This window comes from Magnolia sinica, chromosome 8 (assembly GCF_029962835.1).
Source record: "Magnolia sinica isolate HGM2019 chromosome 8, MsV1, whole genome shotgun sequence".
Lineage (NCBI taxonomy): Eukaryota > Viridiplantae > Streptophyta > Magnoliopsida > Magnoliales > Magnoliaceae > Magnolia > Magnolia sinica.
The window spans coordinates 957,260-1,018,207 of record NC_080580.1 but is presented as its reverse complement, the minus strand read 5'-3'; the positions used below and the strand labels follow the sequence as shown (position 1 = coordinate 1,018,207).

The 60,948-nt window shown below is 39.8% G+C and overlaps 3 protein-coding genes and 1 non-coding gene across 6 annotated transcripts; 3 read left to right on the top strand and 1 right to left on the bottom strand.

The window, feature by feature from the left end:
• Positions 1 to 4,798: 4,798 nt before the first annotated feature.
• Positions 4,799 to 6,554, top strand: LOC131252538 (ammonium transporter 1 member 3-like). The gene has a single exon (XM_058253126.1). It carries the CDS (start codon positions 4,851 to 4,853, stop codon positions 6,252 to 6,254), a length of 1,404 nt encoding a protein of 467 aa, XP_058109109.1. The 5' UTR covers positions 4,799 to 4,850; the 3' UTR covers positions 6,255 to 6,554.
• Positions 6,555 to 17,378: 10,824 nt separating this feature from the next.
• Positions 17,379 to 23,674, top strand: LOC131252537 (high mobility group B protein 1). Of its 3 annotated transcripts, none has more exons than XM_058253123.1 (8): positions 17,379 to 17,534; positions 19,110 to 19,197; positions 20,199 to 20,327; positions 20,496 to 20,553; positions 20,655 to 20,699; positions 21,887 to 21,967; positions 22,395 to 22,475; positions 23,348 to 23,674. In XM_058253123.1, exons 2-8 carry the CDS (start codon positions 19,127 to 19,129, stop codon positions 23,378 to 23,380), a joined length of 498 nt encoding a protein of 165 aa, XP_058109106.1. In that variant the 5' UTR covers positions 17,379 to 17,534; positions 19,110 to 19,126; the 3' UTR covers positions 23,381 to 23,674. The 3 variants fall into 3 exon arrangements, with proteins under 3 accessions (XP_058109106.1, XP_058109107.1, XP_058109108.1); XM_058253124.1 differs by having other exon boundaries at positions 23,329 to 23,674; XM_058253125.1 differs by lacking the exon at positions 22,395 to 22,475.
• Positions 23,675 to 27,850: 4,176 nt separating this feature from the next.
• LOC131252536 (E3 ubiquitin-protein ligase AIRP2-like) lies at positions 27,851 to 31,699 on the bottom strand. The gene is made up of 6 exons (XM_058253122.1): positions 31,556 to 31,699; positions 31,288 to 31,483; positions 29,534 to 29,684; positions 29,367 to 29,433; positions 28,562 to 28,796; positions 27,851 to 28,354 (listed from the first exon to the last, which is right to left on the bottom strand). Exons 2-6 carry the CDS (start codon positions 31,350 to 31,352, stop codon positions 28,144 to 28,146), a joined length of 729 nt encoding a protein of 242 aa, XP_058109105.1. The 5' UTR covers positions 31,353 to 31,483; positions 31,556 to 31,699; the 3' UTR covers positions 27,851 to 28,143.
• A 28,652-nt stretch (positions 31,700 to 60,351) lies between these two features.
• LOC131254662 (small nucleolar RNA R71) lies at positions 60,352 to 60,458 on the top strand. Its single transcript, XR_009175784.1, has one exon. It is a non-coding gene; the product is annotated as a small nucleolar RNA R71 (small nucleolar RNA).
• Positions 60,459 to 60,948: the final 490 nt, after the last annotated feature.

Genomic DNA, 60,948 nt, shown 5'->3' with positions numbered 1-60,948 from the left:
AAAGACTTGTTGGGGCCAGAAAAGCTTTGGATACAGCCGATGTTTGTGTTTTCCCCTTTATCCAGGTCGTTGTGACCTAATCAAAAGGAAGTTTTTAATGGTCGAGATTCAATAACCACTGTTTTCCCATAGTGTCGTTCACCTTATTTTGATCTGCTTCAATTTCGGCTCATGCCCTAAGATAAGAATTCAAAATGGATGGACGGTCTCGATATACACATACATCAGTGTGGGATCCACAGAGGACCGTCCAGTAGCGACACTGCATCCCTCACACATGTGCATGCATACATGTGCACGTGTTCGCTCCAATTTAGGCACGGATAGGGTGGCAATGGACAAGGTTTAGGCCAGGCTAGGTTAGAACCAGGCCGTTATATTTATTTGCCGGTGACCTTTTTCACTCGTTTGAGTTTCAACACGAGGTCATGAGTTCCAGCACCCATTGTTATGTGAGTGTGTGGACATAAGTCCAGGTCCGGAACAACCCTCCTACCAGCATCTGTTGGCCAAGCAATCACCTATGCACAAACAACTAAACATTTTTAGTTCAAAATTCAGAAGTAGAATAATATATATATCTGTAAGATAATACACATGTATATCAGGTTGAGCTAAAAAATAAGCTAAAATGACTAGAGTCCAAGTCTGCCTTCAAAAATGACTGAGCCATACATGCAAAGACCAAGCCTACTCCAGGGACTGGGCAGGTTGGTCTGACCCCACCCCAAAGCCGTGCTGGGCAGGCCACCTAACCCGAAGAGGAGTTGGAAGCAGTGAAAATGACTGGAATATATAAGAGACGTGGACGCACATAAATTATCTTTTAGGCTGCAAATGCTTCTTTGGAGGGTGTACCTAGATGGACCTTTAGGCACAGTAGCAAACCATGGTTTGGGAAACCGTGTCCTGGACTTTCAAAGGGAAGAAATAATACCATCAGCATTATGTAGCCAGGCCCCCACACAACGGCTGATTTTTCTCCTCTTAAGGGAATTCAATTTCTTTTATTAATGATTTCCACCTGTGTAAAGACAATGAGCTATATGACCTTCCAGGCTAGGATGCACACATAATCTTGACCGTTGAGTTTACAAGTAGGCTTCATGGTTCAGTGATTTGGTCGTCCATCTAGCTAATGGGTCCTTCCAACGTGCCTTACCCATAGAAGGTTAAGAAGTTAATAGAGCATTGAAAAAGAGATGTTGAACAGATCAAAAGGTCCACTCCCAATGGAAAAATTGCCAAAGATTAGATGCGTACAAATCTTCCAATCAAAGAGATTCTCATGGAGTCACCCATTGAAGTGAGGCCCATCAGATGAGCAGTCCCAATCAACAGAATGTGGGCCCCACTTGTATAGATAACACTTGAGAGAATATTGTGTGCATCTTTTTGTCTAGGGTAATTTTAACTCTTCAACTTTCTTAAAATTGCTTCCAATATGATCTAGATAAGCATTCTTGGGTCTGTTGCAGAACGTTGGAAAGAGGAAGCTATGTTTGGATACATAATTGTATTAAATTGCGAAAATTCAGTTCAATAAAGAAGAAAAAGACTAACTCTGTTTAAACCCAAAGAACCAAAAAAAAATTTAAAAAAAATGATAGCTCTCAAATTGCAGTTGCCTGCCTTTCAAGTCTACATAGAAAATAATGTAGCTCCAATCTGGATCACATTTCTTCAATGCAAAATAATACTAAGGAAGTGAAGGCAATTGCAATTTGATCATGAAATCTATAAATATAAGGACCATTTTATTGATCCTGTGATTCAACAGTGTAAGCTAACCATTGATATAATCAAATTTATTATTGGACATAGCTAGTACAGATCACCGATAAGAAAATCTGAATGGTTGGATTTGGCTAAATCTTTGATCAATCATCTCATGTGGCCGTTTGGTTGCATCATGTATCAATTAATAAACTTTTAGATTAATCAATTAAAAACTTTCAAGCATCCAAATAAGCCTTGATTGTCTGAACTAAGGAGAAAGAGGAAAAGTGGATCACATTTTTCTCTAGGCATTTCAGAACTGTTATTTCATATAAATAATGGTTGGCCTGGCCACAATTATGTCCCTCTCTGCAATGCAATAACTGGGCTCATGGTTCAGTGGTATAGGATTAAAAAGGTATGAAATAAATTAATAATCTTAACTGTCCAATTAAATATAAATCAAAAATCCAAATTCAACAGGCATGATTTCTCAAGTTGTCTATTAAATTGAAATATGTCCATCTATAGAAATCCATACTACCCAAGGTACACAAACCATATTTGATCATACCCACACTGATGGCCCATTTGATGGTTCTATCATATGCTTTTAATCAATGCAGCCATACAAGATTTTCAGCTTATTGGGTGTGGGACCCATTGTTTATGTGCAGTGGCCTAGTTTGGTCAAGCAGGTCATCAGGTGAGACATACAAAGACTGGATCGGCCTGATTTTGGGATAATGGCCCACATGGTGGGGACCTGATGTGTAGGCCTGGGTCCCACTACCAGCCATGTACAGGCCTGGGTCTCCAACCTACCGGCCAACAGTCAAAGCGTCTTCTATATATAAATATTTGCCTTTTGCTTTTCTCCAGAAGGGAGGATAAAGTGCTGTCTTTTCCGCATTTGTGATGAAAATTCTTTAACTGGCCACACCAATGATCACCAACAGATGAGGGAAGGTGTGGTCCACCATGGATTGCACATGCCCACCATGAGAATGAGAAATGATCAAAACCAGCAGATTAAGGGCATGAAAAATGGGTGTTAAGATAGTGTTTTTTATTTTTATTTTTCAAGTCTGATCATCCATGTTCAGGCCCCGTACTTGGATGCCTGCATGCCATCATTCAATTGGGTCTCTGTGGGGCAGAGCAATGTAGGTCATGAGCTCAAAAGGAGGCAAATTGAAAGCAGATGGTAAATAAACACCATGCCAGGCCTTAGTTTAGCTGAAGATGAATTTGCAAATTGATTAAATGGGACGTATTTTTTTTTTTTATCTCCATGGAGAAAGAACTATTATCCCCAAAGGGCTTGTTACCATTGAAAACTTCATGGGAGTCACAGATGTTTTGGATCAAATTGATATTTATGTTTCCTCGCCATACAGGTTTGCATGATCTCATGAACAGGTTAGATGGCAAATAAACATCATGGCAGGCCTTGGGAAGTTTTCAATCCTGTAATGCAGTCCAAATGAACTTTGGATCTACTCCTTTTTGGGCTCATGACCTGAAATGATTTCTCAAAATAGATGTATGGCATGAATAAAACATAAACATTATAGTGGGAACCAAAGAACCCTTAACATGACCGTCCGTATGTGGTTAGATCGTGTTGGGGTAGTACGCAATCTGCGCCAGATTTTAGGGTGAACATTTTAGTCCTATAAAATAGTACACTCTAATCATAAGTGGCCCACCTGAGTATCCCAGAGGCATTTGCAATAGAGAATTCTGGTCCACTAAAGAAAATAGTCAAGAGAAATTGTTATTACAATGGAATTTTGCTATTAGAGCTGTGACTTGGGTCCAGGTCAACGGGAAGGGCCGGGATTTGGTGGATCCAGGAAAACACCAAGGTATGTGGGTCCATGACTGTGGAGCTTACCATGATTTATGTGTTCTATCCATAAGGCAAAAAAAATAAATCTCGATGATCACCTACTATTAAAAATTTATTGGGAGTCACAAAAGTTATTTTACCTTAGGTTTGATGGAAAATAAACATTACGGTCTCTTTAAATGTGTACTTTTTAATAGTTAGTATTCAATGACCATGTGATTAGTACACGGATCGATTTTCTTACTTTTTGGTATCGTACTATGTGATGGCGTGGATATAAAATAGATACCAAACCCACCAGATCGACCTCAGTACAGGTCATGAACTGACCCAACCCAACGGGTGTGTTAGGTCTAAGAAGGGCTCATATTTGTATCACTGAAATGCCCGACCCGTTTCGGCTCAGATTTAGTTCGGAGTCACACGGTGAGTTGGGAAATAATTTCGGCGTAACTAGAGGTCATCAAGGAGTTAAACCGCCAAGACTCGATTCGAGTCCGGGTCCTGCCCACCTCGGTAAGAACCAAGTGCACGATTCCGAATCCGGTTCTCCTGACCCGATAGTGTGGATACAACACATACATCATAGTGGGGCCCATTTCGGCTAATCTACGTCTCCAAAGGGCATTTTATATCATTTTCTAAGGACTCAAATTTTCCTAACTTCTATTAGGAATCATTTTCTCAACTAAAAAATAGGGAGCTAAAGGATAGGGAATTCTGGTCCGAGTATATTAAGGGTAAATTAAGGGTTTTTTTAAAAAAAAGGTTTAATATATAGAACCCGATTCTGGTCCGAGTCAAGTTTAAAATCAGATCGGATTTCGGATCGAGTTACTATGTGACCCAAACTCGACTCAGGTCCTGCCCACCTCTAAGTGCAACCCCGGTTCTCCTGACCCATAGACCATTACTGGGCTGGGTTAACTTGAGCGAGTCCTGAGTCAACTCACCTGGTTTGCAAACTGTGGTCATCATAAATCATTTGTATAAACACACACACACACCATTTATGCAGTTATGAAGGTAGTGCTCGTCTTATAGCTAGTAACTTCATTGTCATTGACACGTGGACATTTATCCAACTATAACTCTCATATTTCAGTTGAAATGAGTGACACAAATATCGTATCCATAACTACCCATGAATGGGTGGTCATACTCTCATCTGCCATTCAACTCCTTATAATACCAGTTTATCTACCCACCTTTCATCACACCTACTACATCTCTCTCTCTCTCTCTCTCTCTCTCTCTCTCTCTCTCTCTCTCAGCCATGGCAACAGCATGGGAAACAAGCGTCACCGATTCAATCAACACTGTTTACCTCCTATTCTCCGCATATCTCGTCTTTGTAATGCAGCTTGGATTTGCCATGCTGTGTGCTGGCTCTGTCCGTGCAAAAAATGCCATGAACATCATGCTCACCAATGTGGTCGACGCTGTCATCGGCAGCATCTCCTACTATCTCTTCGGTTTCGCATTCGCCTTTGGTAGTGGATCTAATTCCAATCCCTTCATAGGGACTACTTTCTTCGCCCTCAAAGACGTCCCCAACGACACATACGACTACAGCTATTTCCTCTACCAATGGGCATTTGCCATTGCTGCCGCCGGAATTACAAGCGGTTCGATAGCGGAACGGACCCAATTTAGCTCTTACCTTGTATACTCATCCTTCCTCACAGGCTTCGTGTACCCGGTGGTGGTGCATTGGGTGTGGTCCTCCGCCGGTTGGCTGAGCACAAGCTACACAAACAGCTTGTTGTTTGGATCTGGTGCCATTGACTTTGCAGGGAGTGGTGTGGTGCACTTGGTGGGAGGTATTGCAGGCCTCTGGGGAGCATTCATCGAGGGCCCACGAGTCGGGCGCTTCGATGCATTTGGCCAGCCCGTGCCAATGCGTGGACATAATGCCACTCTAGTAGTCCTTGGCACTTTTTTGCTGTGGTTTGGATGGTTTGGGTTCAACCCTGGCTCATTCACTAAGATCCTTGTTTCTTACCCTGATGCTCCCTCAGAAGGAAATTGGACCGGTGTGGGCCGAACCGCTGTGACCACAACGCTCGCGGGCTCGACCGCAGGCCTAGTGACGCTCTTCGGAAAACGTTTGCTGGTGGGGCATTGGGACGCGTTGGATGTGTGTAATGGGCTCTTGGGGGGCTTCGTCGCGATCACCTCAGGGTGTGCTGTGGTTGAACCATGGGCGGCGATCGTTTGCGGGTTCATTGCAGCTTGGGTCTTGATTGGGCTCAATGTGGTTGCACTTAAGTTGAGGTTTGATGATCCATTAGAAGCAACCCAATTGCATGGGGGATGTGGTGCATGGGGCCTTATCTTCACAGGCTTGTTTGCTAAGGAGGAATATGTAGTTCAAGCGTACAATTCTGGTGAGAAAGGCGTAAATCGACCATTTGGGCTGTTGATGGGTGGTGGGTGGGGCCTGTTCGGGGCCCAAGCGGTCGAGATTCTTGCTATTGTGGGTTGGGTGAGTGTGACCATGGGCCCTCTTTTCTATCTTCTCCATAAGCTTCGACTTCTGAGGATACCACCAGAGGACGAGGTCGCCGGGCTCGACATCTCTAGCCATGGGGGCTATGCGTATGTGGCCCACCCCGAGGAAAACAATCCCCGATTCTACGCAGATTACCTGAGATTGCAAGATGGGTCACGTTCTTAGGCTTTGTATGATCATGATTGGGTGACCACGCATGGATTGACGACTCAGATGAGTTGGATGCGACTCACTGAGTTGGCTCAGACTCGGTCAAACCCAATACAGTTCAACACCATGAGTCACCCCGACTCAGGTGAGTTGTGACTCAACTTGACACCGGATGAGTCGGTACGAGTCTTAAATCCATGTAGCCATTGTAATATTCCTGGTGTGGAAATAGCCCAACAAAATTAGCTCCGAAAATCTGTTTGTAATTCATTTGGTGAGGTACCACATTTTATATCCACCTATCTTTTATTTCAATAGATTTCATTATTGTATGTTGTGGAAGATGAGCGACTAGTCAGAGATTCACATTCTGCATGATGTATTTGTTTTGTAGATATCATCTAATCCTAGCTGTTGAAGTGTAGGGTCCATTCATATTAACACTAAACGTAGCATTTTCATGATGTGTGGTGCGGATAAGAAGGGATTGTCACTTCTCAAATATAGCAAAACAGAATGTGATACAAAAAGATACAATGCAATGGAAATAAAAATAGGAACAGGTTACCTACTCCAAATGATCAAGGATAATAAATTACTTGGTGGAAAAGATTTTAAAATCATCACAAACCTCTCACTTTTTCTATTGCAATTTCTCACCCATTTACATGGTTTCAATATGCATTTGGTGGCGCGCAGTTAGCAAAATAGTGCTACTCTGAGCTAATTTTTTCTGGACACTGATTACATCCAGTAGGGCATTAGATGCATCCAAGTCCAGTGCCACGTGTGCATGTACTAAAATAGGCCTACACTGAAAAAGTAAAAATTTCCTAAGGGAAGAGCCCATTAGGATGGTAAGTCATTTAATGCATATGCTTAAACTATAGTGACTAAGTAGCTTATCTTGATTTTTACTTGGTATATAAAAATGTTTGGTAAACAATATTATGTCAAACCATGGAAACAAAAACTGTTTAGAATCCAACATCACATAAACAAATTTTAAATATCTTTCTATTAATTTCTATTTCTCCTCTCTTTTCTTCTATTTTTTTAAATCTCTTTTAATTTTTACTTATTCATATTCAATCCACTTTTAATATCCATTGTCCAGCATGTGGGACCAACCTTTTATGTAGGTTATTTATTATGTTGAGCCCACTTAACCCTATCTTCAATGTGAACTGTCCATCTGTGTGGGCAACCTTTGTTGCAGAGTATCCACATGGAAGGCCCACCTTCAATGTGGGCTATCCATCATGAGGGGCCCACCTTGGATGTGGCTGGCCATCATTGGATGTTGGATGTGGATCGTCAACCATGAGGGGCCCACGTTTAATGTGAACCGTCCATTATGTAAAGGCTGCCTTAGATGTCAGTCATTCATCATTAGGGACCGACATTTGATACAAACCATCCATTATGTGGGGCCTACCTTAATGTAGGTCATACATCATGTGGGGGCCATCATTAATGTTAATTATCTATCATGTGGGGCCTACCTTCAATGTCCACTACCCATGTTGTGGAGCCTTTTTTTTATGTCAACTGTCCCTTGTGTGGGCCCCACCTTTGAAGTAGGTCATCCATCGTATAGCGCGTGCCTTGGATGCAGGCCATTCATCATTAGGAGCCGACCAGTATTGTCCATTATGTGGGCCATCCATCATGTAGGGCCACTATAAATGTTAATAGTCCATCACGTGGGGCCCACCTTCAATGTCCATTACCCATTATGGGGAGCCTACCTTTGATGTGGACCATCCAACTTGTGGACCCAACCTTCAAAGTGGGTTTTTTTAATCGTACAGGGCCAGCTTGGATGTGGGTGATTCTTCATTAAGGGCCAACCTTTGATGTGGACCGTCTATTATGTGGGGTCCAACTTGGTGTGGGTCATCCATCATATATGTCACACGCTACCTTTGATGTGGACCATCCATTGTGTAGGCCCTAGCTTTGATCCTCGGCTGCCCATCATGCGGACCCACCTTTGATATGGATTGTCCATCACACACGGGGGAGCAAATTTAAGCCAATAAGCTATTTTTATGAAGGTGCTTATTAAATTAACTTTTATAGATGCTTACCAAATTAACTTTTATTAAATAAATAGCTTACTTTCTATTATAAGGAAAAAAATTATGAGCATGCATCCAAACATGCTCAAAATGATCATTTTGTCAAGGGTGTCAATCGGCTGAGCTGGAATTAGAAAAAAAATCCAAATTTTGAATAGTCCAACACGTCAAACTAGCCTGAACAGTTCAAAACCTGTGCCGAAGACAACTCAGGCCCGGCCCACTAAAAGCCCTACAAGAGTAAACGTGCAGTTCATCAGCGTTGGACTGGGTCCGTCCCACAAAAGGATGAAGGAAACCCCACAAGTTAGTCCATTCCAAAACTAAAGTGGCTGCTCACTGGGCCGGCATGCTGAGCTTTTCAATGACCCCAAACCTTTAGGTGCCCCACTATGAAAGTTGAACGGCCAAGATCAGATCAATCCAATAATTATGTGGGCCATGAGATGAATTGATGTAGAGAGGGTTGCAGACAGTTACATGGCCAAGATGGATCAGAAAAGGCCCGGTCGATGACAGAAGTGATCCGGACCATTGGACCTTAAATCAGGCGTACCTTGCAAACCGGAATGAGAGTTATCAGATGTAAAATATATGATTTTGGGGTAGAACGAGTTACTTTAGCCAACCAACCCCACTACGCCAAGTTGTGCAAGCCGGATTTATGAAATACCACCAGATCGATGGTCATTTCCCTATTTTAATTCCATTTTTACTATAAATAGTAAGTTTTAGTTTGATTATATATAACTCTTCATCTGTTGGGCTTTAAGAGTTGCGCCCAATGTGGAAAGAGCTTAGAAAAATTAGGATCACTAGTAGACATCACAACCTCTATAAATAGTAAGTTTACTATTTATAGTAAGTCGCGAATTCTAAGAGTTTAAGTCATAGTTTGATTTTGATATATATATCTCTCTCATTGCTTGGTATCCCTATTTAAAGGGTTGTGAACTCATTTTTATTCATTTATTTATTAATTTTGAATTTATTAAAATTTATTTCTATTTTCTTGCTTTCTTTCCTCATGGATTCAAGGAGTCTTTGTGAGGAGTCCAGAAAAGTTCCGTGGATTCGGAATAGTTATCCTCTTGAGGAAGACGGTGCTTGGCATCATGTCCTTCCCTACATTATGAACTCAAAGGCTTTTGGGTGTTTGTTGATTGTTTTGGCCCACCTAATGGTTAGATAGGCCTCCTTTTACAGGCAACCCATCATAGTGGTGGGGCTCACTTAACGTGAGGGTTGGTTGGATGGTCCACATACAACAAAGTGGGCCCGCACAGCCAATATTTCATAAGCATGTCAACAGACAGATGAATAATATTTTTTAAAAGATGAGAGTAACTTTTTACAAGTGAATGAATAACCAGAAAAATAAGCCTATTCTGGAAATGGAGTCGTAGAAAAACGACATCTTTAGGCCAAAGGTTGTATCACTCTTGTCTAAATCAGGACAGCTCATCCACAGCATATGCAGAAAGTCCTTGTCCCCAAATGGCTCACCACTTGTAAGTTTAACAAGGACGAAGATTTCCTGTTAAAGCCTTTCTCAGGAAGTTACTGCAATGGGAAGCTTAGGTGGGGCCACCCTGATGTTTCTGGGAAATCCACCCTGTCCATCCCTTTTGTCATATCATTTTAAGACATTAGACTAAAAATTAGCCATATCTGAAACTCAGATGGGCCACACCACAGGAAACAGTGGGTAGGGAAATCCTTACCATAGAAACCTCCCTGGGTCCACCATAATGTTTATACGTCATTGTAAGATCATTTCTAATGGGATGAACTAAAAACACAAAAATATTAGACTGATCCAAACTTATATAGTGCTACCAATGTTCTGTCAATAGACATTCAATCTTCACTGTTTCTTGTCTGCGTCCTGCTTGAGCTTTGGATATGCCTCATTTTTTATCCTATATACCATATTCTAAAATGAACCGAAAAAAAGAAAGATGAACTGAGTGGATTTCTCACAAACATCACATCACGGAGGACCCACCTAGCTTCCTGCAGCAGAACTTCTGCAAAAGCTTTTGCAGAAAATCCACATCCGTAGTGGGGTCTTACGGTTATGTGATTCAAACACACGTGGTACTATAATATAACTTATTTATTTTTAAAAGGTAAATAAAAATTTATCTATTCCATCGTTATTGATATATGATATGCTAATTTATGTCACCCAAACAGCAAATAGCACAATCCACGTAGGTTTGTCAGTGTTTGCTGTCAAACACCAAATATTCATTATCATCACAAGAGTATTTTCGATAAAATAATAACATTTAGATGACTCTATCAGCTCATCATCAGTACCCTATGAACTGTGGGATCCACTTGGGATGAGAGGAGGACGCAACTTTGTTGGATCTCGGACTGTGGAGTGTACAGTGATACATGCAGCTTACATCCACACTGTCTATCCATTTTGACAGCTCATTTTAGGTCATGAGCTCAAAAATGAATTAGATCCAAATCTCAAGTGGACCACACCACACCACAGAAAACAATACTAATTGAATAGCCACTATGAAAAACTTCTTAAGGTCTATTGGAATGTTTATTTGCCATCCAACCTATTGATAATGTCACATAGACCTGGACGAAGGGAACACACAAACATCAGCTTGATCCAAAACTATTGTGGCCCATAAGAAGTTTTTAATGGTTAATTACCACTATTTCCTGCATGGTCCACTTGAAATTTTGATCTGCTTCATTTTTTAGACCATGCCCTAAAATGAGTTGTCAAATTGTATATATGCTGCAGATGTAAGGCACATACATTATGGTGGGTCCCACAATCAAGGATCCACCCACCAAGCCGCGAGTGATAAAGAATCCATCAACTTTATCATGTCGTAACTCTATTTAGTAACCTTGACCACCTAATAAAGGAATCCATTAACTTTATCTTGTTGTAACTTTGTCTAGTAATAGGGGTGTACATCTGGCTGAACCGAGTTGAATTGGGCTCAACTCGGCCCGGCCCAGTCACCAACCAAACCAGCCCGAACTCGGCCCGGACCGGTCATCGAGCCAACTTGTCCAACCCGAACCCGGCCCGGTCAGCAATCGGGCGGTTCGGGCCAGTTTCAGACCCACGATTTGAACGGCCTTGATTTTTTTACTCTACTCCATTTACTCCATGGGAAGGGCTTTGGCAGATAACTTGAACGACCTTAATTTTTGGGAAGGGCTTTTGCCATAGATTTTTGGGACTTTGGTCCATCTACAAAGGGACCCACGATTTGGACAGCCTAGATTGCTGTAAATGGTTAGGGTAACTAGGGACCCACGATTTGGACGTCCTGGATTGCTCCAAATGGTTAGGGTAACTGGGTAAGAATTTAGGATATATATATATATATATATATATATATAGGCCGAGTCGGGCTGAGTCAAGTTTCGGGCCGAAGAAAATGGCCCGTCCCGCCCGAACTCAGTTCTGGGTCGGGCCAAGTTGAGCTTTTTCGGGCCGAGTCAAGCGAGTTAATCGGGCTAACCCGGTTCGTGTACAGCCCTAATCTAGTAACCTCGAGCGCAAGATAAGAGACTGCATCAACTTTATCTTATCGTAACTTTGTGTTGATAACCTTACGAGTGGTGGGACCTTACTCATGCCTTGGTGGTAGACTCATAAGAGTTTCAATATAAGGTCATGGGTTTAAGAACCCATTGCTATGGTGTGAGTGCATGCGTGTCTATTGGGTACCGTGAGTGCATGTGTTAAAATAAAATAAATAAATAAAAGTTGTTCATGGTGTGGGGGTAGATAGACTTTCTTTCGGTCATGATTCAAGCACCTATGTGATGTGGGTGGGTTTGTGAGTGTGTAAATAAAAAATATAACCTCGAGCATGGCGATTTACTAGTGGAGAGAACTCATATGCATGCAAAGAGCCCAACTACTTTTTATTTATAAGAAAGTAAAAGAATTAAGGACTGAACCCTGGATTATTCACACACATTAAATTGACCCTACAAACTCATCTCATGAACAAGAGACAACAGCTAGCCTAATTACTTAGCTCCCAAAACTTCTTAAGGGGTCATTTGGCATCGTGGATTGAAGGGGATCTGAGGGGTTTAAAATCCCCTATTGTTTGGCAGCATAAAGCAACTGGGGTTTTCAAATCCCCTGCAATCCACGGTGAGAGCTTGGATTGCACCTAAAATCATTCAATAGTTGTAGGTGCAACATGTGTGTCACTATACACTATCATTCTATTGGGCACATGGCCCACTAATGATGATCAGCACCGTCCAAACATTGTCCATGTAAATCAGCGATTGAAAATCGTTGGTTAGTCACTTAGACATGATCTCGTGCTTGTGGCCCATCCGAGACTTGGAATTTCATCATTTTTGGGCAAATCATATATTTCAGTGGGCTTATCACAACCATCGTGTCAAAAATTACATATCTCACTAACTAGAGATATTAAAATTGATTAAGTAATTAAATTCAAACCCCTGTAAATATACAGTGCATAAGTACTTTTGGATTAAAGTTGATTCACACTCTAGGGTGTCAAACACACTGAAAGGATTTCAAATCCAGGAGGTTTCCAATCCTAGGGTTCCGAATCCAGGGGGTTCCAAATCCGCGCTCCCAACCAGGCCCTAATAAGAGTCATTGGCAGGAAATGCTACAAAAAACCATATGTTGTTTTATCATGCTTTAATGTAATAGGATATGCGACTAATCATGGCATGCCATGTGACTGTAGGCTCTATTCAAGCCAATACTAAATGCAGCAAACATATGATGTGTGGTGTGATTCACACCTTAATACCTAAGGTTGGATTGAAAATCCTTATCAGATTTGGAATATATGCATAAGATGTGGATTGGTTGTATAACATTATATATATGTTTGTGAAAAAGTGTCACGTGGACGTGCGGCTAGCAAGAAAAAGTAAAGATTTTTTTATATAAAATAATTATTATTTTTTTATTTATAAAATTTTATATTTTTATAAATATATTATAATGCTTTTTCATTACTGACATGTCATTATTGCACGGGGTGCATGTAACATTCCATTACTAATAATCAAACATGATACTGTAAAGTAGCCTGATTCATGAAAAATCATGGGTTGACTTGAAGAAGAGCTTCTTAATCATCTACCTAGAAACGGCCTTAATTTCAACGAGAGAGGGAGTGGGTGATGACCTAGTTGACTCGTTCCAACTCAATCACCATCCAAAGAACACTTCAAAGTGGGCCCAACTCTCTAAATATCAAAGATGGAGCACTTAGCTTAGTTTGACATCGAAACCTTCACCGACCCAATAAGAAAAAATCAGTAGAACCAGACAAATCCATCGTTGTTACTGAAAATGATGCCAGCTATTTTTAAGGAGCAATACTGATACTAGATAAGATTGCGAGATAGCGTGTATTACATCTGGACCATTCATCTGACAGACTCCTGTTACAGTAACCCTTCGGTGGGAGCGCCACTTGGCTGCGACAGGGAATCATGGATGTGGGTTAGGGCTCATCTCCATTCATTCTTTGTATATCTATTCCGTCTATCGATTTTTCCAGCTTATTTTATGGCATGGTTCCAAAAATGAAGGAAATCCAAATTTCAGACGGACCAAAACAGTGGTCATTGATGGTCCACCATTAAAAACTTCCAAGGTCTACCGTAATGTTTGTTGAATATCTAACCTGTTGAAAAGGTCAAATATACCTGTGTGAAAGGAAACAAACAAATATCAGCTTGATCCAAAACTTTTTTAGCCCACAAAAGGTTTTTAATGGTCAATAATCACTGTTTCCCGTGGTGTGGTCCACGTAAAATTTGTATGTACTGAATTTTTGGGATAATGCACTAAAATAATCCGGAAAAACAGATGGACGGTGTGGATATACAACACATTCATCTAGATGGGCCCTAAAGTCAGGGTCCCACCCACAGCGCTGATTACGAGGTTGCAGCGAAGTCGCGTTCGTTCGGTTGACGGATTTTTGAGGCAGGCCAACTGCTCATATTCACCCGCTTGAGCAATTCGGATAAGAGATATTTAGTCCACGTCCCATCAGTGGTGGGGCCCTCTCGATGACCTTCAGACATGTGCCACGTGTCCTTGCGTTATTTCAGGGTGAATTTTGCTTGTGATATGGGCTTTTACTACGTTCCGTTGCTCAACGTTTCAACTTCGTAGGTGACAAAACGGGAGTGCATCCGAAGCCGATTGCGCGATGAGCTAGCACCATCCAGCTAGCCGGTGTTAGAAGCAGTGGAGCCCACTGTGATTTATGTGTTTCATATCCCTGCCATTTATCTGTTTTTACAGCTCATTTCAGGGCATAATCCCCAAAAATAAAGCATGTTCGGAGCTTCGGTGGACCACGAGACAGAAAATAGTGGGAATAATGACACCCACCATTGAAATTTTCCAAACATTGGTTGCCTCACCCGGAGTCTTTCATGTAGAGTAAAATGATATTATATTTGACTAGAGTTACCACTAACTAATTATTATAATACTACAGTTGATTAGACCTCTAGTAACACTTAAAATTGAAAACCCGAAGATCCTTACCCTAAGATGACTCGTAAGTATACGTTCGAAAGATTTTGAGCAAGGGACTGCAGTTATAGAGAGGGAAGGTGTTAGGCACCCATTCTGCCTGGCCTTTACTTCACAAGATCTAATTAATTTCTTAAAAATAATACTACTTCTCGCATGTAGAAAATATAATGTGATAAAATGGCAATGATGATTGGTTGATCCGAATTTCTGATAGGCAGGGTTCAATTATATTGGCAAGCTGCAGAGCATACATTCAAAATGATCAAATGTAGGATGCAAAGTATGTAGAAATATAATGTATAGGATACTTGATTATGTATAGCTGTTTATGATAAGTTAAGGTTTCTGGTGGCCCGATTCTGATTATATTGGTAAGCCGCATAGCATACGCCCGCCAATCAGATACGAGAAAACAATAGAATGCAATGTATATGATGACAAAATGATAGCTAACTAGCTAAGGTTTTTGTTGGACCTGTTTCAATTATATCAACAAGCCTCAGAGCATACGCCCGCCAGTTAGATGCGAGAAAACGATGAAATGCAATGTAATATTGATATATACGTGGTGCAAGGGAGTTGAGAAGGGAATGAATACTACACGATGCTAATGCTCTGATTTGATAAAATTGATTAAAACTTGAATGGTTAGATAAATGGTAGTATCGCGTGGCTAAATCGAGTGGCTCGGAGTTAAACTTAGGTGGCGCTGGAGGTTTAGACTATGGCTAGGCTAAGTTAGACGAGGGATGGACTTTCTCTCTCACTCTCACTCTTAGTCTCCTTGGTGGAGGAATGAATCAAGATCTACAGGATGTAGTGAGGAAATCCCTCTAAATTCCTGATGCTTCTGGGTGTAGTGGGTATTTGAAATTAGAAGGGGATGTGGCTATTTATAGCCTCCAAACCTAGTTTCCTGGTAATTGTCGGTGACTCTGAGGGCAAAAAGTGGTTGAAGGGTTAGGATTGGATATTGCCACATGGCGTCATCTCATTAGTTGAATGGTGTAATAAAAGTGTAATTTTGAAGAAGGAAGTGGGTATCGAAGTAAATACACCTCAATCACAGACTTAGGGTTTGAAAATGGGAGATTCCACATGCTTGAGGGATGTCACCCCAGAGAAGGAGAGTCCATGTGGTCGGTGGGAAGTTAGTCATCGTCAGTCCCCATTTGGACTCCATACTTTTGTAGAAAGCCTCCTCCAAGCATGTTAAGGATCTGTTATGATAGTTGCTACTTTGAGGTTTTGCCTATTTCTTCGATTAGGCTTGCTTTTGGTCTTGAGTTCGGCCTTGGTTTTGGGCTTAACTACGTGAGTTGACTGGGTTGTTGTATAAGGTGAGTTGACTAAGAGACTTGGTTCATCGAGCTAACTCAAGGTTATAGGGTTTTAGGTTTAGGGTTAAATTGACTGGGTTAGGTTAACTAGGTTTAATAGGTTGAATAGGCTAATTTTAAGGTTTAGAATTATAGGTTTAAGATTTAAGATTGAGATTTAGTTAACCATCCATCAGTTCAAACTTAATCAGCTTATCAATTTGGGATAAAATGTCTACAATGGATTTTATCTATATTGTCCATCTATTTTTTTCATATTATTTTAAGGTATAAAATAAAAAATGAGATAGAAACAAAGCTCAAGTATACCATAAAGTAAACAGTGGGAATCAGCTTAACATTTTCCCTTATTCCATGTTTATATAACCTTATAAATAGATTGAAGGGCAAATAAACATGTAGTGTAGTCCAGCTAAGCTTTGCACGCGCCTTAGGCTCATGGTATAAAATGATATAGAAAAAATTATATGGACGGCGTGAATAAAACTCATATATTATGGTTGGCCCCACATAACCACTGCCTGGACGGCGGGGGCACCGAGAAGCAGGGGGTCTCACCCTTATCCGCTTCCAATTCTATTTTATGGCATTATTTGAATGGGGGCCGCCGGTGCAGGTCGTTCGCAGAGGCCGGCAGTCCCGTTAAAATCACAACGCGTCAAAAGTCCTCCAAAGCTCTGGAGCGCACCACCATGTTTGTGTTATACAACACGCCGTCCATCCGTTTCCTCGTGTCCACGTCAACCGCTCCCAATTCACCCCACGTGTCCCTTGAGATCTTAGGCAAGATGCTGTAGAAAGAAACAGGGTAGTGACATCTCCCACTAAATTACATATGGCATACCTTTTTCTCAATCTTAACCGTCTATCTAGTCGGACCCACAACGGATGGCCCATATTCACTTGTTTCCATTCCGTTTCCACCATCAAACAACTCTATTTTCCACCATCAGTTTCAGGTCGTGGGAAGTAGATCGAACCTGACACGTGTACAAGCATTGTATCCCCAAAAGAAAAATATCTCCTTTGTCGTTTCCTCCCTGGAAAGAGAGAACCTGGGCAGATGCCAATCGAGGGAACCGGTGATAGCCAGTTACCACATTATCACGAGCTAGCTGTGTGGCAACAAATGGGAGAGAGTTACCGGGTGGAGAAGTCAGTGAAAGAATTCCAAGGGAGTCGGTCGTACGTACTCATATGCCTCTCTTTCTCACCTCTCATGCCTGGCTTTAGCTTCGCTTTCTCTCTTCTTTTTTGATTACTTCTCTCTCTGCTGTGGGATTGCAGACGCTTCCCACCTCCAAAGGTATATATTCCTTCTTCTTTTTTTCTTTTTTCTTTTTTAATTATATATATATTTTTCTCATTTGCTGGTAGATCTGACCTTGGTTTTTGATGAGCTTTTGTTGAATTTTTCTTTTGATTTTTATTATTTATTGGTTTTTTTTCATTGGGTATGTTCTTCCTCCTCCTCCTCCTTTTTCTTTTTAAATTGTTTATTTTCAGGAACTGATTCTCCTACTATTTTTCTATGTTTTTGTGAATTTCATTACTTAGTAATCCATCTTTTTCTTCTCTGGTATCTGAGATATTTTCATTTTCTTTTCTTTTTTTTTTTAAATCTCATTTTGGCTTTTATATTATTTTTTCTGGATTTCTCTAACCCTGAGATCAGTTTAATCTCCTTTCGATTCCTCTCTCTCTATTTTTTTGGTTCATGGAAGGAAGAAATTTAATTGGAATTTGAAGAAAAGAATTCTTTTTTCCTGAAATTTCTCTTCTTTTTTTTTGTTGATCTCTGTATAGCATGTCCTTGATATAAAATATTTTATATTGATCTGATCTTCATTTGTGTCGTGCCGTGCCCAATTGTATTGCTTGTTGTAGATGAATTCGTGAGTGTTATGGATTGTTGCTAATGGGTCTTTCTCTGTTTACTGATACTGTGTTTGGGTTGACAGGGTTTGTAGGTTTAGGGTTATCGAGCATATATATCTTCTTATGCATTTTTCTTTTCATGTTTTGACTTTGATTTTGAAACGTTAGCTTCTGATAAATCTCTTAGATTTGTTAATTCTTAATTCGTTGTTTGAGGTTCCCTGACGCTGCAGTTTAGATTTTTTTTTTTTTAAGTGGTTTTATCAGAATTTTTTTGTGTAAGCTCGATCAAAAGAAACGGAACGCTGGTACTACTGGAGATTACGTTTCAATAAGCTTACCAGTTTTATCGAATGGTTCCATTTTGTGATGGGGGTCTTCTATCAGATAATCCTAGTCGTCCAATGAAATTGACAATGATGAGTAGTGTTCCACAATCATCAGGGGGGCAATTGGATGTTTTGGTTCATCCCATAGGGAGCTTTTTGTGATATTCACCACCCACTATTCAGCTGCCATTAGAGCAATTTGGACCGCGGGAAAGTTAGGTCCGCATTTACATTTAATTGTGCTGTGAAAATGCTTGGTTTTATGCCAATGTATTTCATTGTGAATCAATGTTCAAAATCTTGGACACACTCCCAAATCCATCTCTTCAATTCAGCATTGCTATGTCAATGAGAAACTTAGCTAAATTTATTGATTTGGAGTCTGGATTCTATGTTTGCCTGCTTGGGGCCCCACCAAATCATGGTTTTAAATAGCAGTTCAGAGTATCTCTCACCTAAAGACCGAAACTGTTACTACTCGCTTGACACATTTGATTTCAATCTGGCAACTCATTCAGGTCCCAACTGAATCCAGCTTGTATAGTACGATGTTTGAACACTGCAGCAAATTCATTGAACTTGTCCTAGTTGATCAGCTAGTCATTAAATTGGAGTTCTTGTTTGGGCTCTGCTATTTTATCGACTGCTGTTAATTTATATTTTCATTATTGTAGGAAAAATTTTCCTTAAAATGAAGGCAGCAAAGGGAAAGGGGGCTACGAAGAAGGAAACCAAGGAAGCTTTGAAGCCAGTTGAAGACAGGTTGATTAAAAGCTCATGTTTATTGTTGTTAATCCTTCTCCTTCTTTTTTCCCGTATGCTTCGAGACAGTGATGGTGTTGTTTCATATTTTACAATCAGCATTTATCTTTTGGATCTGTAGTTGAGGGACATTGTTTCATGTTTCGGTTCTCATATGATTGCACGTGACATGGACATAGACATGAGGTCTATGAAGCCTGTTGCAGTGACATGCCGGTCCCAATAGATGATGTTGAGAAAAGAGGTTGGGTTATGTATTAGTGGTTTATATAGCACATTCACTGTGTTTGGTCATGTGGTGTCCATGGTTTGGTGATCTAGACCATTGAAGTATTGAGCTGATGGTCCCCATCATAGACCATTTCCTCAAAATCTCTTCAATCAAATCATCCAAACCTTTAAATGATTGGCTTGTAAGTAGATGGTTAAGAAGTACCCCAACAGTCCATACTTGAATGGTCGATGGTAAGAAGGCTAGAGATTGATGGCTAGGATCTTCCAATTTGGGATATTTCGGGGGCATGGTTTTTATGATGGGAGCCATGGGATGGATAACCCAACCATTGCTCCATGCCACATCACCAACTTCATGTGCAATAGGGAAGTTTACTGTCGGTTGCTAACAGAGAACCCGGACTTTATTGAAAATACATTATTGTAGAGATACTGGTCTATAGAAGGATAAGATATGGAAAATTTCTCTATATCTTAGCAGTCACTCATGTTTCAGCTGAAATGTTTCATTTTGGTCCCTATTCCAGAAGCAAAATACCCCCATTTTTTATTTTGCTGAAATTGCATTCCACTTTCGTCCAATCTGGCAAAAATAACGTAAACAGGCAGTTTCAGCTGAAATGGGCCCACAAGGACAAGATCAGGGAACTTTTTCCCAGACATTTTAACCGCTAATTCCAGAGTTAAACTCACTACACTGTATATCGCTTAAAATGATTACTACCTGAACGTATTTGGTGATGGTCATGTACCTTTCTTCATTTCAGAAAGGTTGGGAAGCGCAAAGCTGCTATTAAAGTTGATAAGAGTAGTACAAAACGGGGCAAGAAAGAAAAAACAGCCAAAAAGGATCCTAACAAACCAAAAAGGCCCCCAAGCGCCTTCTTTGTTTTTCTGTAAGTCTCTCCCTCTCTCTCCCTGTGTGTGTGTGTGTGTGTGTGTGTGTGTGTGTGTGTTTAAGATGGTGAATTGTGTGTGTGTGTGTGTGTGTGTTTAAGATGGTGAATTATGTAAGCAGTTTGCATTTTTATTTTATCTTCTCTTTTTTATATTGTATCATACAGAGAAGAGTTTAGAAAGATTTACAAACAAGAGCATCCTAATGTGAAGGCTGTCTCAGCTGTAAGTATTGAAGGGGTTTTAAGGTGATTTCCTATTGCAATTTAGTTGATTTGGGTTTTGGATTGACTAATTAATTTGGAGGTTGGATGCTGCAACTGAAGGTTGGGAAGGCTGGGGGAGAGAAGTGGAAGTCAATGTCTGATGCTGTAAGTGTTCTGACGTTTGCTGGAAGTAATTAAAACCTTGAAATTTGTTAAAGGTAATGAAAGATTAGATGACAGGTCTTTGAAATCTGATGATGTAATTTAGCATAGAAAATTCAAGTGATCTTTCATTTTTGTGAAGTCGTTGCCAAATTCATTGACGTGTTTCTCCCACTCAATTTAGCATATGCACCAACCAGTCTGTGTAGGCCGATTGTATTGTGATTTTGAATATCTAGTTGTCTGCCCAAGCCAGGTGAGGGTGAAAATTTGGGCCTAGACTATAAGGTTTAAAACCTTGGAGCATGAGTTAGACTTGACAAGGGCCCATCTCAAGTTGGCAGAAAGCCCTATTGAGTACTTGACGAGTCTTCTTGTTTAGAAACTTATTTGGAGCCTGATTTGTCAAGTTTCGATTATGTATTGGAGTTTCTTGAATTCTCATTTGGACTTTTTAACAATTTGGTCAACTTGGTCAAATTCTTACAGGGTTATAAAAAAGCCTACCCTTTAGCTTGGCCTTGAGTCTTTATCAAGTCAAAGTTGATTCTGGGAGATTTTAAAGCAATCAGTAGGGATTGAATCTGTTATGTCGAGTTACGTAGAATCCATTATATCCAAAAACAGTTACGTAACGGCTGTAATGTAAAGGTAACAGAGGGCACCATTACACCTTATGGGGTCGTAGCTGCCGTTATGGAAAAAATGGCCCGTAACCCTGTATAGGGATATTTTTCCATAACTTACTGTTAATTGCAAAAATAAATAAATAAAAAAAATAAAATTAAAATTAAAAAAATGCCTGTTATGGCTGTCATTACCATTATTGAATACCTTGGTACCCTTGAAAGCCATGGCAAGTTATTGGAATCTGTCAAGAAACTGTACTTAGTGAATTGATATTATAATTGATGCTCTTGCATGATTTCTTGTTATCCTTATCAAGTTGGGTCATCTTGGTGAGTTCCTGACTGCTTTGGATCTCTCTGGATCTCTTTGTTGAGCTTAAGATTTAACTTTTGAAGGCAACATTTTGTTGGAAACATAATTGGTGCTGTCCTAGAAACAACTGTTCTCAGAACAAATATTCGTCCTTTTGTCCCTGCCCCTACCTTGTTATTGTATGTAAATGATAGTTATGCAATATGTAATATTTACATGTGCCTTTTGTTTTATGTGATGGTCAACAGGAGAAAGCTCCTTTTGAAGCCAAAGCTGCAAAGAAGAAGGGCGAGTATGAAAAGCTTATTTCAGCCTACAACAAGAAACAGGCAAGCACATAATAGAGAGCCTTTCTATCATATCCGATGAAATCTATATTTAAAAAACCCAAAAACTTGACTCAATGTTAATTCAGGCCGGGCCAACTCGAAGATTTGACCTGACTTGATGCGATAATTGATACTTGATGATGATAATATTTATTATAGAATAAGTAAGAAAGCAGATAGTGCATAGCTTGGTGGTTGGGTACTCTAGCATCTCCCAAGAAATCATGGGTTCCAATTTAGCCCTTGTTCTTTTTTACTTTTTAATTAAAAAAGGACAAAGCAGCGAGTCTTGCTGTGTCTTGCTGTGACTCATTATTCATGTTTCCAAGTGACTTGGCTGAGTTTCAAGTTGAGAGTGAGTTTTAGAACCATGATGAAATCCTCTTGGCTGGTCTGTTTAATCATTTTTTGGTATTCTTTCTGACAGGAAAGTATGGCTGATGATGGTGATGAGGAGTCCGATAGGTCGAAATCGGAAGTTCATGATGATGATGAGGAAAGTGAGGAGGTAAATTTCCTAAAGTTCCCTGTTGGTTGAGTTGTCTTTGCTGGTGCCCGTCCACGTTCTTGCACGTGCACAAACACTTGCACATGCTTCATAAAAGATGCCGAGACTTCTGTCTGAGCAAATGGGTCTACTATAATGGTTTTGTGTAGCACTTTGTAACTGAACAACTTACTGTAAACTTCTGAAAAGAGGAGACTTGCCTATCATTTTTAAAGAAACCATCTACCCATCCAGCAAGTTTTTAGCTTCAGAACCAGCATGTGATCGTGGCCCAGTCATGGCTTCGAGTTCCCATTTGAGTTTGTTGGAGTTCAATGTCCTTGGTCATTAAAAAAAATTTGCATTCTAGGTTGAAGATGTTCCCCGTTCACCTCCTCACTGCAAGGTCAAATTTCGAAAATCTCTGCTTCCGAGATGCTCAAGTTCTGGTGACCTCACCATCAATCATGCTGTGGGAATTCACACTCACTGCAGTTTTGGTTTTTCCACATCGAGGAAATTCCCAAAACTGCTACTGTTTTGGCTTTGGGCTGTCAATGGGCCTGCCTCGGACCAAGGAAAAATCAATTTTTTTAATATGCCTGACCGGAACCGTTCAAATTGGGGCCAAACCTAACCCCAGGCTGGCCTGTTGACCACTCTAGTTTCAGCAAGAATCACTTGCAATCATAATATACAATCTAGAGTCATGGGTAATTGATGATTCTGAAGAGTGTTTCTGGGAGAACTGTAAGATCCGTAAATCCTGTGTTATTCTAGGAAATACATCAACATAGGAGGTTTATTGACATTTTTAACATTGTTTTTCTTACCTATATCAAAGTCCTTTTTACTTATCGAGTACTAATGATAGGGGGCATGATTCTCTGTAGGAGGAAGATGATGATGATGAAGATGATGATTGAAGATGATGGCCTATGTGGCTTGGGGGAGTATAATCAATGCAAACCGTTGATTCTGAAATGTGTATGATCTTACCTTAGGATACAAGTGGTTGCCTTTCAAAATGGGAAAGAATGCAGCTCCCAGAGTGTTGCTATATATCCCTATTAGAATTACCTGTATATTTATTTCTGTTTTCTGCTTCCCTTATCAAGTTGGTATAATATCATGTGCTCTCACAACACGCCTTGGGCTTTTAACATGAGAGTTTAAGCATTCTCATATTCTTCTGTTTCTGCAAGAAATGCATGTCTATTCCTTTGGGAAAAGTCAATGTAGCTGTGCCAACCTGACAACTGTGTGGGGGCAAAAAGATCAGGCAGGTGAGAGAGAGAGAGAGAGAGAGAGAGAGAGAGAGAGAGAATTACCACATACATTTCATCCCAAATACTTGCAGTTGTGGACAGGAGGGCCTGTGGCTATGGGCTATGGTGATGTGATGAAAAGTGTATGGGCACTAAAATTGGGAGTGGAAAAGAAGATTTGAGTGCCATTTCAGGGATGCTTCCTCAACATGAATGATTTAAGTTAGATGGTTTACTTATGGAGAATCATTCAGTTGCATGTGTGTATCCCATCTGGAGTTCTTGATTAAGACCCAAGGTGGATCCCATCTGGAGTTCTTGATTAAGACCCACCCCATCTGGAGTTCATGATTAAGACCCAAGGTGGATCCCAATGAATAAATTCCTTGCTCTTGAAACTAGAAAGAGAGAGGCCTAAATTGGAATTGGTTAGCCAGGCTAGAGAGTTGGTGGTTCAGCGACTGTAGCATACTCAGCAGAGTGCTTGTGTTGGTCCAGGGATCAACGACTGTTCTGTTGGGGGATAATACCATAACCTTTACTGGGTTAGGCACGGCTTCAGATCCACCGAGGTGGGTTGGATCCCTGACAGTGGGGCCCGCTGTGATGTATGTATGTGCCTTGCATTGGACATCCATCCATTTTGAAAGCTTATTTTAGGGCATGATCCCAAAAAATGTGAAGCAGATCCAAATCTCAGGTGGACCATAATACAGGAAACAGTGGTAATAGACCATTAAAAACCTTTTTTCATGGGTCACAAAAGTTTTTTGATCAAGCTGATATTTGTGTGGTCTATATACAGGTTGAATGGAAAATAAACATTCCCGTGGCCCCCATGAAGTTTTTAATGGTGGGGATTCAATCACGACTGTTTCCTGTGGTATGGTCCACCTAAGATTTGGATATGCTTTCGTTTTGGAATCAGGCCCTAAAATGAGCTGTTAAAATGGACGGTCGGTGTTGATGTAAGGCACGTACATCACTGCGAGACCTCAGTGGATCGGGGGTCGAACCCAAAGCGCTTCCTACTGGGGTAGAGCAGATACCCAATCAAAGAGAGGGAATTGGTGAGTTTTGAGACCCACGTTGGAGATGAGCTGTCATCTTGCCATTGGATGTCTACCCTAATATGGCAGGTAACGACCTACTGTATCATTTACCGGTAACAGTAGGATGTAGGGCAAGTAACCATCGGGAGCACAGCTTGTGGGAGGAAATAATGCAATATGCTCCTATAAAGAAAAAGCTTACCTTTTTTTGTAAGGAGACGTACACTCATGTCATGCACCCATCCTTAAATATGGCAGAGACATTTGAGGATTCCATACACGATATTTTTGTTTAAGCTAGGGTGGGTCTCCCAACTGGTTATGGAATGCCTACTCGTGAGGATGATCCAGGATCTTTGTTCATGGTTTGGCATGGGACCCACCCACCATCAGGAAGTTGCAGCTTTAGTAATACAGCCATGTTGAAGGGTGGAGTCTCAAGAGATGAGAGAGAGAGAGAGAGAGAGAGAGAGTCGTCAAGGAAACCGGTTTTGATGAAAAACGAAAACCACAAGCTCTTTAAATTTTCAAGAGAAGAAAATTCCAGTTTCAATCATTTCCTTAATTCCCAAAGTAATTTGACAATTGATAAATGGTATCAATGAAATGAAAATGAGCAAGGATGGCAGTACCAATTCTGAATCTAGCTGAAAATCCTCCCACAATTGCAAATGAAGATAAATAGCAGCAACTATCTTGTCCAATTCCAGTGCCTGTTACATATATGGCTCTAGCCAGTTGGATTTGATTTGATTTGATTGATCCAGTCTCTGCTAAAGTAGAGATCTGGTTTACCCATTTGTTGGATTTGATTTGATTTGATTGATCTAGCCCCGGCTAAAGATCCGGTTGATTTGATTGATCCAGTCGCCCATTAGAGATCCTATTGATTTGATTGATCCAGTCCCTCTTTAAGAGATACGGTTTACCAAGTAGTTGATTTGATTGGATCTGCTCCTCTTGACATTTCAATACCTATAACCTGTTTTCATCCTAATTTTATCTAGAAAACGGATCATCTGTTTGCGCCAAGCAGGAAAATTGTGATTGTTGCAATGTAATTGGACCATTTGATTGCCGAATGCATTGAATTTGCATCGCTGACTGAGACGGACCAATCACTAGAGGAAAAAAGCATGAAATTCGTGGTTTTAGCAAACAGAGGATCTGGACTCATTAGTAGTTGACCTCCCTATCAGTCAAAAGTCTTCCTTTCCCCCCAAGAATCAAGCTGTTTCTTCCTTTTCAGTAGCTAGGGCAAGTGGTAGAGATTAAACTCTTTCAGGTTTGGAGCAGAAAAGGGACAGAGTGGTGATTGATCAATTCACTCGAATAGGGCTGGGCAGAGCTAGAAGTAGTCCATCTTAGGGCCCGTTTGGCCGGTCGGATTGGAAGGGATTGGATGGTATTGGAAGGGATTGGAAGTCAAATCCTGGGATTGCCCTGGCGTGCCAAACAGAGCCGGTAATCTGATCCCAATCCCAGGAATCTCAAGACAATCCGCTGACATCACCATCATTACATTTAAATCCCATCAAATCCACCCTAATCCTTCAAATTTGCCTGGGACGTGTTTGGTTGGAGGGATTAGAAGGGATGAGAAAGTTTAAAACCGGGATTGGCCGGGCGCGCCAAACAGACTGGATATAGCAATCCAGGGATATATCAATCCCATGGATCTCCAGACAATCCACCGACAGCACCATTATTACCTAGAAATCCATGCCATCCACCTTAATACCATTCAAACACTTCCAATCCACCCGGCCAAACGGGCCCTTAGATAATTTAGAAGAGAAGGGAAAGTGCATGAATCATATCTTCTCCTTTCTTTCATACAAGAGGGAGAAAATGAAGAAGATGTCCCTCTCTTCTAGGATAGTTCCAGGACTCTTAAGGGCAATTATATAGTTGCAAGGGAACCTCATACAACGGCAATTAAATAGTTGCACAAGAACCTCACACATCGCGTTGGTCCATCAGTGCTTTAGGGGCAATCATCTGCGCCGGTGAACAAAGGATGAGGATTCCAGCAGCTTTTGCCACTTATGATCAGCCAAGTACAGTGCAATTTTCTTCCAATGACGGATAAAACCAGCATGAAAGTGATATATTTCTTCCAAAAAAGTTAATAAATATATAAAAAAGAAAAGAAAACGGGTGGATATCATAGCTTGTTTAAATAATGGATTACTGTAGTGTAAAACTCACATCATTATTCTTTTCATTACTCTTTTCCTCTAATTGGATATTGCTTGCTTGTCAAATCAAGCTAATCCTCTAAAATCACCCCATGATACAAATCAGCAGGTGTGTGTTGCCATGGTATACCTTAGTGGGCCCCATCATAATGTATATGCTATATCCACACCATCCATCCCTCTTGCACGATCATTTAATGAAATGAGATAAAAATGAGAAGTCTAAAGAAGACATGGACCGCAACCTAGCTAAAATGGGAATTAAATGCCTGCCATTGAAAACTTCTCAGGGTCATAGAGGTGTTGGATCAAGCTCATTTTTGAGGACACACCCTAAAATGATTGTGCAAAATGAATGGATGGTGTGAATGTAACACATTAAATATAACACATATGAAAAGGATCACATCCAAGTGTATCTAACCAGCGAAATTACTTTATATGTGAAACTGAAGATACCATGTTAGTATTACATACTGTCACCATTTTACTGTCCTTTGGACTACCATAATAACGATAATCATGACTTTTTACCACAGTTTACAGCACATAACTGTCAGAATCACTAATCCAAATATGCCCTCTAATCCAAACACGCCCTCATTGTTCTTTTGGGATCAAATCGCTTTCCAAGGTAAAGAGAGGAAAGCCAATCGCACCTTTAGGGATTCTGCTGCCTTCTTTTTCAACGAAACATCACCTCGAAACAAGCAACAAAAGATTATTATTGTTGGAATGCGCACCGATTCACCATTCAAGCTCTCTCTCTCTCTCTCTCTCTCTCTCTCTCTCTCAGAGGATGTTTAGCAGCACCCTGTACTACTCACACCTAGGATCCAACCTAAATTACAAGTGCCATATGCAAGAACCACAGAGAACAACCAAACACAATATCATCATCTTCATATTCAATGAAGCAAGATTTCACAAATCAGCAACATGTATTCAATGAAGCAAGATTCATAAATCAGCAACATCAACTTGGAAGCCTGACAAGGCATGATGTAAACTGTATTTACAATTTCAACTATCATGATATTTAATCCATATATATACAAAAAGTGGCTTCCTGATTGTGGGGACCATACCTGCTCCAGTTACACAACTCAGTCCAACCACATAAACAAAGCATGAAGCCTGCCAAAGGCAAACTCCCCAATTGATATACTCATCTGATATGAGTATCATAGGTAAGAAAAACGGTATCAGGTATGACGAGAGGTAATTTATCTATGAACATGAACAACCTCTTTATGTTCTCCCTGGAGATTGAGGCCATGTCGATGACTTCCCGGTTGTCTGCATATATCCAGAGGTCGCATGAGTTCACTCTCTTGAGACAATCTCGACAGAAGGGGCATGACTGAGAACGTGCTCGCCTGAAACATAACACAACATCATCAATTCCTCTCTAAATATTTTTGATATCCCCTAAAGTGAAAGAATCCAACACCTACAAGCTTGAAATGACCAAACCATGCAGTTATTTTATTGGGTAATGGTAATCTTTAATGATGGAAGATAGAACAGAAGTAAAATTGACTCCTAAAAACAAATCTAAATTTATTAAAACAGTAAATGCATACCAATCTCGATAGCACTTCATACACAATGTGTGGTTGCAATTGGGCAGGACGACCTTGCTATTCAGCTCCATACAAATCCCACACTCTTCCTCTCTCTCTGCTTCCAGTTCTGAAAGTTTGCCCCTCCTTTCTTCAGCCCTTTTCTTATATTTCTCAAAACAGACTTCTCTCTGTTTCCGATCTTCCACATCGGTGATTCCTCTTTGAAGTTGCAGTAATGAGGGAAATATTACAGCTGCACAATGAAAACTACCTTCTAAGTAAATCTCTAAACATTTAAACAAAACATGTCCCAACCCATGATAAAAACAAGGCAACTTCTCTCACATGAAAAACTAGAGAAATAAAAGACAGACTTCTTTCTGTTTCCAATCTTCCACATGATGATTCCTCTTTGAGGTCCCAGTAAAAAGGGAAATATCACAGCTCCCCATCGTGAAGAAAACTAAACTTCTAACTATGCAGGTACCTTAACATGTAAACAAAACATGTCCCAACCCAAGATGAAAACAAGGCAACTTTCTTTCAAAGAAAAAATAATTAAAGAAAAACAGACTTCTCTGTTTCCAATCTTCCACATTGGTGAGTCCTCTTTGAATACAGCTGCCCATGGTGAAAACTACCTTCTAAGTAAGAAAATCTCTAAACATCTAAAAGAAAATGTCTCATCCCAAGATGAAAACATGGCAACTTTCTTTCAAATAAAAAAGTGCAGAAAGAAAAAGCAACCGGTGGAAAAGTATCACATTTTCACATGAAAATGTAAACTAAAGATGGTTTTCATTACTTCACAGCATGAGCTTACCATAAAATTCTCTGATACTAGCTTTCCTTTCATGAACAGACATAGTAGTCTTCCCATCCGCATAAGCCTGTCACAACTCAATGGATTAGCCGGTATCCAGGAAAATGAATTAGCAAGTGGGGTCTACACATACATTGAGAGTACACAGTAGAGAAAATAACCATTACCTGGTAAATAAGGATTCTAAGCAACCCAAGGTGACCAGCTAGGCTGCAATCAGCCCATTGCACGAGAAAAAGGAAGAGGTGGGCTGCAGGACTGTACGATAATCTCATCTGTAGGCAGGCGCCATCATATTCCCTTGGATAATCCGAAGCCCTGAATTTCGTATCGAAAAGAGAAAGACCACAAAAAAAGGAGATAAGTGCCAGCGCTCATACCATAACTTATTTTAAAAGGACAAATCCTGGTAAGTGAATGCATTCATCAAATAGCAATCTGATGCAAACAAAATCAAAAGCAGCAATAGAGATAACACAACATAAAGAGAGAAGGGGAAGGCCGGTAAAAGAAACAATGTATCAACCAATCCATCATCATGGAACCTTATCCCAAATAAGTGGGGTCGGCTAACATTAACATATCAATTGATTAAGCTTATTTGAAAAATACAAATTGGGTCTTGAAAATACATCGTTATAACTAAAGGTTTAACTTGAAATGCTTGGAATATGGATTTAGAAAGCATACGAGGAATCGTGATGAGTCACAAGCCAAGAGATTTGCAATCAAATTATTAAACACACAAATATTGAAGCTTAATCCTGCCACATCAGGTAGCTTGCACTACTCAGTAATAATATTTACCACTAAGAAGCCCTTTGATAAACTAAAAAAATAAGCTTTGGAAATTAATTTAAGTGCCTAATAATAATTTTGAAATAATTTTAGGGTTATTTTAGTCAAATGTGAAAGGAAATTTTAATGCACTGCCACTTTCAGCGTTCAGCCTTCAGCATTAAGTGAAGAGAGGGGAGCCGAAAGAAAGTCCCAAATTTTCAGTGAAAATTAATTTATGCAATTAATAAGTTGGATTTGCCAAATGATCTGAATCAATGAAAATCACTGAAAATATAAAATTTCAGTGACAAGTGCTGAATTTAAGTTCTATCAAACAGCCCCTAAGACGCAATAGACAGTCAAACCAATTCTAATTTATTACAATTCAAAGAAAATCTCAGGACATAGCTAAAAATCCCAGATTCAAAGAACCCCACAGAAGCCGTCAGTGGAGAAGAAAGAATTGCCAGAAATACAATAAAAACTCTGATTTTATTCAACAAAAGCACATCCTAATTCATCAGACAATAACAGATATATGGGGAAAAAAAAAAGAGGGTGAAAGAAAACAGAACCACAGAAAACAAAAGATAATGGGGGAAGGGAGAGAGATAGAGATACCAACTCAAAAATAACACCAGAAGTCACAATTTCCAGTCGTATAAGATAAGCCCATATAATTTATAATAAAAAAAAGGAATTGATAACTACACGCAAGTGGATTGATTTGCATACATCCAATTCCAAAAGTTTGGAATTGAAAAGGTATAAGTAGGTTGCATGCAAATCAATCAGGGTTTGGTCTAAATACCAGCTCAAATTTTTATTTAAAATAAGAAAAAGAAAAGAGAGAGAGAGAGAGAGAGAGAGAGAGAGAGTTAAGAAAAAGTAGAAAATTAAAGAGATTGCCATGAAATTCCAATATCTTCGAATAATTCCTATAAAATCCACAAACAAAGCATTCCATCCAAATCCCAAACAAAGAATTCAATAAAATCAAACAGACTTCAAGTAAAATCAATCCCAATTACAAAATAAAAATTGCATTTTTTCTTTTTTAAAAAAAAAAAAAGAAGAAGAAAAGAAGAAGAAATCAACAGTAGCAGAAAAAGAGGAAAATATGAGAAGGAGAAAGAATTACAGAGTATTGGCATGCTGGATATCCGCTTCGAGGGCTTTCAGAGAATCCTTGAATGATTTTCGCATCGCCGTTTCTTCTTCCTCTGCCTAACTTATATCCCCATTCAATATTCTCCAAAGCAAATTCAAAATTCCAAAAACGAAAAGAAAAAACCTAGATATCTTCCCTTCCCACAGAAAACCCTCAAAATCTCCACCTACAATAAAACCAAGAGAATGAGAGAGAGAGAGAGAGAGAGAGAGAGAGAGAGCTTGGGACAGAGAAAAACCTAGAAATCTCCTCTCTTCTTTCTCATGAAAACCCTCTTAGCCACAAGACAAGCTGAAAAAAAAAATAACCCTAGAAATCTCTCTCTCTCTCTCTCTCTCTCTCTCTCTACTGGTGGTGGTTGAGCAAAAGGAGGAGTGATGAAGGTGGTTTCAAAAAAAGAAAGGGTTTTCTTCTCGGTAGGATGGTATCTCGCAGCTGGACTTCTCTCCGATTCAGCAACTCATCTATGTATACTTGGCATAAGGAACGACAGTTATGGATCGTTGAAACTTTGGCTAATCCCATATGGATTCTACTTGAATTGAAATTTACACTGATTTGACCTCTGATTATATGATCTTTCCGATTAAAATTCGCTTACTGATACTTTAATTTCATCCGTCCATATGCTAGCCAAAATATTATAGGTTAGAATTGTTTTTTATTGCAATTTAAGGTTATTGTTCCATCCACCCTGGGGGACAGGATTTTAACGGTTCAGATTAGGATGAACTTATGCCACGTGTGTACTGGAATAGCTACTGTACCGGAATTATATCCAGCTTGCCGGATGTTTCCTCCCTTACCTCTTTTTTTTTCCGAAAATTCTTGCCTTTGTAAAGGTACGCGGGGAGCGTGCAAACTCCTTCTAAGAGGGGGGGAAGACTTTACTTTCATCAGATCCACGCCGTCCATCAGCTACAGCACCCATTATTTGTCCTTGATTTCAAAAATTAAACTGACTGAGGTGGGCCACCCCTTAGGTAATCATACGTAAAACCTCTAAACTCATGTGTTATGGCTCACCTGAGTTTTGGAATGGAGTGATTTGTTAGGAATCCTTACATCCCGATGAGACAAAGTTAGATGAACGGCTTAGATCAAATATAGACTGGACAGTTAGCCCTACACTTGCCAATGGTGTGCATTCCATCCCCAGCTGTTTTCTTATGTTTTCGCCCGTCTGATTTTGGATCCTAATGGTTTTTGTTTGAAAGGTTGAATGAGAGGCAGCCTAGCTGATGAACGGCTAAGATCTAATGAACATCTCACCATCGTGTCGGTCAGATCACGCCCGCGAGTTCTTTTTTTTTTTTTTTCAGACGGGTTGCCGTGGCTCGCTTACGCACTCTAATGCGCGGAAGCTGATTTCGTACGGAGTAAAGTCTGTGGGGTCCACTGTATTTTATCCAATCAGTCCATCCATTTTATCTGATAATTTTAGGGCCTTTTACCAAAAATGAAACACATACAAACCTAAAATGGACCACATCACAGGAAACCGTTTGAATTGAATGCCTACCGTTGAAAAATTCTTGATGGCCACAGAAGTTTTGGATCAATCTTATATTTGTTTCTTCCCTTCATCCATATTTGTGTGATCTTATGAACAGATTGGATGATAAATAAACATCACTGTGGGGCCTAGCAAGGTGACAACGGTGGAAATCATTATTTCCACTGTTTCCTGTGATATGATCCACTTGAGATTTGGATTAGATTCAATTTTAGGATCAACCACTAAAATGATCTGGAAAAACGGTTGGACGGTGTGGATAAGACACGTACATTCACAGTGGGCCCAACAGAGTAACTCAGTACGCAATCCGATTTCCTAGTGACTGAGAACAGTCCATCCAGTGGGCCAACCATGCATATATGTGATCGTCCACCGTTGACACAGATATATAGTGATTGGGCCATGGACTGTCTCAAAAGACGAACAGTTCTGATGACCCTGATGATTGCCACGTGTACAGTGAAGATAGAGGTTACCTCTATTTCAGACTCATCTATTCATAAACGGCTGCTGTAAAGTGCACGTACAGTGACTTATGGGAACGGAATTTACGTGTCTCACTTTGACTGCACACATCGGCTAAATTACTTAAATACCCTTGCTTTTTCCGCGAAATTGCGCAGATCGGTAAATTCGCGATGTTTCGAAAGAAGAAAGCGGATATTTCTCGAATTGCGCGGGCGTATCTGAAGCGGATTCCGTACTGCCCGCTCCGGGACGGAAATCCCCGACCGCCAGCCATTGGATGGTGTCAGGGGGAGTAGCCAATCCGTTTCCGACATGGGATTGAATACTGAGTTACTCAGTACGCTTTTTATCGTGCTGAGTAAACTCTGTCGGGTCCACCTTGAATTTATGTGGTTAATCCACACCGTCCATCCGTTTTTTCAGAACATTTAAGTGGTTGAAACCAACATTAAAGCATATGAAAAGCTCAAGTGTACCATACCACAGGAAACAGTGGGAATAACGATTTCCACTGTTGAAACGTTTCTAGCCAACACAGTGATGTTTATTTGTCATCCAGCCTGTTCATGAGATCACAAAAACATGGATGAAGGGAAAACACAAATATAAGCTTGATCCAAAACTTTAGTGGCCCTCAAGAAATTTTCAACCGTATACGTTCAATTCACACTGTTTCCAGTGGTGTGGTCCATTTCAGATTTTTATATGCTTCATTTTTTGGCTAAGGCTATAAAATTATCTTATAAAATGGATAGAAGGAGTAAATCACAGTGGACCCCACATAGTTTACTGGCAATCTGCTTCCGTGGAGGCAAGGGTGTAATGCGTGGGTTTTATCCAAGCCGTTCATCCATCTTTTCAGATCATTTTAGATTATGATCAATCATATGCAAGGTTCAAGTGGACCACATCACAGAAAGCAGCTGTGATTATGACAACTGCCGTTGGTTGATAGGGACCTGTCCTGATGTTTATTTGCCATGGGACCTCTTAATGAGGTCACAAAACACAAATATCAGCTTATCCCACCCCAAGATATTTTTAGTGGTGGGAGTTTAATCTCCACTCTCTAATCCACTTCAACATTAATTTTATATATTTTTGGGTTTAAACTATAACACGATCTAAAATAGATGAATTAGGTTGGATAAAACCTATACGTCATGGTGGCCCACGGAGCCCTACTGGAGTTCATGAGAAAGCCTTTCAAAGGAAAAACGAATGAACTAAGTTGGACAAAACTGATTACGTCATGGTACCTGGATTTCATGAATACGCGTTAGTGGGAATGTCGTAATGTCTGCGAGAAATCATTTCTGCTCATTTATTTGATGAGCAATATAAGACTAAAAAAAAGTGTAACCCAATATTCAAGTGCGCCACACAAGAAAACGGATAAGAAATGATTACATTGGCTCTATTTTAATGTTTATATGCCATTCAAACTAAAATTAAAAGTACAAAATATTTTAGTTTAATGTATGTTATAATTTTTGACCAAACTAAATTTAAAAGGATACATCTTATAGTAAGAAAAATATATAACATACTATAAATTTTCAAAAAAAGTATATAAAGAAAGACTTTTTAACAAAGATCTGTAAATAGTAGAGGAAATCTTAAAAACATACTCAACCAACATCAATCTATTAAATCTATTAATTTAATATTTTATCTCAATTTATTTTAAGAGTATTAGTAATTTTTAGTCAAAATCTTTAGTTGACGCATTTTTACAATTACTTTTAGTGGTCAATTTTGAGTTTTTCCTTTTATTATATTTATTATATTTGTACTAGTATTTTAAAGTTATTTATTGTGAAAGTAATATACTTTTGAACGAAGAACCTCACCCTCCACTCATCACTTAATTGTTATAAACATTTGTAAACAGTTCAGTAAGCAATCGATCTTCTTAGAATTTAAGTTAATTGGCTTAAATTAATTTATTGTATTGATTCTAGCACACCCACATAATAAATAAATAAAAAAGCATAACAAAGGACCAACAATATAAAACTTTTGTGACTTTATGAATATTTCCATGGTAGCCGTTCAATCTCCGTTGTTTCCTCATGCATGGCTTACTTGAATCTTGGATGTGGCTTAACTTTGGTTGCATGTCTCAATTCGAATAGCCCTAGGTAGCTTTTTGTTGTAATTGGCCAATAAACATTACAGCGGCCCTAGGTAGTTTTTAATGGTAGTCATTCAATCACCGCTGTTTTCCTTTGGTGTGGTCCAGCATTTGGATCTGCCTCAATTTTTATTTTTTTGGATCATTCCCCAAAAAAATGTTCCAAAGTGGATAGATAGCGTAGATATAAGACATAGGCGGTGGGTCCCACAGAGCACCATCTATAAGCTACGTAGCAACTGCCAGTGTTATGCAATCCCCAGCCGGTAGAAACGACTTGACGTGCATGAAATCCATACTGTCCATCAGTTAGGTCACCACTTGTTTGGTTTTGATGCCACAAATAAATCCGATTCAACACTTATGTGGTCCACCCATAAAAGTATACCTAGAAACATGGTTTGGCCCACCTGATTTCTTTCCCGAGTTACTACTGGATGGTCGTGAGGTGAAAATAAGGCAGAGGACTTGATGGATGGTGTGGATCTCATGAAAGTTAGAACCACGGGCCTCTCGGCAGCGGGGTATTTACGTAGTTTCTTCTGATATTAGGGGTGGAATTATTTAAGAACAATGTAATTCTGTTACAAAACAGGCTAGCAAAACCAGGTGCCGTTCTAAGTTTCTAACTTCATTGAGGAAATATAGGAAAAAAACAAGATACATCACCGCAGCTAATTACTTCGTACTATCGCATACCATAACCCTGCCGGTGGAAGATAATTGCCTCAATCTCAACCTTCCAAATACTGTGATCTACTTTAGGTTGCTCATAATCGGAGATTTATACGGAGTAGATGATTTATCTTCCAGATCGGTGGCCATAAAATGGACGGTTGAGATGCAAGTTATCAAAGTTCCAAGTTATACTTTCTAGTGATGTATGTATCTTGAATCCACACCGTCCAACCATTTTGACAACTCATTTCAGGGAATAATCCCAAAAATGAAGCTGACCCATATCTTAGGTGGACCAGGAAAGAGTCCTGAATGAATCCCCACCATTAAAAACTTCACAAAATCCACCGGAATCTTTTGAAATAAGGGCTGTTTGGGAGCATGGATCTGTAACTCCTGGATTTGGAACCCCCTGGATTAGAAAACCCCTTTATTTGCAATTCTCCCAGCGTGTTTGGTGGTCTAAGTGTGAATCAAGTTTAATCCAAAAGTACCCATCTATAGTATATTTACGGAGATTTGAATTTAATTACTAATTCAACTTTAATATCTTTAATTAGTAAGATATATAATTTTTGATACAATGGTTGTAATGAGCCTGCCGAAATATATGCTTTGCCTAAAAATGATAAAATTTGAAGTCCCGAATGGGCCACAAGCACAAGATCATGTCTGAGTGACTAATCAATGATTTTTAATCGTTGATTTACATGAACAATATTTGGACGGTGTTGATCATCGTTAGTGGGTCACATGCCCAATAGAATAATAGTGTATAGTGACATACATATTAGACCTGCAGCTATTGAAATAATTTTAAATGTAATCCAAGTTCTTACCACATATTGCAAACCCCCTAAAGAGGAAACCTTGGCCTTTGGATTTATCGCCAAACAACCAGGGATTGGAAACCCACTCCAATCCCGTCCAATCCACGATGCCAAGCGACCCCTTAATTGCCATCTAACCCGTTGATAAGGTCACAAGGACCTAAATGAAGAGACCCACGAATATTATCTTTTGTGGCCCATAAGAAGATTTCAATAGTCATTATGGTCCATTGGAGATTTGGATCGTGTACTATGGTCCATCAGAGATTTGGATCTACTTCATTTTCAGGATCATGCCTAAAATGAGCTGTCAAAATAGCTGGACGGTGTGATGTGGTCACATACATGATAGTACGGTGGGCTCACCATAAGGGGTCCCACCCACCTCCGTGTATCCCCGGACCACCGAAGCCGCGCTCTATCCCCATCTGCATTAGGACCCATGATTTGGATTATACGTATGATTGTATGTACGCCACGTGTACGGTGATGTGAATGGTCATGTGTTTACACTGCCATGGCATCCTGGAACGTCTGTAGTTCATCTGCCGACCGACTACACTGCCATCGTTTTTAAGGGAAGCCTTCATGTGAGAGGATCTAACACGTACCAGATAATACCGCCAATGTTACACGCGTAGGACATCGAGGCCATTCATTAGTCAGTCACATGTACATTGAATCTGGACCATTAAAGGGCTTTATAAGTTTATCTTTCTCATCAGCCAACCTATGTGATGATGAATGGCCTGGATCTATGACACGCGTGCATCAGCCACGTTTTTGGACAGGGGTGACTCGTTGAACCACGATCCTTCCCGAAATTTTCCATTTAGTACCAACTTCTAGAAAGATTAGGCAACACAAAGACCTTTGTGGTCGAACGTGATGTGCGTGTGAAATCTACTCCGTCAATCTGTTTCTCCAGCTCAACTTAGTACGAGAGCCAAAAAAGAGGCAAATACAAAACCCAAGTGGGCCCACCACAGGAAATAGTAAGGATGAAAACATCCACACCATTGAAACCTTCCTTGTGATCACCATGATGTTATATGCCATCCAACCCGTTCATAAGGTGATCCCTAGTTGGATGAAGGGAAAATAGAAATATCAGCCTGATACAAAACTTCAGTAGGCCACAATAAGGTTTCATGGTGAGCGTTCATCAACCACTGTTTATGATGGTGTGGCCCTCTGGAATATCGGATGTGGTTCTTTTTTAGGATCTCATGATAACATAAAATGGCAACACTGATGTACGGAGTAGATTTCACATTGACAAAGCGTTAGGCCCCCTAGGGCATTGTGTGGAAGGGTTGCTGGAAACTAGCGTCCTAACAAAAACAGGGCCCACCCTCCACACTAGTCTGCTGGTCTGTCCCTCGTATAAGAAGAAACAGATAGAAGGTGATATTCGGGTGGGTGCTGATGCACCGAAATACAGAAGAGCTATCCGTCTGTTTGACACGTGACAGATGGCTCAGCAGTCAAGACATCTATCCTGCTGATTATCTTTTAAAAGAATTAATTGATATTAGATACAGGATAATCTAGCATCAGTAGCTTGGGCTTGAATTATGACTAATAGTTAAAGATCATGGTTAATTATTTCTACCACTGCTTAGAATAAGTTGAGATAAAAATAAATTGAAAAGATAAGTTTGATTTGTTTGTCATATTGAATTGGTTATTGTTAATTATATCAATTACATTCGTATGTTATTTATAGATTTTGCAATAGCTTTTTCTTCCCTATCCTTCTTCCAATACTGCATCAGTTACAGAAGTTGAAAAGCCTTTATAAATTCTTCTTTTATCATTTTCTCTTTATAACGGTTTCTCTTTTGCTTAGTCAAGCTTTGTTTATTTTGATTGTCACTCACCCTTCGACCACACATCGACTGCATTATTTTTGTTGGTTGCTCACTTGCGCTCCACTCAAATGCTCTCTGCATCTTTTTGTTTCAATTACTTGACTTTCTCAGCTGCATTTCCTTTTTGGCTTCCCTTAACTGCTCGGTTTGTTTATGAATGCCTATTGGTTGCTCTATTTGCTTTTGTACGCCTATTAGCTGCTTATTTCACTTTGTTGGCTAAGATTTTGTTTTGACTGCCCTCTCGATTGCACTTCTTTGATACCTCTTAGTCATTTGGTTTGCTTTTAAATACCTTCAACGGCTCCCTATCATATTATCATGTTCGCAGTGATTTAGTAAAAATCACTCTAAGTATTCTTAGATATCTTTAACATGCTATGTCTTTCGGTTGTTATAACATGTGTACTTTTCAATTAGATTTTTCAATAACAGTAAAAAAAAAAAAAAAAAAAGAAAAAAGAAAAAAGAAGGGTACGACATTGTCTCCTCACGTTGCTTCGCTTTTAGTAAAAGGTGAATACGATGTTAATTTGTTTGGCGTAGTAAATATAATTAATTGCTCAGTCATGTAAAAATATCAATTTTTGCCATCCTAATTAGAAAATATCAAAAGTTGACTAACTTGACCAAACTCGGCCATTTTGGTCTAAAAACAGGAAATTTGGCCTTCTTGATCGAATTTGATAGTGTTAGTGTACTCGTAAAGAGAATAGCTAATACACTTAAGAAATTTCTCAAATTTACTAGAGGAAAGAGTTGTGATAAGAAGAACAAGAATGTAAACAAGCATAAATGAAATATACTAAACCATATAAAAATGTCTAATGTTACAACTATAGAGATTATAGACATTTTACTCCTGATTGCCCTTGAAAAACAAAATCTAAAGACAAGACAATGGAAGCAACATAGGATGATACGGAGGAGTCTGAATCCACTTAAGAAGACTCATTTAGTGCAGAGGATAAGAGTCACATGTGCATTTTGTCTGCTCACATCACACTATTCCTTTTAAGAAATTTGGAAGATCATAACTCCACAAGAAGGCAACCTTAGTTGTCTATTCGAGCTGAAATGGCAAATCAGCGGACCAAGCCTCCTACATGAGTTTTATTGTTGAATTTGAGGATTTCAGCCTCATACATGTACTAATAGTTAAATCAGAGGAATCTATCTTCATTTTGTGCTTTATTGTAAAATCTGAAATTTAGCCTTACTTATTTTGGTAATCTAAGCTTTAAAGTTGTTGAACTTAATATCACATGTTTACATCTTAAATTATCATTGGTCATTTCTGTTTTCAACGATATACACTTTGAATGACTTTTATTTACATGCTCTATAATTTTATGATAATATGCATCCCTAACCCTTGTTATTATAATCTTTTTAATTGGTATATCCTTGACTTATAGAGTTGTTAGTTCACATATGATTTTATTAGTATATTTGTTTTGGACTAACCCTTTGTCAAATACTAACAAAAAGGGAGAGAAAGATCAAGCCCACCAAAACATACATTCTCTTGTGTGGGGTTTATTTGTTGTTGCAGGTTTAGTCGGGGAAGTAACTATGGAGGAGCAATGTAAGTGTTACATGTTTTAGTATATTGAGTTATAAATCATTTATATTTGACGTGTAATATTTTTCGCTGTTTTGATATGTCATTGGTAAGAACCATGACATGGTCTTAAGTTAGGTTTTTATCATGTAATTGATAAATAAAGAAATTGTTAGTGCACTCATTTTTGCACCCTGATTTGTCAACCATGTGAGTCATTATGTCAAGTAGTCGGTTGAACCTTTGAAAAGTGAAGACCGAAGACACAAGCGAAGGCGGAATTTGAACAGGTAAAACAAGTGCCAATGTGAACGTATATAACCGTTGTAGCTTTCAAGGCAACTAGCCGTTTTTAGAAACGGCTGACCATTTCAGATTAATAATCTGACCATTCTTAGTCGCCTATAAAGCCCTGGCTCATTTTAGACCCATCACACCTAGACTTATACTAAATCACTCGCACCGCGATCGCACAGTCTCTCGACGGTTCGCATAAGGTCGCAAGGGAGAGACCCCTCTACGATACGATGGAAAGTGCAAAGTGTGTCTAGTAGCGCCATTACAACCACACTGCTTATGCCCTCGTCCTCACCCGTGCCTGTGCGCGTGCGTGTGTTCCAATGTGTAACGTAACCCGAGCGTCACAATCTCCAATGCCCTCGTCATATAAACCGCGATTTTCTTCTTTTCATTTCCGATGTGAGACAAAAGCACACACCACACTTTTTTATTTGAAATTCCCAAAAAATATTTTGGTGATAAAATCCTGAAATTTTGAATATTTGATTTTTTCAAAAAAAAAAAACCACAAATCTTAACATATAAATATCATATTAATGAGGTATTATTTGATAAAATTAACTTCAAATTTGTATAACCCTAAACTAATTGAATTTTGCAAAACTGTTCAAGCGGATTATATAAAAACCTGAATCCACCAAGGTGGGTGGGACCCCAACTCTTGGCCCCAACTGTGGGCCCCACTTTGTTGTACGTGACTACATCCACATGGTCCATCCGTATTGAAAGCTCGTTTTAAGGCATGATCCAAAAAATGTTATAGAGCCAAATCTTAAGTAGACCATAATTTAGGAAACAATGGTAATCAATCATTAAAAACTTCTAATGGGCCACGAAATTTTTGGATCAAGCTATTTGTGTGATCTTTTCATCTAAATTTTGTGACTTTATCAACAAGTTGGATAAAAAATAAATATTCTGGTGGCACGCGTGAAGTTTTTAATAGCGAGGATTCAATCACTAGTGTTTCATGTGGGATGGTCTACATAAGATTTGAATCTGCTTCATTCTTTAGATCATTTCCTAGTATGAGCTTTCAAAGCGGTTAGCCGTGAATTTAAGGCACATGCATTACCGTGAGTAGGGCTGTACACAAACCAAGTAAGGTCAGTTAGCTCGACTCGACTCGAAAAAGCTCGATTCGAAACTGAGTTCAAGCCAAGTCGAGTAGATTTTTTGAACTCTAAAAAATTTCGAACCGAGTCTGAGCTTGCTCAAGCTCGACTCAACTCAGATCAAACCCAACTCGAATCAAACTCGGATCGAACTAGTTTGGTTACTCGGTTACTTTGATATTGATGTTGCCCACCAAATGTTCGATGAAATGACTCAACGAAGTGTCGGCTGGTGGCAAGGAAGGTATGTTTCATCAAACAAATACTCTTTTTTCTTGATTTTGATATTGCCTGCAAGGTGGTTGATGAAATACCTATAAAACCATTGCTGGTGTTTTACATACAATGAGAATTCGAAAGTGCAGTATATATTTGTGAAAATGTTGCATAGGCAAACTCGACTCAATCTTGGCTCAAACTCAGCTCGAGCTGCCGACCAAACCAAACCGAGCTGGCCAATTAGGATCGAGGACTGAACCGAGCCGAGCCGAGTTCAAGCTGAGGTCTGCTAGTGGGCGAGCTATGCCAAGCTTGACACAGTTCGACTCGTGTACACCTCTAACTGTGAGCCCCACAATCAAGGGTCCCACCCATCTCGAGTCTCACCTAATCCGCTCCTTTACCGTTGGCATTGAGTTATTCTTACGCCCAACCATGTAGGCATATTGAAGGATGCCTTTGATAGGTTGAGGAAGACCAAAACACTTTTTAATGAGAAGAAGAAGATGGTGACATTCATGCATCTATCCCATCACAAGATTAAGAAGGTTAAATGATATTTAGATTGAAATTCCACATGCTTTCTATAGAGGATGGATTTACACCCACAGAAATAGCCAACCATTCAACAGAGAAAGGCCAAAGTGGGGCATGGACCATTCAATGTGAGAACCTCATATTAGTGGGCCCTTTTGTTTGGTTCTGTTCATCTAAGAAAAAGGGACTACTTGTGGAAATCGTGTAAAATGTATGATAATCAAGAAAGGAGATAAGGCAATGATATGTTTTCTCTTTAATCGGCCTTTTGTACAGCTGTTTTGTAAATAAATCCCACCTTTTCCTTTGTTTGTTTTTATTATTATTATTTATGGCAAACAGCTCAACCCATAGATTTGGATGGTTTTAGATAAGGTTAATTATTAGACTTGTAACCTTTATCCTTTCATGAAACCTATGTACGGATTTAAAAGATTCAGCTCCTCAGCTCTCCACCGTTGATGGACCATTGTTACTTTATTAACCTCATTTTTAGTTAACTACGGACCGTTGCTGTATTTCTCTTCTTCAGTCCTCTATTTTTATATCGCATTGGAAGGTTAGGATTGAACCTAGGCCCCTGGACTATGGACCCCACTTGTCAGAATTTGGCCGATGAAAGGAACCCACCATATACTGAGCAATTCTATCTGTTGATGAATTCAAAACAAAACTTTCGATGGCTTGCATTCAACTCTAAAATAATGTTTAGATTATTTATGGCAGTGATAATAACATGGACGGTTCAGATCATCGGATTATCATATCACGTGAGCCCAAATGGCTGGCGACACACGTAGGGATCTTAGTCGCGACATAAGGGAAACGAACGCGTTGAAATGATGATAGAATGGTAAGATTGGATAAGATGATGCCACTTATAAATCTGCCATTGGGGTTCCACGTTGGGATTTTTTGGCTTTTTATTTCACACGGGAGGCTTGAAAGGATGACTGAATATACAGCATGCAGCCATGTATTTTCATCATACACGTCTTTTTAGTTTTCATAAGTGGGATATACGATTATGTAATCCAGACCATTGATATTGGTGGTGTCTTACCTTGGATGGAACCATACCAAAATTTTTATCATTTTGGAAGACCCAAACTCCTAGTTTTGGGACTTCTTCAGTTGCTTGTGGATGGTAGTTGTTTTCTCTTCCTAACCGTATAAACGTAGGTCACAAATCGAACGGTTAGCACTGATCGATTGAGGGGATTTTTTGGGTTATAGTCTATCCACTGTGGGTGGCCACAGACGATCGATTGGATTACCGAACTATGGGCCCCACTTATCAGAATAGAAAAAGTCGTGTCTTTTGTGCAAGGACGTGAGTTGTATCGTATAATTCATCATCGAATGACAAACAAAACAATCATATGCGGTGGGCCATCAGGACGCGGATTGCCGGCAGTGCCTGTCACAAGGATATCCATGCAGCACATGTGGCCCACCGTGATGTATGTGTTTTATCCACGCCGTCCATCCGTTTTTCCAGTTCATTTTAGTGCATGAGCAGAAAGATGAGGGAGAATCAAAACTCAAGTGGACCACACCAAAGGAAAAAGTGTGGGATCACCGTTGAAACTTTTCTAAGGCCCACCTCGTTGTTTATTTGCCATCCAACCTGTTCATAACGTCACACAGACCTAAATGAAGTGACAACACAAATATCAAACTCATCCAAAACTTTATCGTCCCCAAGTAGTTTTGAATGGTGGGCGTTCAATCCCCACTGTTTCCTGTGTGTGGTCCACTCGAGCTTTGGATCTGCTTCATTTTTGGTCTAATGCATTAAAATGAGATGAAAAAACGGATGGACGGTGGGATAAAACATATACATCTCGGTGGGCCCCACAGAGACTAGGAGATCCCTGATGATATGGGCCGCAGGAAATCCGCGTCGGGTCCATCAGGTCAACATCACCATAAGAAAGCACGCCTGGTTGGTCCTAAAGTCAATAGATTTTTAGCTGATAGATAGTTTTCTACTTTTTTATAGTGGTGAGACCTCATCCATGGTAAACGTGGCGCAACCGCACGTCTCTCCATATTGTGCATGGATCGTGGCCCAGAGATTACTCCTACTGATCAAACAATCCTAACCATCTAATTGGAGGGTGTCGAGATGAACGGTTAAAATAAAATGATTCATGGCCCATCATCAACCATCAACATTAGACGGGTAAGATCAATCAGTGAATTTTAAAATTTGGGCATTCTAGATTGATGTTCGTAAAGGGCACGTTTATGTTGAGTGGGGTACGATACTTAATGATTAAATTTAAAAAAAAAAAAACGGGTGAATTTTCAAGGCGGCTACCGTAGGCTGTCCATTTCAGTTGTAGCTTTAAAAGCCCGTGCGCGTAAAAACAAAGTCCAATTCTCAGTGGGCCAGCAAATGTTCAACTCTAAGGCAACGGTTACTTTTTTACTATGGACCTGATGTACTACTTACGTTTTTTTATTTAACCCGAAAAAACTTAAATTAACAAACTACACTATTGTTATGATTGATAGACTTAGAAAGATAAAAATATTTCTATTTTTTTCAGTTATTTTATCTTAATTGGTAAAGGTATTTTTGTCAAAAAATCAACCTTTATACTTTAAAAATTTTAATTGGTGAAATACTTTTCAAGCAGCGAAAAAAGATAAAAATTTAAAAAAGGTTTGATACGGACTCGTCTAGTATGCTAATTTTTTCTCAACTCTACCCTATGAGCTGAGGACCATAGTCCTCCTGGGTTGGGGTGGAAATGGGCCGGGTTTCGATTGTGCGAGGGTAGTATTAGGCCCACTCTGACAGACCCGACGTATTAGTTCAGCCCAAGGTCAGCATGGCTCAACCCGCCCCGGCCTGTTAATTGATAAAATCCTATTCCGTTAGTTTGGAATGGATAGGGTTCCGAAGGGCCAACATGACGCATAGGTTTTATCCACACCATCCATCCTTTTTTCCATATTATTTTAGGGCATAAACCTAAGAATGACACAGATCCAAAGCTCAAGTGGACCACAGCATAGGAAGAAGCGGTGATAATGACAACCACCGTTGAAACTTTCCTGGGGTCCACATTGATGGTGGTTAATATCCATCCAACCTGTTCATAAAGTCACATAGACTCTGGATGAAGTGAAAACACAAAAATAGCTTGATCGGAAAAGTGAAAAGTTTTCAACCGTAAATTTTATTCCTCACTGTGTGGTCCACTTAGACCTTAAAATGATATGGAAAAATGGATGGATGGTGTGAATAAAATCCATAAATCACAGTGGCCCCTCATTCTTGGAGAATGAACGGACGGCCTATGTATTATAAGAGATGGGTCACCTTGCCCAGGATTAGAATGGCATAAATTTTAAGATGTAACACATGTAGATATAAAGTCAGGTAGGCCCGGACTGGTCTATGGTCTTGATGGAGCTAAAATAACTTGAGCCCAGACCCACCCAAAAATGATAGGGCAATCGAGGGTCAGGCCCAGCTCACGGGCCTACATAGTAAGGCCTTGCTACCACCCAACCCAAGCAACTAAGGAATAAGGGTGTCAAATGGGCCACCTGCCCAACCTGGAGGATGTCAAATGGCCATGGGCCACTGTTGAAAAAATTTCCACCGTCCATTCCATAGTCTATTGATTTGATGCATAGAATCAGTCATGTGATTCTTACATTGTAGCTATTGGATCTAAATAGTCGTTGGTGATTCAAGCATTTTAGGGCTGTCAATGGGCCGGGCTAGAGCTAGAAGCCCGCCTATTGACATCCCTACAACCTTTGGTATAGTAGGCCCTACTGGATCGTCAATCAATAATTTCTAATCAATTTCTGTGGACCCACCCCACCATGTTGTCTGTGTGGAGAACAGTTGATAGGCCTTGGGTTGGAAAATCAGCGATTTGTTTGTGGAGCAACCAAAACGTGCACATTTCATAAAACTCGTTTTATCAGGATGAAGTGATATATCCAAGTGCTCGGAAATTCGAAATCTAAGGTGGGCCGCATCGATTTTACAATGTTCAATTGGCGTGGTTCACCTGACTTTTCCATCTATTTTTATAGATTATTTTATGTTATTAGACCTAAATTGAGGTATATCCCTATCTTAAATGGACCACATTACAGAAAGCAGTGTTGAATGAAGGTCGGCTATTAAAAACTTTTTCGGGGCTATAAAAGTTTTTTTTTTTTCCCCTTCATCTGGGTCTGTATGACCTAATCAACAGATTGGATGTCAAATAAACAGTACAGTGGGCCTTCGGAGGATTTTAGTGGTGGATATCCAATCACTATTGTTTTCATGTGGTGTGGTTCACCTGAGATTTACGTCCCTCTCATTTTTAGGATCAAGCCCTAAAATTATCTGTAAAAATGGATGAATGGAATGGACGAAACACATACGACTTGATGGGGCCCACAGAGCACAGACCAGTAGCCAATCCGTTTTCCGTGTTGTAAATGACCTGGGTCCCTTTAGTATCGCCCACCTGAGTCGTGGTTGTAGCTGAATTTCAGTTGCGAGGCCTAGAGTAAGGGAGTGCACCTGTTGGAATATGAATTAGGTTTAACGCATACAACATGGTGGGCCCCACAGCCATCATATTTTATATATATATCCCCTCATTTGAGAGCCATTATTTTGATCTCGATCGTACATATATACAAAAGATCAGCCTATCTAAGAAAAACTCTAACGGGCCACACTAACATAACATGATCAATGTAAAACTAATCCTAAAACCTCTATATGGTGTGGCCTGCCTGATATTTGTATCCATCTGATTTCTGTACTTTCATTTCATCGTGGTGAGTTACACCTGGCCAATTGGTTTTGATGAAAGATACAAACTATGCTAGTCCTACACATAGACCTGTGGTTGGTATCCCATCCCCACTCTTTCGTAAGATGTGGCCCACCTGAGCTATGTATCTCACTGATTCTTTTAGCATGTACTAGAATCATGAATAAAACCTGAGTACGGAGAAATGCTTGGGCATCTTAAGGTAAGAGAATTCTAGTCCAACACAAGAACTTAATGTAATAAAAAGAGTTAGAGCTTTGGTAGAATGCTTCGATCCATCTTCCACAAAACCTAATGGGACTTATTCTACCTAAGTTCTCTTTCAATAGGGATTGAACACTCACTATTAAAACTCATCCCAATAGGAATAGCCTTATAACAACTGTTTTCGATTGGAGACAAATAACAAATAGAACCTTATGACAGTTGTTTTCTAATTTTGGAGATAAAATTTCATTAGTATTAAAAATAAGTAATTAAAACAAATAATAGGGGTATTTTAGTAAAGTAGAAGTGGTGAAAAAAAATAAGTGAATTATAGAAAATTCCTACTTAAGCATATTGAGAGCTTGCTAAAATGCATGTCAACGTACTACAATATGATAAATTCAAAATTTAAGTGGTACATGTCATATGAAATAGTAGAAGTTGAATGCCCACCATTAAAATCTTGGTGGTTCAACAGGCTAATCTTTTGAAACATTATGAAAGGTTTGGATGGTATATAGACATCCGGATGGCCTCGAGAAGGTTTCAATGGTTATTGTTTCCTGTCATGTGAGTTTTGGATATGCCTCATATTTGAACTCATGTCTTAACATGAGCTCGATATTGCGGATTAGAGATTGATTTATAAGTTAGAGATTGATTTATAAGGTATGCATAAGTAAAAGGGAACTCATTCAAGGGTGAAAAACAAAGTGATCAAAACAAATAGCAAAGGGTATTTTAGGCAAGCAAAAGTGATGAAAAATTTGGTGATTTACAAAAATAAAAAAATCCTAAAAAAGTATTTTGACTTTTATAAGCAATATAGATATAAATTAGGGGCATGGCATGTGCAACATATGTCTAGAGAGCCTTTTATGGGTTGAGGGCATTCTGGATTGTTTGTTAGCAAGTAGCATAGTTTTAAGTGGTTAAAATATCTTTAACTTTTCTTTTTTCCTTTTTTTTTTAAAATAAAAAAATAAAAAAATCCCTTTTCATATATATGAATATTCAAGGTTCACTTCTCTTATAAAACTAATTGTGGGGGTAAAATCATCACCTTTCCAGATGTCTTATAAAAGAAAATTTTGAATGTAAAAAAAATGTGTTTTAACATTGGGATCATGGGTTCAAGTGCTCATATGGTGTCATTGGGTGTGAAAAAAAAAAGAAAAAAGATAAAAAAAGACAAGACAAAAAAAGAAAAAAAGAGAGAGGATTGGTGATTTTGAATTTTGGGCAATGTCATGTAATGGTTGGGCCTAACTAATGCTGATTGAGGCCCAGACTTGTATTTTGTCCCTTGGGCGCACGCCGTACTAGGCCTAGCCCATTGACATCCCTACAGGCCTATTAGTTTTGGCCCGTGTAAGTACATTGAGAGTTGCACGTGGTTTTGTAGGCTATAGCTAATCATACAATGCCAGCCTGTACAAACCTTACTATATATGCCCCCCACACTTGCATGTGTCATGAGTTCATTTACATCATTCACTACTCAGTATACAACATTTATGCGGAGTGGCCTGATGGTCACAACTGTCTATATATGTTTTGGACCTTATACTACATAGGCCAGATTAAGGAACTTTGAATGGGTGATTGTGATCATCACTATCTTTATATGAAGTTCTTGGTGGCTATACTACATAGGCCAGGCTAAGGAACTTTGAATGGATGATTGTGACCATCACTATCTTTATATGAAGTTGTTGGTGGCTTGCATATTAACTCTAAAAAATCCAAGGAGTTTAACAAGAAGCATGATTATGGGATAATACCTTATTTGGAAGTAAGGATGGTATGAGAACAATTTAAATTAATTGTCTTAGCATGTGGCCAACGTGCAGATACCCTAACTAAAAAATTAGGCAGGCCTACCCATTTGGTGGGCCATACATGTGCAAAAAGTACGGGTAACATAGAAAAGCATTGGGAGCGTTGGCATTTAAAATTTGACATGCAACTATGGCCCATCAAATGATGGTACCAGCCCAAGTATTGGATCAAAGCATCTACATGATGAGGCTTGGTTAGTGATCACCTGGCTGTGTCTCGTCGTCGATGCCAAAATCGGACACGATATTGCACCCCTGTGGGTAGTGCATAGAAATGAAGTTGTGCGTGTCTGAGAGAGAGTGAGAGAGAGCACTTCTTTAAACAGTCTTTTGAATGTGGCTAGAAAATTTCCCTTCCCCTAGCGTCTTCCCTTTTAAAATTAGTTAGAAATTACATACATTGGATAACAGTGATTCAAATGAAACACATGTCTTATGTATCGGATGTTTTTTTTTTTTTTTTTTTAATTATTTTTTTTTCATAAAAAATTTCTCAATTATTTTCTCATCGTTGGCTGCAAATTAAGGAGTATAGTATACACCCTAATCCATATCTCAAGTGGTAGATAGAGTGAAGATACCTTGTTTCAACACTAAGGTCTTGGTATTGATTCCCTAGTGGGGGTGGCTAACAGTGGAGTATATGCTGACAGTGGGGTGTATACTAACAAGCTATATAACCCCCAAAAACAACATAAAAATAAAAAAATAAAGGAGTATTTTCTCTTTGCTTTTCATAAGTTAAATTGTTTGATGATACTGCTGTTTCAGTCACGAATTGTTTAATACTATGTACTTTTCACGTCAATGGTAATTCAATGTTTATGATTGATAACTCCCAAGTAAACTACTCAAATCATGGGATTGCATTTATCACTTCATCAAATGAGTTTATATAAAACTAATACAATATCTCTCAAATGTTTGGTTTGTTTGGTATATCCCGGGATTTTACCATCCCATCCCTCCTAATCCCTCTTAATTCACCCGACCAAACAGGCTCTTAATGTCACCTAGCAATGTTCCACTCTCTGGTGCCTATATAAACTAGACAATTCCAGTCCAAATTCCATCAACTTGAACTCATATCTCTTTCATTCCATCAGATCCTCCAAATAGCATTTCCTTCGTAAAATATTGTAAACACATCTTTAGGGTTTTTTTAAAAAAAAAAAAAAAAAAAAAATTTAAAATTCTGTTAGAAGATCTGCTGCATTAAATTGTTCCTAAGTAAACCTATCATGATTGCTGCATGCCAGATCCAGACAGACTTGTCTTATCCTAAAAGCAATTTGCTTGTAACCTATCAACAATTGATAAGGAGGGGAATCATGCTTTAAAGATAGCGTATATTTCACGTGATTCAACATAGTGAAACAAAATAATTAAACCTTATTTTATTTCTTATTTTTCGGTATATCCAACACAAATTCTAACATAGTGGACTTACTTAAATAACTTCTTTACATAGTCTATTGACCGTGGTTGGAGAGTTTCCCTTCCTTCATTTACTACCCTTTCCAAAATTACTTAGAAATTGCATACATGGCATAAAAGTAACTCAAATGAAATCATTCAAATCTTGTTATCATGAGCCAAATTCTATCCTTATTTCATTATCATTTATTGAATGGTTATAAATTAAATATTAAAAAGTTAGAAAAAAATTTGCACATGAAGTGCTTATTATCTACTGTGAATCATTCACAATGTGGCCCATCAGATGGACGGTTTAACATGACGTGGCCTTCTCGGGACTTCACTTATCTAATAGGGGTGTTATACTACTTAAAAGACGGAAAGAAACAAGAAGAGGAAGGCATCTCCTTTCGTAAATGCATGCAACAACCTTCCATTTTTCCACTTTCCAAAGATTCTCTGTTCTTCTAATGTACACATCGTTTGAATGTGTCCACGCTTACACATGTCATTCTTTGTGTCCACGTAAGCCCAAGATCATGACAAACCAACGCCCTTCCATCTTGGGAATGTCTAGCATATCACAGCCGTCAACATACTTCAAGTACCCTATCATGTCTGTAGGTGGGCTAGGCCCAACAAGCATATGATATTACTTAAAAATTGCAGAATAATGGATTAATCCATGCATTACTAAAGCCATTTCGGATTTCTACACAATTACTTGGGAATTCTCCACATTCATAGAATTCATGTCTATTTGAAATAAATACACACATGTACCACTCTTTATGCATCAATTATAATTTTTGTGGGGCCCACCTAATAGAAGTCATACATGTGAGGATCCAAACATGTATGGGCGAGAGAATCAGAGCAGTTTAGTAATCAGGTGGGCCAAAAGTGTATGAAATAGATAGACACTTGCAACGACTTGAGAATCAGTGACACATTCATGGAAACCTGATGACTCACCCAACCACCCGTGTGAAACCATTACTGTAAGACAGATTCTTGGAAAGCCCAAGCACCGTCCCTCTCGAGCAGTGCATTTGCCAACCTGGTTCACGAATTGATCGGGTCAGGTCGGGTCAACCCAATCCAAACCCAACTGCAAAATGTGTCAACCAGACCCGTCCCGTTATCATACCTTCAATCCTAACCGATCTAGGATTGGGTCTTGAGGGAGATTCGGAAGATGAGAAGAAGACGTCCGGTTTAGAGCTGTGTTCACACCCCAAGTGCAGGGTTGTGATGTAGTAATAAACTCGGTAAGACCGAGGTCGAATCCACAGGGACTGAAACTTGTACGTGATCTGGAACTAACTAGATCTAGAACTAGCAAAAGATGTAATCTCAATCAAATAGAATTTAATGAATAATGGTGGAATAATTATCGAAAACTTAAGGAATTTAGAGGAAGGGAAACTAGGGATTCAGAGGATCCACTTGTAGAGATCAGGGAGATCTTATGCCTGCATCAAGGATTATGGAATTCAAACTGAACTTACTTGATCTGGTTTTCAAGAGATGAAAGGTATATGAATTAGAATGGATTCCATCATCTAACCATGCCCAGAGGACAAAGCAAATAACAGGATTAAACTAATTACCAACCAATCAAAAGTACATGAAAGTTAGGAAGAGTACTATCATCCAACCATGCCCAGGAGACGATGGTGAATAACAGGGCTTTCTGACTTCATAATCATAAAAAGTGGAGGAAATACTCAAAGCCATTGCAGATCTATTGTAATTTCAGTCACAACACACCATTAAAAACTGAAAGTATTCCTTTAATTAAACGAAAATCAAATTCAGTTCATGAATCAAATTAAAGGCAATGAATAAAATCCCCCATCTCACTACAAGCTTCACCTCTTAGCCCTAGCTAAGAGGTTTAGCCTAGCATGGATAGGCTATACATCTTAAAAGAATAAATAAGGAAACCAGTAGAAAAAAAACTGTTACTCTTTCTCCCTGCTGCTTCACATGCGCCAGTCCCACCACGTTTCAGCCGCTGCCTTCTTTTCTTCCTCCCGTTTCAGGCCGTGGATCCTCACCCTGCTCTCTCTCGATGCCAGCCCTCCAAACTTCCTCTCTCCTTTTATCCTTCCTGCAGACGGAGAGTGCCAAAGACCCATTTACGCACAGCAGCGTCCGTGTTCTCCTTGGATACTTTGTCTGCGCAAAACTTGCGCTGAGCTGCTGATGGGGCCCATAATCGGTTTTGTCAACGAAATCCACGCCGTCCATTGGAATCCTCGTGGAAATCCAGTCAGGAAAGAGTGATTTTGGCAGGTTCTTGTATGGCCCACTGGATATTGTATTCCGCCATCCATCATGAGTTTCGGCGGTCGAAATCCGCTACACGTTGATTCCTAGAAAAATTCCACCTAGGTGATGGTTCCAGGCCTCTTTGGAATCCATTAGATGGTCTAGATTGAACCGATCGCCTCAGAGAGTGGCCCACAACGATCCGCCGCAGGCTCTGTTGCGAAACAGAGCCTGCGCGTTTGAGCGCTGTGATGGTCGGTGGACCCCACAGTGATGTATTTTGAGAAATCCATTCCGCCCACTAGGTTCAGGACGAAAAACCCTCCGAAAATGAGTATTTTTTTTGGAGAAAATCGGTGTGGTCCATAAGCTTGCTTACTCCGCCGTCTATCTGACGTTTATCAGGTAATCTGCCTTTGTGTGTGTGCATGGGCCAAAAAGGAAAGCTAGGCGACGGTGTTAGTCATCTTTCAGAGCATATGAACGGTTCTGATCGTCGAGAACTGTGATTGATGGGGCCCACTACGTGAAAACGGACGAACAGCGTCCGCCCGCTGTTTTCGTCGGCGCTGACCCGATCGGCTTGATTCGGTGCATGAGAGTGCACTTTTGCACTATGCACTGCTGCTTCCCATAGGGTCCATTATGATATTTTTTTGAGAGATCTGATCGTCTATTCGTTTTGTCAGCTCATTTGAATCGTTGAGCCCAAGATTGAAGCACTTTCAAACACCAGGCGGGCCTCAGTTCACTGATTTATGGGCTGATCTATCCGTTGGGCCACTTCCAGGGGGATCCAATGGCTGAAATTTGACATGTTCGGTTAGTTTTTAGTTTTTAGGCCACATGTGAAGTTTCGAACCGAACGGATGGTAGAAACCCTGTGATCTTGCATTCTGGCTGACTTTCAGGCCGTTTGAGCTTCGGTTTCTCGATTTTTCTGGGTCCCTGATGTGTAATCTTGTTGATCTTGGATCTCTGGAGTCCGTCCCATGCTTTGGTGTCATTAGAGCGTTAAGTCCATGCTTTAAGCACCCTTTTCGGTCCAGGCTCGTGCATACACTCTGCATTACAAACACGATTAATCAGGCCATTAAGCGGTATCATGCGTGTAAATCTATGCAACAACTGGGTCTGATATGCAATATTTGACCCTCAACACAACCCCCAACCAGCATTTTGCTAGTCCCGAGCAAAGTATGCGAAAAATAAGTTAAGAATTACAGAACAATTTATAAACTCGAGTGATTTTTGCAGAGTAATCCAGATATGAGAATTTTTAGATTCATGACTGTTGGATATTACTTTCTCCTAGACTCCAGCGCACGGTAAACTTCATAATCAAGTTCAAAGTATTATTCCATTAATTAGAAAAATTCTAACCATTGAGATCTATGAATGTATAGTCTAATCTCGACTTGTCAACATTAAGATTCACCTCGATATTTAAGGATATCATTGGTAACAATTAAGAGAATTCACGATAACTCAACTTGGCTTACACATTATCTTTTTATTCTTTTAATTTTTTTTTGATTTTTTCATTAGAAGTAACGCCAAGAAGAGGGATCAGATCCTCACCTATAGGGAGCAAACCTAAGGTAAAGACTGTACACCCAACTTTTTCACATATCATTCATGGGGAATCGAATCCTCACCTATAGGGAGCAAACCTATGGTAAAGACTGTTCGTCCAATTCATTCAATTTTCCAAGTTGGTTCCTTTCATGTTTAGTGATTACCAAGTTAATCTTTCAATATCAAACTAAAACCTTAATATGCACGCGAGATGTGTCCTGCGAATTCATGTCTCAATCAATGTTTACAATTTCTAGTAATGGATTAACGATTCAAACTTAGCTGTGAAATTTGATAGATAACTGAATTCAAGAGTCATAAAGTACCAACATCACGCATCTTGTAGTTCTAAATCCAAGATGGCCGTCAAAATCGCTTCGAATTCATATGAAATTCTAGAAAAATTTAAAAATTTTCACAATTTCTGCTCAAGACTAAAAAGAAAATACTGATTAGGAAACCTAATCTCCCACCCCCAACCAAAAATCTACATTGTCCTCAATGTAAAAGAAATAAGCATGCAATGCACATGGGATAAAATGAGTAAATGAGAAGTGATGGGAAGATAGTACCTAGATGATGCATAGAGAAACACTTTCCAAGAGATCACAGCATGGGCGTCGGTCAGTACGAGAGAAAAGGCAACAAAAATAACACAAAATAAAATCCTACCTATACCACTTTCGTAGGTGCTCTCGATTGCATTTAGCATATGCAACAAGCCTTTAAACCCCTAGGTTACCCCTAGTGGACGAGTTGTAGTCTCGTGAGGGTTTGCAGTAATGTTACCCACAAACATTAGACTAACTAATGATATAAACGAAATGAAATGAAGAGCTAGGTTGCCTCCCAGGAGCGCTAAGTTTACCGTCTTCAGCCAGACAAATAAAGCAACTACCCTAGTTCTAAGAAAACAGGAAACCTACATATACCTCCATCAGACTAGGAGATCAATCCTGGTAAACAGGATCAGTCAGAGGCATGGACATGTCCTCTGAATCAAATTTCTCGAAAAATGGTTTCAATCGATGTCCATTGACTTTAAACTCCTTGCCATTGTCGGGATCTCTTATCTCAACGGCCCCATATGGAAAAATAGTGACAACAATGTAAGGGCCGGTCCAACGAGATCGAAGCTTACCCGGAAAGAGATGTAATCGAGAATTGTACAAAAGGACCTTCTGACCAGGCGTGAATGATTTTCGTAAAATTTGTTGGTCATGAAATGCTTTCATCTTGTCCTTGTAAATTCTCGAATTATCGTATGCATCATTCCGAATTTTTTTAAGTTCATTTAATTGAAGTTTGCGTAGCGAGCCAGCGTTGTCCAGATTGAAATTAAGATTTTTGATCGCCCAGTACGCTTTATGTTCCAGTTCCACAGGCAAGTGACAAGCTTTCCCATAGACAAGTCTAAAGGGAGACATTCTAATAGGGGTTTTAAAGGTAGTACGGTATGCCCATAAGGCATCGGTCAATCGGATTGACCAATCCTTACGATCTGGGTTAACCGTTTTCTCCAAAATGTGTTTGATCTCCCTATTGAAAATCTCAGCTTGTCCACTTGTCTGTGGATGGTATGGGGTGCTCACCTTATGAGAGATACCGTTTTTCTTCATTAAGCTCTCAAATGGTTTATTACAAAAGTGTGAGCCCCCATCACTAATGATGGCTCGAGATGTTCCGAATCGAGAAAGGATGTTTTCTTTTAGGAATTTAATGACCGTGCGATGGTCATTAGTTCGACATGGAATCGCTTCGACCCATTTAGTGACATAATCCACGGCGAGCAAAATATACAGATTTCCAAACGATTGGGGGAATGGTCCCATGAAATCGATGCCCCAGCAATCAAATGCTTCAATGATAAGAATGGGATTCAAAGGCATCATATTTCGACGGGACAATGCTCCCAATTTCTGACAACGCTCACAAGCTTTGTAAAACTCATGAGTGTCCCTAAACATAGTGAGCCAGTAAAAGCCACACTGCAGAATCTTGGCCGTGGTCTTTTTAGGAGAAAAGTGACCACCACAGGCCTCTGAGTGACAGAAGGAGATGACACTCTGATGCTCATCGTCTGGTACACATCTCCTTAGAATTTGGTCTGGGCAGTATTTAAATAAATAAGGATCATCCCAGAAAAAGTTGCGCACCTCGGTGAAAAATTTCTTCTTATCTTGCGCAGTCCACTGTGTCGGTATGGCACCTGTAGCAAGATAATTAGCAATATCAGCGAACCAAGGTGAATGGGAGACTCTGAACAGTTGTTCATCAGGGAACATATCATTGATATGGGTCGCCTCAAGGGAATCAGAGGTATTAAGGCGAGAAAGGTGATCGGCTACTACGTTCTCTACTCCCTTTTTATCTTTAATTTTCAAATCAAATTCTTGGAGTAGAAGGATCCATCGTATCAAGCGGGGCTTAGAATCATTCTTAGAAAGAAGATACTTCAGTGCCGCATGATCTGTATAGATAATGATCTTGGATCCGATCAGGTAGGACCTAAATTTGTCCAAGGCGAACACTACGGCTAAGAGTTCCTTTTCCGTAGTCGAGTAGTTCACTTGGGCAGGATTTAGAGTCCTACTTGCGTAATGAATGACGTAGGGCTTCTTATCTTTTCTCTGGCCTAGGACCGCCCCAAGAGCATAATCAGAAGCGTCGCACATAAGCTCAAAAGGAAAGCTCCAGTCGGGTGGTTGCATGATAGGTGCAGTGGTTAACGTGCCCTTAAGCTTGGTGAAAGCTTCCTGACATTGCTCAGTCCACTCGTACGGAGCATCCTTTTGAAGAAGATTACATAAATGACGAGAGAGAAGACTAAAGTCATTTATGAATCGCCTGTAAAATCCTGCGTGTCCTAAGAAGGATCGCACGTCTCTGATGTTCTTGGGTGGAGGTAGGTTAGAGATAAGATCGATTTTTGCCTTATCTACCTCGATTCTTTTGGACGAGATGATATGCCCAAGGACAATTCCCTTTTGAATCATGAAATGACACTTCTCCCAATTAAGTACCAAGTTCTTTTCTTCACATCTTTTCAGCACACATTTAAGACTTTCCAAGCACTTGCTGAAAGATGGACCGTAAACAGAGAAATCGTCCATGAAGACCTCTAAATATTGCCCTACCATATTAGAAAAGATACTAAGCATACATCGCTGAAAGGTGACAGGGGCATTACATAGTCCGAATGGCATCCTTCGATTGGCAAAGGTGCCGCAGGGACATGTAAATGTAGTCTTTTCCTGGTCTTCAGGGGCTATCTCTATCTGGTTGTAGCCCGAATACCCGTCAAGGAAACTGTAATAGGAATGACCAGCTAACCTTTCCAGGATCTGATAAATGAATGGTAAAGGAAAGTGGTCTTTCCTCGTGACGGTATTCAACTTCCTGTAGTCAATGCACATTCTCCAACCAGTAGTGACTGTAGTTGGTACGAGTTCATTATTAGCATTGGCTACGATGGTGATCCGGACTTCTTAGGGACCACTTGAGTTGGACTCACCCATTGACTATCAGATATAGGGTATATAATACCCACATCCACTAGTTTAAGAACCTCGGCCTTAACCACTTCCTTCATATTTGGATTTAGTCTACGTTGTGGTTGCCGAGCGGTTTTTGCATTATCCTCAAGATATATGCGGTGAGTACAAATCGAGGGATCGATTCCCTTGAGGTCCGCCATCGTTCATCCCAGGGCTCCTTTATGCTCAATGAGAGTAGATATAAGCATACTCTCCCGTTCTTTCTCCAGGTGGGCAGAGATCACCACCGGGTATGTCTCATCTTGACCTAAATAGGCATATTTCAAATCAGAGGGCAAAGGTTTTAGGTCAAGCTTCGGCGGCTTGAGGTTAGACGGTAGAGGCACTACATCGGTTTGTGGCAATTCTTCAAATTGTGGCCTCCACCGGTTAACTTCAAGTACCGGTACAGTATCAAGTAAAGCACACGTCTCCCTAATCATGTCATCATCAAAATCATGGGAGTGGGCCAGGCACGTCTCCAGATGGTCGGAGGATAAGGTCAGCGGTGTCGTATCTTCCACGAAAGAGTCAATCATATTAATATCGTGGAAATCGTCATCATCCTCTGAGTTGCTGCCGTTATTGAAAAAAATGTTTGACTCCAATGTCAAATTTCCAAAAGACATAGTCATGATACCATTCCTGCAATTGATAATTGCATTTGACGTGGCAAGGAATGGGCGACCAAGAATGACAGGAATCTGAGTGCTCATGTTATTGATGGGTTCGGTGTCTAGGATGATAAAATCTACAGGGTAGTAAAATCTATCGACCTGGACTAACACATCCTCAATTATCCCTCTTGGTACACGAACAGAGCGATCAGCAAGTTGTAGTGTGGTTAGGGTGGGTTTTAATTCACCCAAACCTAACTGTTTGTATACCGAGTAGGGAATCAGATTGACGCTCGCTCCTAGGTCAAGAACTGCGTGATCAATTCGATGGTTCCCGATTACACATGATATGGTTGGGCTACCGGGATCCTTGAATTTCTGTGGCACGTCTTGCTTCAGGATGACACTCACTTTCTCAGTCAAGAAGATTTTCTTTTGAATAATTTTCTGTCTTTTGGTCGTGCATAAGTCTTTCAGGAATTTGGCATATGAAGGTATCTGTTTAACGACATCAAGTAGAGGAATGTTGACTTTCACCTGTTTCAACACCTCTAGGATATCCTGAGAGTTAGGGAGAGGTTTTGGTGAAACCAACCGTTGGGGGAATGGAGCAACTGGCTTCTCTAGAAGTTCCGGTTCTACTTTTTGTGGGGCATCACTGGATCCATCATTGTTGTCCTCTTTTGGTTCTTGAGGTTTTTCGGGCCTAACCGGAAGAGTTTTATCAATGATCTTCCCACTCCTAAGAGTGGTGATGGATTTAGCATGCCCCATCTGATTTGAAGAGCTGGGATCATTATTCTCGTACTGCGGTTTAGGATTGGGGAGAGGTTGTGCAGGAAGCATCCCCTTTTCTATAACCGTCATACGAGAATCTATCTTTTGCATAAAATCTGTGATTTCCCGCATTGCCTGAGCCAGCTCTTATATGGGATTTTGAACCGGTTCCTCTTGAGGTTTCACTTGATTTGGATTTTGATTGAAGAAACCTGGAGGAGTCGCCGTTTGTCCATTGCTCCAACTAAAGTTTGGATGATTTTTCCAGCCAGGATTGTATGTGTTGGAGTTAGGTCCAGTAAAAGGTCTTTGATAGTTGTTTACGGCATTGGCTTGTTCATTCAACACTTCTCGAAAGGCGGGTATTGTAGGACAGTTTTCAGTTGTGTAAATGTTGCAATCACAGATGCCGCAAACAATTTCATTGACCTTATCCTTCTTTCCTTCCATGGCTTCAACTTTCCTTATGAGCGTGGTCACTTTACACTTGAGATCATCCTCTTCTTTCAAGAGATATAATCCACCTTTCTCCTTTAATTGAGTCGGCCTAGACGTGGTGTTCGCCATTGGGTAATAGTCCCATGATTGTGTTTTTTCAGCGAGACTATCGAGGTAATCCCATACCTCGTCAACATCTTTGTTGATGAACTCTCCATTACACATTGTCTCGACCATTTGGCGCATGGAAGATGTCAATCCATCATAGAAAAAATTTGTAATGCGCCACGTTTCAAATCCGTGTTGTGGGCATGAACTGACCAAATCTTTGAACCTTTCCCAACATTGGAAGAATGTTTCATCTTCCTTTTGGGTAAAGTTCATGATCACTTTTCTGAGGGTAATCGTTTTATGATGTGGGAAGAATTTTTTTATGAATTCCCTCTGCATATCGTTCCATGTGCCAATGGATCTACGACGCAGTGAATGTAACCACGTCTTAGCTTTTTCTTTTAAGGAAAAAGGAAAGAGTTTCAGCCTAATTGTATCCTCAGATACATTAGGAAAATATAATGTAGCTATAATCTCATCGAACTCTTTCAAATGTAAATATGGACTTTCTGATTCAAGTCCATGGAATTTGGGAAGGAGTTGGATAACTCCTGGCTTGATGTCCATTTGTCCCGTGTTTTCAGGAAAAATCATGCATGAGGGCATACTCACTCCCGCCGGTTGTAAATAATCTCGTAAAGTACGAGGCGGGGGTGCCTGTTGCACCTCATTTTCATCTTGGGTATCCTCCACCCTGGGTGGAAGTAGAGGAGGTTGGTCTTCAGCCATAACCTCAGTTAACTCATGGGATTTCGAGCGGTGTCTAATCCTGCGATGGATA

Coding starts and splice junctions, on each gene's coding strand:
- LOC131252537 (XM_058253123.1), top strand. CDS start 19,127: ATGAAGGCAGCAAAGGGAAAGGGGGCTACGAAGAAGGAAACCAAGGAA. Junction 20,328..20,495: donor AGCGCCTTCTTTGTTTTTCT/GTAAGTCTCTCC, acceptor TGTATCATACAG/AGAAGAGTTTAGAAAGATTT. Junction 22,476..23,347: donor ATGATGAGGAAAGTGAGGAG/GTAAATTTCCTA, acceptor GATTCTCTGTAG/GAGGAAGATGATGATGATGA.
- LOC131252536 (XM_058253122.1), bottom strand. CDS start 31,352: ATGCGAAAATCATTCAAGGATTCTCTGAAAGCCCTCGAAGCGGATATC. Junction 29,434..29,533: donor TTAGAATCCTTATTTACCAG/GTAATGGTTATT, acceptor GAGTTGTGACAG/GCTTATGCGGATGGGAAGAC. Junction 28,355..28,561: donor ATGAAGTGCTATCGAGATTG/GTATGCATTTAC, acceptor GTTATGTTTCAG/GCGAGCACGTTCTCAGTCAT.
- LOC131252538 (XM_058253126.1), top strand. CDS start 4,851: ATGGCAACAGCATGGGAAACAAGCGTCACCGATTCAATCAACACTGTT.